Below are 72089 nucleotides of genomic sequence, written 5' to 3' on the forward strand. Positions count from 1 at the left end.
TTTTCATTTTCGTTTTTGTGCATGCACCTTTAAGCAAGTTCTTTTCTCCATTGGTTTGTACGTGGATGTTTGTGCATGATGTTTTGTGCCATGTTTTTGTACCTGCTTGTTGATGCATATCTATGTCGTGCTATTGAAGTTCGTGTTTGCACTATCGTTTTATGTTCATGCAGTATTGCGCGAAGGTTTTTCTACATTGTTTTGTACTTGTATTTTTGTGCATAGTTTTTCGTGCAAGTGTTTTTATGCTTGTTTGTTGATGGGTATGCTTGTCTTGGTATTGTACTTCGTGATTTCGTTAGCTTTTTTATGCATGCACAGTGCTTTTTTGCACTGTTTTTACGTGTTTGTTTATGCATGTTGTTTTGAGCAAGTATTTTTGTCCATGTTGTTTGATGCATATTCATGACATAGTATTGTAGTACGTTTTTACATGAGGGTTTTACGGATGCATTGCGCGAGTACTTTTGTGCATGACTTTTTCATGTATTTTTGTGCATGTTTACTGATGCATATTCATGTCCTAGTAGTAGTTCTTGTTTTCATTTGCGCTTTTGTGCTTGCACCTTTGGGCGAGCGCCTTTCTCCATTGTTTTGTACGTGTTTTTGTGTGAATTTTGTTTTGTGCGATTTTTTTTTTCTATGTTTGTTGATGCATATAGATGTCCTACTATTGCAGTTTGTGTTTTCAGTATCGTTTTTTGTGCTTGCACTTTTGCGGGAATGTTTTTTTACATTGTTTTGTACTTGTATTTTTGTGCATGTTTTTCCGTGTGAGTGTTTTTGTGCATTTTTTCTGCGTATTTATGTCCTAGTATTGTATTTTTTTTATTTCACTAGGGTTTTTGTGCATGCACCTTTGCTCTAGTGCTTTTCCGAACTGTTTTGTACGTGTTTCTTTGTGCGTATTGTTTTGTGCGAGTGTTTTTGTCCATATTGGATGATGCATATTCATGATTTAGTATTGTAGTTCATTTTTTCATGAGGGTTTTTGCACATGCATTGCGTGAGTACTTTTGTGCATTGCTTTTTCATGTATCTTTGTGCATGTTTATTGATGTGTATTCATGTCCTAGTACTGTAGTTCGTGTTTTCGTTTTCATTTTTGTGCATGCACCTTTGAGCGAGTTATTTTCTCCTTTTTATTTGTACGTGGATGTTTGAGCACGTTGTCTTGTGCAATTTTTTTTGTCCATGCTTGTTCATGCATATTGATGCCCTACTATTTCAGTTTGTGTTATAATTATCGTTTTTTGTGCATACAGTTTTGCGGGAATGTTTTTCTACATTGTTTTGTATTTGTATTTTTGTGCATGTTTTTTCGTGCGAGTGTTTTTCTGCATGTTTGTTGATGGGTAATTTTGTCCTAGTATTGTAGTTCCTGATTTCATTAACATTTTTGTGTATGCACCTTTGCTCGAGTGCTTTTCTGCACTATTTATAAGTGTTTGTTTGTGCATGTTGTTTTGTGCAAGTGTTTATGTCCATGTTGGTTGATGCATAGTCATGACATAGTATTGTAGTTCCTTTTTACATGAGGGTTGTGCGCATGCATTGCGTGGTTACTTTTGTGCATGACTGTTCAAGTATTTTGGTGCAGATTTTTTTATGCATATTCATGTCCTAGTACTGTAGTTCCTGTTTTCATTTTGCGTTTTTGTACATGCACCTTTGGGCGAGCGCCTTTCTCCATTGTATTGTACGTGTTTGTTTGTGAATGTTGTTTTGTGGGATGTTTTCGTCCATGCTTGTGAATGCATATTCATGTCCTACTATTGAAGTTCGTGTTTTCATTACTGTTTCTTGTGCATGCAGTACTGCGAAAAGGTTTTTCTACATTATTTTGTACTAGTATTTTTGTGCATGGTTGTTGATGTTTATTCAAGTCCTGCTATTGAAGTTCGTGATTTCATTATCGTTTCTTGTTCACGCAGTATTACGCGAAACTTTTTCTACATTGTTTTCTACTAGTATTATTGTTCACGTTTTTTCGTGCGAGGGTTTTTCTTCATGATTGTTGATGATTATTCTTGTCATGGTACTGTAGGTCGTGATTTCATTGGCATTGTTGTGCATGCACCTTTGCTCGAGTACTTTTCTGCACTGTTTTGTATATGTATGTTTGTGCATGCTGTTTTGTGCGAGTGTTTTTGTCCATGTTGGTTGATGCATATTCATGACATAGTATTGTAGTTCGTTTTTTCATTAGGGTTTTTGCGCATGCATAGCGCGAGTACTTTTGTGCATGGCATTTTCATGTATTTTGGTGCATGTTTATTGATACGTATTTCATGTCCTAGTATTGTAGTTCATGTTTTCATTTGCGTTTTTATGCATGCACCATTGGGCGAGCGATTTTCTCCACTATTTTTTACGTGGATGATTGTGCATATTATTTTCTGCGATATTTTTATCCATTATTTTTTATGCACATTCATGTCCTACTATTGAAGTTCGTGTTTTCATTACCGTTTCTTATGCTTGCAATATTGGGCGAAGGTTTTTCTACATTGTTTTGTACTTGTATTTTTGTCCAAGTTTTTTTGTGCGAGTGTTTTTCTGCATTTTTATTGATGCATATTCTTGTCCTTGTATTGTAGTTCGTGATTTCATTAGCATTTTTGTGCATGCACGTTTGCTCGAGTGCTTTTCCACATTGTTTTGTATGTGTTTATTGGTGCATGTTGTTTGTGCGAGTGTGTTTGTCCATGTTGGTTGATGCATATTCATGCCATAGTATTGTAGTTTGTTTTTTCATAAGGGTAATTGCGCATGCATTGCGCGAGTACTTTTTCGCATGGCATTTTCATATATTTTTGTGCATGTTAATTGATGCGTATACATGTCCTAGTATTGTAGTTCGTGTTTTCATTTGCATTTTTTTTGTGCATGCACCTTTGAGCGAGTTCTTTTCTCCATTAATTTGTATGTTGATGTTTGTGCATGTTATTTTGTGTGATTTTTTTTGTCCATGTTTATTGATGCATATTGATGTCGCACTATTTCAGTTCGCGTTTTCATTATCATTTTTTGTGCATGCTGTTTTGCGAGAATGTTTTTCTACATTGTTTTGTATTTGTGTGTTTGTGCATGTTTTTTTGGGCTAATTGCAAATACCACCCCTGTGTTATCTCTAATTGGCAAATACCCCCCTGTGAAAAAAAAACTCACCAACACCCCCTTGTGTTAACAAAGTCAAGGCATCGACACCCCTGGACGCAAATCGTGTCACACACTCGCGGGTTGAGCGATTTTTAATGGTATTTTCAGGGTGAAATGTCATAAGTACCCCTTTATAAAATAAAAAATAATCTTGTTGGTTATATTATGAATAAACTAAATTTATAGGACCAAATTGTAATTTTCAGAATTGCAAAATAAAATAATAATGCAGAAAAATATTATAAAAAAAAAAGAAAAAAAAAGGAAAAAGAAGACTGAACATCGTCTTCTTCCTTCCCCCATTCCCCACCCCAAAACCCCAACCTCGACAAGAGAAGAAGAAGTTCAGCACCACCACCTCATCTTCTACAATCCCCATACTAGACCCAAATCCGTATAACCCGAGGCTAATTCAGCCCTAATTACAACCCCCAATTACAGCAATGGCCTATCTAACATCTTCAAGCGATTTCTCTCAACGGCGACGATTTTGATAATGGCCGAACCTGCTAGGTCCAAAATTGCGTCTTTGTGTTCCTTTCTCTTCTCTTGCTCTTCCTTATCGCCCACCACCGCCGTCAAAATAAGAGATTGGGGAAATCTTTGAGGCCCGCGTAAAGTTTGTTGGTGGAAACTAAAGTTTCAATAAACTAAAATTTATTGGTCGGCCGCGGATCTAGAGAAGATGGTGGTGGTGGTGGTGAAGGAGAGGTGAGATGCTGGTGAGCTGCGGCGGAGCAGAAGTGGCAGCCCTGGAGAAACGGTGGGGAAGAAGAAGGCTTTTTTTTTTTTTTTTTTTTTTGTTTTTTCTTTTCTTTTCTTTATTTAATATAGAATGTAAAATAAAAAAAATAGAAAATAGAAAATATATTAAAACTTTTAATGTTATAATATATATTTCATTTTGTTTAAATATATATATTTTTTTTAATATTTAAAAAAATATATATATAATATTTATAAAATTATAATATGTTTTATTAATTGCTGCAAAAATCCACAAGGGCATTTTTGTCATTTTACATTCAGTCAAAGCCTAAAATCACAAAGGGTGCAGTGTGCTTCGAAAATGATAACACAAGGAGGTGTTGGTGAATTTTTTTTTCACAGGGGGTTATTTGGCAATTAGAGATAACACAAGGGTAGTATATGCAATAAACTCATGTTTTTTTTCGTGTGAGTGTTTTTCTGCATGTTTGTTGATGCGTATTCTTGTCCTTGTATTGTTGTTCGTGGTTTGATTAGAATTTTTGTGCATGCACCTTTGCTCGAGTGCTTTTCCGCACTGTTGTGTACGTGTTTGTTTGTGGTTGTTATTTGTGCGAGTGTTTTTGTCCATGTTGGTTGATGCATATTCAAGATATAGTATTGTAGTTCATTTTTTCATGAGGGTTTTTGTGCATGCATTGCACGAGTACTTTTGTGAATTGCTTTTTCATTAATTTTTGTGCATGTTTATTGAGGCGTATTCATGTCCTAGTAATGTAGTTCGTGTTTTCATTTTCGTTTTTGTGTAGTTACCTTTGAGCTAGTTCTTTTCTCCAATTGTTTATACGTGGATGTTTGTTGATGTTGTTTTGTGCGATTTTTTTGTCCCTGCTTGTTCATGCAAATGGATGTCCTACTATTGCAGTTCGTGTTTTCCTTATCGTTTTTTATGCATGCAGTGTTGCGGGAATGTTTTTCTACATTGTTTTGCATTTGTATTTTTGTGCAGGTTTTTTCGTGCGAGTGTTTTTGTGCATTTTTTTTTATGTGTATTCTTGTCCTACTATCGTAGCTCGTGATTTCATTAGCATTTTTGTGCATGCACCTTTGCTCTAGTGCATTTCCGCATTGTTTTTTACGTGTTGGTTTGTGCATGTTTTTTTTGTGCGATGTTTTTGTCCATGCTTGTTGATGCATATTTATTTCTTACTATTGAAGTTCGTGTTTTCATTATGGTTTCTTGTGCATGCAGTATTGCACGAAGGTTTTTCTACATAGTTTTGTACTTTTATTTTTTCGTGCGAATGCTTTTCTACATGTTTGTTGATGCGTATTCTTGTCATCGATCGTAGTTCGTGCTTTCATTAGCATTTTTGTGCATGCACCTTTGCTCGAGTGCTCTTCCGCACTGTTTTGTACGTGTTTGCTTTTGCATGTTGTTTTGTGCGAGTGTTTTTGTCCATGTTGGTTGATGCATATTCATGAGATAGTATTGTAGTTCGTTTTTTCATGAGGGTTTTTGTGCATGCATTGAGCGAGTACTTTGGTGCAGGTTTATTGATGCATATTCATGTCCTAGTAATGCAGTTCGTGTTTTTATTTGTGTTTTTGCTCATGCACCTTTGGGTGAGTTCTTTTCCCCATTGGTTTGTACGTGGATGTTTGTGAATACTGTTTTGTGCGATGTTTTTGTCCATGCTTGTTGATGCATATTGATGTCTTACTATTGCAGTTCGTGTTTTCATTATCGGTTTTTGAGCATGTAGGTTTGCGGGAATGTTTTTCTACATTGTTTTGTACTTGTATTTTTGTGTTTTTTTGTTGATGCGTATTCTTGTCCTAGTATTGTAGTTCGTGATTTCATTAGCATTTTTGTGCATGCACCTTTGCTCTAGTGCTTTTCCGCAGTTTTTTGTATGTGTTTGTTTGTGCATGTTGTTTTGTGCGAGTGTTTTTGTCCATATTGGTTGATACATATTCATGACATAGTATTGCAGTTCATTTTTTCATGAGGGTTTTTGCGCATGCGTTGCGGGAGTACATTTGTGCATGGCTTTTTCAGGTAATTTTGTGCATGTTTCTTGATGAGTATTCATATCCTAGTACTGTAGTTTGTGTTTTCATTTGCGTTTTTGTGCATAGGTTTCCATGTCGTGCGCTCTAGTGGCCAACTCTTCGAAAGTTTTAGGTTGAACTCCCTGTAGTATATATTGGAGTCCTCATTGCATTCCTTGAATGCACATCTAAATAGTTGAAGCCTCTGAGAATCGATCCTTGCAATTTAGGCTTAAATTCCTCTAACGTTTAATATAGTCAATGACGGCCTCTTCTTTCCCCTGTTTAGAGTTCGTGAGCTCGATCCTGCTTACTCTTCTGGTGTGGTAGAAGCGATTCAAAAATTCTTGTTCCATCTGACTCCAATTGTCAATTGAGTTTGGCTCTAGGTCCGTGTACCAAATCAAAAGCATTCCCTTGCAATGATCGGACGAACTACTTCACAAGATAATCCCTATAAGTACATGCATTAATTACGAGTTTCAACAAAATGTGCCATATTCTGCTTCGGGTTGCCCTTGCCATCAAATTGGTGAAACTTCAAGGGTTGGTACCCGATTGGCATCTTCAAGTCGTCTACTCTTACATTGTATGGCTTGGTGTACGTTGACGACGATATCGAACCCTCGTCGATTTTTTCCTTGACAGTCCCCATGATGAACTCCTTCAATTGGTCTATCTGAATCAGCCCCTCAGACGAAATTTGAAATTCTTGAACCGGGTTCTTCTTCCTTTTGACTGGATGTCGCCTTGCCGAAGTTTCAGCTTCGGTGTGATTTTCACCTTGTTTTCCCATGTCGTGACTACCGTTAGCCTAATTCATCAATATTGCGATTTGAGAGTCTTGTTCTTGAATGTGCTTTGTTAGAACTTCAATGTCCTTGGTCCAGATCGCCGTTTGCTCTTCCATGGTTGTAGCAGGTGTTGTCATGACGGGCACCGCCTCAGAGTAGCTTGATGTTGAACGAGGCGTGGATGGTGAAGTTTCTCCTCTTCAACCTTACACGCCTTCACCTATGTTGGCAAGAGTTGATAAGCCTTTCTCAATGATTTGGGGCGTTGAGCTAGTCTCAGAGGATGCCTGCAGCTTCTTAGCCATACTACTTGTAACTCCGCCCACACTTGATGAATTCAATGCAGCAGCCTTCATCCCGAACGTAGAGCCGTTACTGCAACACTTCAAGGATCTTAATGAGAGAGAAGAGATGAGAGGTAGAGATGTCACACCGGGCGTGCCAAAATTTGTAACAACAAATTCTTATATGCGATATAAACAAAAAAGAAAAATTGAACAAAGATAATTTTATTGGATTAAAATAATAAATTGTTGGTTATAATCTTTATTTTAATCCTCTGATTGTCCTCTCCAGAACAATATATGGTTGACTTTGAAATTTTTAAGTCGGGTCGTTGACTTGATTTTCTCCGGATTTGTTTTTGAATTTGAATAACATTTTTCGAGGGTCTCGCATTTTGCCGAGGGTCTCGCAACTTGAATCTCGGATCGAACGTTGAACTTTGACTAACTTTGACGAACTTTGGCTTGAATATTTTAAAGTTCTTGACGGATTTGGTCCTTCAATTTTCCTACAATCTGGATTTGAACTTATTAACGTTAATCCGAAGATTCAGCACCGTTATATCGGATGAAATGATGGATTTGACAAAGAACGCCTTGAATTTGCTCAAGAACACCTTGAATTTGGCAAAGAATACTTTGAATGTAGAGCGAATCTTACCTCCTACAAATACTTCTTCCTTGCTTCTTGAATTGTAAAGAGAATTTTCTCCTACGATTTATATTTCGTCAATGGTGTTTTGAATTGTGTAGAGAGTGTCCCGATTTATAGTGGTAGAACAAGAGTCCTTCATGAAGCCTTCTTGATGACGTGGCGCGATTCAATTCGCCCGGTTTAAATTGATATTTATCTCTAATAACCCTATTGGCCAAAGATTATTTGATATTTATCTCTTATAATTTTGAAGAGAAGAAATAATCCTATTGGCGAATAATTATATACATAATATCAATTAACTACATAATTTAGGGATTAATTAAATTAAATCCCTAAAATTAAAATAGGAAATATATGATTGATATTTAATATATACGAATGACTTGCAAGTCATTTTCATGGCATGTAATTGATTTTGCCATCAAATCTATAATTACTTTTTTGTCATCGGATTAAAATTTGTCATTAAATTTAATTGGTCTACAACATGATTGATGGACGAGATTGGTTATAGACACACTTCGTAATGACAACAAAGTTGAGCTCATAGGTTTTATGCAACCTATAAATATAAATTTACACATATAGTCCAAGTGGGAGATTGTTGGATCATTAATCCAACGTTGGACTTATATATGAAATATTATGTGTTGCAAGACTATCATATACGGTTAAGCGCATTAAAGTGATCGACTATTATTTGGATTGGGGTTTAATGTGTCTAATAGGGTGTGGACCTTTAATGTGTAGAGACATTAGGGTAATTTTATTAAATTGATGAGCTAAAATAAAATTACACAAGATAGCCCTTTAGGTTATCTATATATATTGGCCATGGTCCCGGATCACATGTATCAATACCATTCTCTATGTAATCCATTGACATAAATAAAACGAAGAGAAGTCTAAAGGGTTCTCGGGTTCGGATGTACATGATGATCTGGAAAATTCATGATTGTTCTAATCAATTCCACGAATAAATTACGGAGTAAGATACGTTTCAGATTTACGTTTCACCACAATATTCTAGATTATTCGGCATGATGGTTCTATGGGATTTATCGAAGATTATTCCAACAATTTTTCGTTTATCATCAACAATATCTTTTGTTTAAGAATAAATATGCACAAAGTAATATATTCCTAAAACTCATCTAAAAGAAACATATATACTGTTTTAAACAAACATTTTCAGAGTTCTAATTAATATCCCAAAGAATGTGAAAAAATAATTTTTTTTAAGTTCCAAAAAACAAAACCACATTAATATATATATACATTTATATATATAAATATATATATATATATATATATATATATATATATATATATATATATATATATATATGTGTGTGTGTGTGTGTGTGTGTGTGTGTGAGAGAGAGAGAGAGAGAGAGAGAAAGTTGTGTTATGTGTGAAATTTGTATAAAATCATCATTAATATATTTTATAAAAACTTCAGAAATAGTTATAATATTTCCATCTTCAAACAAATAAAATTATAGATAGCCATGCTCGAGTAGTTTTTACTTAATTTAGACTTGTATACTTTTTAAACTCGTGTCAAGAAGTTTTTAACCTTTTGAACTCGTGTCAATGAATTTCCATTTGATTTGATTTCGTCACATTGCACACTCATTTACCATCATAGACTATCCATATAAGATGTCAAAAAAGTTTTGTCCACATTCTCATGTTTTTTTTTTCTCTTCTTTGAGATGTTCTTCTTTGACCTGCTAGGACTTTTGGATCGAAGGTTTTTCAATTGCCTTTGTAATTACAATCAACTCCATATCATATGTGGAGTATGCCAATTCTTCAAAGTTTAAGATTGAATTCCTTAAAGGATATTGATCAACACTGTTCAACTGCGGTTATTGGTGGTTAACGGTCAAAATTGGTAAGTTGATGAAGTTGGGGTTAAAATTAAGTAAATGGTGATATTAGGGTTTGAGATTAGCAGTTTTTAATAATTTTACCAACAAAATACTCAAAAGAGGGTTTCAGATTAGCAGCTTGTGATAATTTTACCAACAAAATATTCCAAAGCAGTTTGTGTATCAATAAAAGAGTGTTTCAGCCAAGAAAAAAAATAAGTACATAGTTTAGTTAAATTAGTGGATCATGGAACATCCACGCATTACCTGAATGAAAAAACAATTCATAGTTATAAATTTAATAATACTAACTCTACTTCAATCTTGATTCATCTGCAATCCTCAATCCTGATTTCCTTGACCAAATTGAATAATTTTTACAGAAAAATATAAATAATTAGAGTATTTCCAACTTCAAAACTACCCCCAACTCCTTGACACATTAATTCACGTCCAATTTATGATTTAAACCCTAATTTAATCAAAATTTGATGAATTAACCAATTATGATATGTAACGCAAGTTTGACCCCAATTTGACCGTCATAGTCGGTCTCTAACGTTGAGTTTTTTTTTTTTTTGACAAAAAAATTGAAATTGTTTATATGGCCAGTCTGACGTTGTATATATTTTTTTTCTTTTTTTTTTTTATTTTGAACTCTTTTTACTGAATTGGCCTGCAATATTACTCTCTGAACGAGTAATACTGCAACCCAAGACAGTAATATTGTTGTGTCAATATTAATATTATTGTTCTGGCCTGCAATATTATTTTCTCAGACAGTATATTACAGGTGTTTATATTAATAATACTGTCTCAGGCTATAATATTATTGTCTCATGCGGCAATAGTACTGTCACTGACAGTAACTTTACTATCTGAGACACTAATATTAATGAGTTGATTGTTCAAAAAAAATTGAGAAAAAAATTTATAATATTACTATGCATACAATAACATTACTGTGTTAATGTTTATTTATTTTTATTTATTTATTGGCCAAAACAATTCGTAAAGGCAAATGGTGGCCTCGTTAAAAACCTCATCGACCTAGAACAAGGAAAAGAGTACCCCTTATTTATAATGATGACGGAATTGAAATACACCAATCATATCTGAACTTAACGACTCCCTAGTACTACAAGGAAGCGGAGATATGTATATGTAATGTCGAAACTCTTTATGCTCCTGTGCTATTTTAGCTAACCCATCCGCGACAATATTGCATTCCCGGTAAATATGTTGCATTGTCCAAGTATCTCTAAGAAGACTTCGAATGTTGTTGATCACATATTGGACCTCCCAAGTCGTAGTAATCTCATCGTAAATCATGCCATCTACGAGTTTAGAGTCAGACTCCACCCATACTTGTTCAAAACCCAGCTCCACGCACATGTGCAGTCCTCATAAATAGCTTTAGCTTCGGCAAACAGTAAGGACCCCGGCCCATTAAATGATGAAAACCCTTCAATCCATTTTCCATCTTGTTGATTTATATATCTATGAAAATATACTCGTTCTATTGAGACATATTAATTGTTAAGACATTAGATGTTACAACAAAATCCTTGTGTGTATACAGAGTTAAACAACTAAAAGCGGAATAAAAAACACAAGAATTTAAAGTGGTTCGGATACAAATGTACCCTACATCCACAAGGACCTGCAAACAAGATTTCACTAGTTCTGATTTAAGTGTACTATAATTGGACTTAATAAAAACACTAAAGACTCTCTTTTTATGTTATATGTCGTTCTTGCATACGACTCGACCTTGTTGATCTTCAAAGCAATTCCTCCATCCAGACTTTTGGACTCCCTCCAATGTTGAACTCTCTTTAGACGGTGGATCGACCTCTCCCGAGATCTTTTAAGCACTTTTCTCGAAAACCGAACTTCTTAATTGTTTGGTAGAAGAAACCCGTCATGTTGCCACACCTGACTTGTAGACAGGGCTGCAGCACCGGCTGCACCCTTCAAAGCCTTTATGCTAGGATTTTTCGATTAAAGCTCTATTGGACTCATCTGAGGTAGATGGCTTTATATAGGCACGAATTCACAACCGTAAACCTAACTTGAGTCCGAAGTAATCAATCTAAGGAAATAGAATCCATCATTATTCCTACAACATACATTAGATAAGGAAGAATATTTACAATATCTTATCTAATCTAATACAAATACAATTAAAAATAAAGTACTACTTAAATAAATCTCCGTAAATTCGGACTATATAAAATTTCCTAACAAAAACATGGAATAAAATCATTGTCAATCTTTATCAACAAGGAACATATTTTGCCAACTTTCTTCCCATTAAATTTGTGCCAACACTTCCGATGAACGACTAAGGCCTCCTCTGGAACAGCCCTCGCGCTGTTTGGACCCGTCGAAGTTGACTTTGATGGCTTGCATGAGAAACGAGTTCCATCGGATCCAACATCCTCTATAATGTTGTGGCTCTTTGATGCGAAGCTTAAGTTGTTAGAGTCGTTGAGAGGAGAGAATATTGAATCTGGCAAATAATTTTGACCGAGTTCATAGCAATTCCCTCAAACAAACCAAGACACCGTCTTTCCATATTTTCATGCAGCCAAAAATTAAGACTCCTAGCGATAACAATCCCTCCTTGTGACTTGATATTTATATTGGACAACCAAATTTTAATAAGAGGCTTCATGGACCCATATAAATAGGGTTTGCGCCATATTAATATTATTGCATTTGGCTTTAAATATTATTGTCTCGGATAGTAATATTATGTGTTAATATCAATATTGTTGTCTCAACTTGCAATACTATTGTCTCAGACAGTAATGTTACTGTGTTGGTTTAAAAAAAAAGGATTAAAAAAAAGGTCAGCTCCAGGGACTAGTTGGAAAAATATTGTGGGAAAAAAATAATCAACGCCGAAGACCGACGGTAAACGAAGGTGGCGGGAAAAATCACACAAAAAAAAAAACGCAACACCAACGAATGGCTGAAAAAAAATTATGAAAAAATATATTATTTCAAAAAACTGTGAAAATAAGAGTTAATGTGATATATTTGTTAAAATCGGGGGTTAATTTGTAATATTGATTAAGTTAGAATTTCATGGATGAAATTGATTTAAATTATCTTGAGAGGAGTATTATGGGTACAAGACATAGATATAAGTTTATTTGCAAAATTGTTTTGGTCTAGACATATGTGCCTTAGGTCTTCCTCAATGGTCTTCTTCATTGGGATTATATGCAATTCGCCCGTGTATTTTCCTATTATTTTCTAGTGCACAATCTATTTTCTAGTCAATATGTACATAATTTTTTTCACAAAATAAATATGGTTAAATTATCCGGCGAAAAAATTCGGAAGAAAGAAAAAAAAAATAGTTGAAAAGTCGACGGCAGAGACCGGCGTTGACCGCCGGTCAACGCCGGAATCCGGCAGAAAAAAAAAATGTTTTTGAAAAAAAAAAATATGGATCCAAATTGAATAATTTGTGAAATATGGGGTCAAATTGAAGTTAAATTAAGTTAAGGATGAAATTGGAGCATATTAAAGTATGAGGGGTTATTTTAGTCTTTTACAAAAATCTGGAGCATGTGTGGACTTATTGGTAAAGGACATTTTTGTCTGGATCTCTTTATGAATAAGTACCCATTGATGGGTTTATTTGTAATATGCCATAATTTATATTAAATACTTATAGTGTAATATAATATATATATATATATATATATATATATATATATATATATATATATATATATATATATATGTAAGTAATAATTGTTTTTCAAATTTTAGGGGGCAACAGCCCCCCTTGCCCTATTGAGAATTCGTCCCTGGTCCTCTGCCAGCGCTCGTCACCTCCGCCCCGACATCATCTCTCAATCTTCCTTGTTTTTCCTCAACTTTCTTTGTCCCCGATCCACATATACCGCTACAATCGATTCCCCTGCCAACACCGTCGGCACATCAGATGATGTGTAGGCTGAGCCAACATTCCTCCGCTTGCAATCTAGTTATGTTCTATTTATTTTCTTAAGTATAGTCCCTTTTGCTATTTTTTTTTTCATTTTTCAGAAAATAATATATCAATTTTGTAGAAAGATTTTGGGAAAAAATGGAATTTTTGAGCAATTAAGCCCGACGGCCATCTTTGATTTGTTAATAATTAGGGAAATTTGGTGGGAATTGTCCTTGGTGGACGGTGGTTTTTGTGTTGGGTTATAACAGATTTTTTAAAATTTTCATTTTTCTTTTGTGTACTATTGGAATATTTGGTGTTGAAGTAGATTGGCATAATTTCTTAAAATAAAATAAAATGGGGTGGGTTTGGTGGCTTATGATTTGGGAATTTTCATATTGGTAATATTGTATTTTCATGAGTATCGTTATAATTTTTATGTTGTAGTAGATTTTGAAATTCAGCAAATCATGTGAATCCACTATTTTTTTTAGTTGTTTTTTCACGGTCGGTCCAATTCAATTACAAACCCTAAATATGATTTAAGGGAAGATCCTTTTTCCAAGCTAAAAGGATCTAAGGACTTCGAAGAACACGTTTGATAAAGGACTACAAATCCCATTGCAGATGGATTCTAAAATCCTTAGGCCTATGTATATGATACGTGTGGTTCCATCAAAGTAATAAAACACATACAAATAACACTGACAGACGTTATCTGTCATGCCCCGATATTTCGAGACATGATTGATAATAAATAAGTTTAAGAAAAAGAAATGCAAGTTAAGGAAATCGGACAGCTTCGCTGTTTGGTCTTCAAAAATTCATTTCTATGAAAATACTTGTCGGAAAAATCTGGGAATTTAATTTAACATTTTAAACTGGGCATAGACATTGCTTACAAAATGATTTTGTAAAAGATTCGACAGATATTGAGTAATAACTAAAACGGTACAGTGCTGACAACAAAACTTATATGCAGCTGAAGAAACTTTAAAAAAATCCTAACGAAACCGATCTTCACCCGAAAAATATGAAACGCTGCAATAGTGAAATTTTATGAGTCTAGATTCAATTACAGTTTGAGTCGGTTCGATCCGAGAAGTAAAACTGAGGTTTTAAGATATAATACAAAATTCACGTAAAACTGTTTGGGCTTTAAAGAAAAATTCATAACTCACTCATTTGAAATCCAATTCAGCAAATTCTATATCAAACTGAAGCTAACCAGATAACCAATATGAAAATAAAATATCATAATTTTTTAATATCAAATTCACCATCAAACAGATACTAAGATCAATCTAATAATGCATATCCAACATAAAGTTACACTCAATATCCCAAATTTCATTCATACCCATAATAATAAAATCTAAAGTAAAGGAAATATATTCTCTACAAGCCAACATTTCAAAAATGAGTTCTCAACATCTAAAGGTAGAAATAAACGTAAACATGAAAATGTCATAAACGAAATACGTAAATCCACTCCAAAACACGTTCTAAATTCAATCATTCGTTTGATGCAACTTATCACTTGAAAAGAAGTAGGGGGTGAGAAAAAGCTCCGTAGGAATAATAATTTCAAAGATTTAATAAAGTAAATGATTATGCAACTCACAGTGCATGCTCAAACATGAATTACTTTATAGAAAACGGTTCCGAAAAATATTTAATCAGCAAGTCAAAAGCATTTCTTTCAAAGCTCACAGTTTAAACCAAATCATGTAATGTAAATAATAGTCCGTTATGGACACTACCCATTACCGCACATAGTCGGTCCCGTTATAGTTCCTCATGAACTCTGCCCGTGACCGCACACAGCCGGTCCCGTTATAGTCCGATCACCATGGACTCTGCCCTCTTTACGGGATGCTACCCTGAAAAGAAAAGTTACCTCATGCGCAGGTTTCCGGTCTTTCACCGCAGAGCTAGTCAAACCCATAATTCAATTTCACCACGTACACGTCCACAGCCAGTTCGAACCATTTCACTTTATCAAAACATATCCCCAAAACCAACACATTGAAATATAGGCTTTCAGAAAAGATCGATTGGAGCGAGTAAGCAAACACCATAAACCACATATCCATTCACATATATTAAAAACTTTTAAATCAAAACCCTTACCTTGAGTTCGAAAAAACAACCTACGTAAAGAAATCACGTTGTTTCACCACATCTCACAGTATCACCTAAACACAGTAAAATAAGATGGGATTGCAACTCAATTTGATAAAACATCTAAATATTAACCCCTAACATGATCTACCTATAGAATAAATAAATATCATATTATATCATCTTCCCAGCATCTTGATCTCGTATATATCTTACATCTTGATCTCGTATATATCTTATTGAGTCCGAGTACAATTACTGTATTTCAATTGCTTATATTAAAAATGTGAAATGGCCCAATGATCATATGATATCAAACAAACAACGACACATACTGAACCACACACTCATAGCATAATTCCAACAGACAAATGCACATAATAGGCATAGTTAACTGTATAAAAGAATACCTCTATTAGATAAATCAAATTCATCATTTCATAGGAGAGTTGAATGATTTCAAAAGTTGATTTGTCGCGCACTTTTCTTCATTGTTTTCTCAACCATGAAAAGGGAAAATCGCCATCTTGTAGAAGGAGCGGAGGCATATGGTAACAAGTGATAACATAAGGTTAGGGTTTTTATTAAAACAAAACCGAGCAACTACTTCCTTCTTTTTCTCTTTATCGGTTCCACCGAAACTTTTCCTTAGTTTAGGGTTTCTTATCCCACTTAAGATATATTTAAATAAATCAGTAAATCCTATAATCCTATAATATTAAAATAAATAATACTAACCATTAAAAAGTGATAAAATAAAAAATTTAAATTTCACAATGATTATATTATCTCTCAACAATCTACACTGAAAACCTAATTCCAACAGAGATATCTTCTTCAAGATCATTTTCGACGATCTCTATGAGATTTTGGTGACAGAGACTTGAAGGCATATAAATAGCGCGATCAGGTGGTGTCGTTTGTGGGAAACAATCTGAGTTTAAGACGTTGAGTGAAGAATTGAGAAAGATAGTAGCGATAACCCTCCAGGATTTAGAACATAAATTTGAAACACCGGACCAAGGCGCAATCAATTAAGTAAGCTGAAAGTCTCATTGCGAGACAAACGGCGGTGGAAAGTCCTAGTGAGAGTGACTCTTCAACGACTACAATAACTGGAGGAACAAATAAAGGACATGGAAGCAAAGGAGGCCAAACTAACTAAATGATGACTTGGGAAGCAGCATTTGAAGGACGGGAAGAGCGAGAAGGCCCGACGACCTGCTATAATACGGGTGGAAAAATTCATCCCAGAAGCATGTCAAGGCTTTCTAGATAAATATAAAGCGCCCCTCGCCCGACAGAGGTCGCAGATTTCGCGACCTAACAGGAACTCCTGGAAGAAAATGAGGGGCAGTTGACCGAGCAACGATAGTTGTTAAAGTAAAAGAACAGGTAGAGGATCCAAAAATGCAGAGAGAGAACAAACTCCAGCAAATTGAGAGAGACGAGCTCGCACGTAAAATCACGCAACAACATGCAATCTTGCGACAGATTAAAGTGCTTCAGCTGGTTGAGAGACAACAAATGGAGGAATGGGAACGCGAACTATACGCGGTTCAGAACTCTGAACGCATTGCTCACCAACCTTGGGTCATTTCCCCCATTAGTTAATGTTGGAATAGCCATATCATACCAAGAGGCCAGAGCAATTCGAAGAGGTAGGCGGCCAAGGCTCTGCGAACCAAACACCATCGAGTAAAGTGAGACCCCTTTGTGAGCCCCTAAACTTGGTTAAAACTGCAAACTCGTGGGGTATTCCTTTTACATAAAAAATAACATGGGATGAACTCCCCTCCTGTTTCAGAGAAGTACACTTAGAATATGATGGAACCGACGACCCAGCCGAGCATTTGCACCGATTCTGAAACCTAGTTTTACTACATCACTTCTCGGATGGGTTTAAGTGCCACGTATTCACAACCATGTTGGCCGGCCCAGCTCAGGCTGGGTTCAACAAGCTCCCCAGTGGTTCCATATCGTCATTTGGAGAGTTTAGTGACCTCTTGATCAGGCATTTCACTAGTTCGAAGAAATAACATAAGACAACAGTGTCATTGTTCTATTTGAAACAAAAATATGAAGCGCAGTTAAGATGTTATATTTAACAGTTCACCGGGGTTTTTGGAATGCCTCCAACACAAAGGGAGGTGCTCATCAACGCATTTGTGCATTTGTGTAGTACGGATTCTAAGGAGAAAGAAACTCGCTCTTAAGCCGGAGCTAAATCCACCGAAGCTAACCGAGAGGAAGAAATGTTAGTTTCGCTCGCAGGTTTCAAACTGCTTGACTAGATATAGATTGGAAAGATGCTCAGTCTCTAGGCTACTCAATCGACTTACTGACTCAAGTAACTACGAAGGAAAGGAGCTATGAAATTAAGGCATAAATAGCAGCAAGGGAACTGGTACCACCTGTCGAAGAAAGGGAGTTTCAAACCACCTGGCTTCTGTTTTGGGTAGAGCTTGCAAGGGAACTAATACCACTTATCGGAGAAAGGGAGTTTCAAACTAAGTATTTATTTAATCATTTTAAGATGTCTTCGTTCATCCTGTTTGCCTCCGACTCATCAAGCTCGATGTTCTCTCCTACAATAGCGCTAACACCCTCATCAAGATTTATTGGGACAAGCTCAGAACTGTCCACGGGGATCGAATGTTCACCGGGATGGGCAATTGAGATGCAATTTGAAAGGCGCTTTCCAAAGCTATTGGGCATCATCAATAGCTTCCCGAGAAAGGCCAAGTCCCTCCCGGCGGTAAGACTTTGCCATAGTCGAAGCATGCGCCATAAATAATTTCGACTTCCACAACAACTCGATGAGATCGGCACGCAGCTCGTCAAGGAGCAACTTCCCCTTATCCGACCTAACGAAACCCTCATCTCCGACTACCCTCCCCACATTAAAGGTCGTTGGAATCTGTTCGGTTAAATGCTCTCTCCAGCTCGGTGATCCGGGTATCCATCGAGTTTTGTTTTGCCTGCAGATTGGTGCATTTTTTCTCCGCCTTGCTTTTCTCATCGCCTCCAGCTCGGTATGGGCTGCCTTCAAGTTCTTAGCATCTGCTCGCAGCTTTCGACATTCAGCGTTAGCTCAATCCATTGCCTGACTCAATTCTCGGACAATTTGTTAGGATCCGAAGCCGCGAAAACTGTGTATCCGTAAGGAGTATTTGGAATTAAAAAATAAATAAAAAAAGTTATAATTTTTTTAGGGAGGAGGGAAACCAACGGTTGTATACCAGGGTCCCTGTTGACCAGGATATGCCCTTAGGATATGTATTACAATTTGTAAACATTTGCCCAGCTCTATTCAATCTAACATGTAAAGACGTGCACTGATTATTTAGAAAAGAAGATTGCATTCGAATGAAAGATATCTGAACTAACAATTTGAAATTCATACCTATAATATATAAATTCATTAGTGTATTCATTCGATAACTAAAGTAAAATCTTTATATTAATTCGATTGCTACAATTATAATAATTGAATCAATTCGTCAGGAAAGGGACAATCATCAACCTTAGAAAAAAGAAAAGCCAAAAATAGCGGCAGAAAACAAAATACTCAAGCAGCAACAACACTTTGAATCAAAACTCGAGCAGTATGAAGTTCCACGAATAGTATATCATGAATGATTGAACTATTATCATCTAAACACCAGGAAATAAGTTGCGTATAAAACATTACGAATGTCATTACATGTTTATACTCTGGATCCGGAAAAATAATGTAACTCTATATATTCTTCAAGTTTATAACTAACTAGGCTAATAATCTTTAGCAAAATACAAATCAAGTATTTAGACGACTCTGTGGCTTTGATCCGGTATTAGCAACTCCGCGTAATCATCAACTGTAACCTATACAAATTATTAGTAAAATATTATTAACCAAGAAATAAATTGTAATATAATCTTTATTGTATATAAAAGAAAGAAACGCTAGGGCAACCCTAAAAAAACCCAAATGGTATTCTGTAATTATTTATTTTTAATATTTTTTGTCTACTAATTTTCTAACCTTGAAGAATCCTTCCAGTTTCAATCTCCTATTTTTCATCGATATATCTCAAATCTTAAGAGATAAAGATATAAATTCTATTTTGTTAAATTTTAACCTATTTATTGCGATTATAAATCTTAATATGTAAGATTTAAAAACTAATGTTATACAAAATATGAATAGTACTGCATTCTTAAATTTTACTATTCAAGTGTACTATATATTTTTTATTATGTATTAAATTGATAAATTTTTTTCACTTTTAAAATATTATCCCTTGCATCGCACGGGCAAACATACTAGTAATAATAATAATGAATAAAATAGGCTGGCCTACCTCGTATCTGGTGCCACGATGGGTATACTCCACACACAAGTGCTTAACTTGTCCAGGACAAGGATCACAAAACCCCATAATTCCAGATTTTTTAACACCTTGGTGTAGCTGCACGCACGCAAGCACGCACAACAAACAATATTGTCAATAACAACTCGTGCGTACAAGACACATAGACAATTATATTTTCATGAATACGGATGGTCATAAAAATATGTGTACAAGAAAGAAAGAAAGAAAGAAAGAACGAACCCAACCTTGAGTTGCCCAGAATCATTGACGAGAAAATTCAGAGGTACTGTGACATCAATAATCTGTGACGCCACTTCATCTTCTTCTTCTTCTTCTGTTTCTTGTTCCGACATATTATGCCGAGCTTTGATATTCCCGTAAATAGCCTTAACAATAACAAGTCCACCCATTTCTAGTTGCTTATTTCTTTTCCTATTCGCAACATTCTGCAATAGCTGTTGAGCTTTCTTAGCTGCTGTCCTTGCCTCTTTAACCTGCCCAAATAATATTCATAAATAGATTAAAATCAAGATTGTTAGGTTGAAGAAGCATATAATAAATTAATTACCTGGCCTCGAGTCTTTTCAAACTTGTCCAAACCCTTTTGCTTTTCCCGTCTACGATAATAGGGTTTAAACACAAAGTTCTGAAATGAAATGAAAAATGGAATCAACAAGTACTCTACTCTATAAGCTCTTCTGTTTTACTAATACAATAATCTAAACAACTGATGAACAAGTCAATCCATGTTCATTATTGTAAACAAAGCCAGTTAAAAGTATCAACAGCTGACATTGTATACCGTGACTATAACCATTCGATTCCACATCATTCAGATTAAGTTAACAAACACACGCAAAATGCTCCAAATTTAATATATATATAAATTACAACCACCCTTCTGAGGTATTGTCAAATTACGAAAAAAAACCCCTCATGTTTGGCTAATTACAACAACCCCTTCAACTATAAATCTTGTTACATGTCCACCCTTGCGGTGTCAAATTTAGTGGAATCTTCTAGATTATGTGGAATATTCTCAATTTCGTACCTATTTTATCCCATTCAACATCCACATTTTGAAGCAAGATGATTCATAAGATGTCTTTTTTGGCTTGTATATATCAGATTGTGGTGGATCTGAAACTGCATTTTTGCACAAAACGAGTACAAACTAGAGAACATTTCACGGAATATAGAAGATTATGTAGAATTTGACACCGTAAGGGTGGACGTGTAAGAAGATTCATTGTTGAAGGGGTAGTTGTAATTATCCAAACATGAGGGGTTTTTTCGTAATTAGACCATACCTCAGGGGTGGTTGTAATTTACCAATACACACACACACACACACACACACATATATATATATATATAGAACTCAAATTCTCAACTAAGAAATCATTCAATAGACTGGAAACCGGACCTTGAGAGTAAAATAAAGAGATACTGGAATAATGAATGCCCCGGTTGCAAAAACTGGATTCAGATGATTGGACAACAATATCTGCAAGTCATAATACAAATATATCAATATACCGTGTTCACATGGTTGATAGAAAATTATTATACCATTAGTCGAAGTAGTGGTATAAGTTAAACTACACCCAATACACTATATTAGAGAGAGAAACAAAGAACAAAAAATATTTCAGTCAGCCACTAAAGAATTGTACCATGGATCGAGATTATATTGACTGACTCTATGAGACAACTCCTATCAACGGACGAATAAATTTGATACCAAGATATGGATTTCAAACATCAAAAAGATGATTAAGAATGCACTTACAGGAACAACCAACTTTTGCCCACCACGATGCAATTCAAATTTCCAAATCAGTCCCTATAATTACAAGTTCAAGAGTTAGTGATATAACATGAAAAATGCTATATATATATATATATATATATATATATATATATATATATATATATATATATATATATATATATATATATATATATACACACACATACATATATATAAAAGAAAAAAAGAAAAAAAAGATTATTTAAGATTGGAAATGGGCCATAAATAAATTGATTAATTTACAAAATGCAATTTGAAAGATAAAGCAAAACTTGCGATCTTTAGAGTGAACTTCATGAGAATCGGTCAATGGTTTGGTCAATGGTGTGACAATTTGCAGATATACAATGAAGTATCAAAACAGTAGCCGCGGCCAAAACTCCATACCTGAATTCCAATGGAATATAACATTCGAACAGTGCTGGATTTTGATACTTTTCTTCCACCCCCAATTTCAAGTGCAAGTGCACCACTGCAAAAAACGTAGAGCATGTCACAAGTCTCGCCTACATGCCAGATTTTGAAGTATTATTGCATCTAAGACTACACATATTCGAAAATTTCAATCCGGTTTATTTCAGATAGATATAAGTTTTAGGCGTTATCCATAGAGTGAGACTTCCCTTTTCATCTCTTAAATATTCAAACATTTCTACACGTATAATACGCCCAACACCTCTTCGTAGATTTCCCTGTTAGTTTCAATGGTATATTAACTTATTTTCTTACAACATTTTTCTACTAAATTACACATCTAATCTAGCAACAAAGTACTCCGCACAGTGAATCTTCATACATAATGTCGACTGTAAGTCAATCCAACAACCATAATAACTTTACATTGATTAAGCACAAAACGGCAGTAGATTAATAAGCTAGCCTAATTTCTATTCCTCAACTTTGCTTCAGATAAACACTTATCAAATTAATTTATTTAGGCGTACTGCTGAGTTGTTAATATTGCATCGATGCATGTACGACCATAAATCTTTCTGAAATATTTAATTGATAAAGTTGTATTAAACAATAGAGGCATCTGAACAAAAAAGCTGATCCTGACTCGATAATGTTTATATATCATATGGTAAAAAAATGGAGAAAAATTAAAAATACACACCTTCCAACTGTGCCGGCAATTCGTCCATGTGATTTAGCGGAAAAGAAATGAGTGTAGTGAGCAGTTGCACCAAACGAGCTTGTCCCAATCTACAACAGTAAGACAATTAGAATGGAATTCGTTTCTGTTTCTCATTCATAAAACAAAAATATGACGTGTCTGAAACGACATCGGAGCACATTTAATTAGGGGTTTTCTTTTTTGCATAAGATTCGAGTATCTAGACATGTGCTGTTACACGATTTTCCATCGAAGTTATGATGACTAACTAGTCTTGTAGTACATTTTGCATAACAGAGTAAAAAAATTAAAATTAAAAATTAAATTGTATTTGTAGAGTTCATGCACAGATTGCTCAAGCCGTAGAGTAATAATTTAACAACTCTGTCAAACAGTTTTAAATAATAATCTCAAGAGATAATGCACGTTGACCAGCATGCATAGCAGACACTAGACTTTATTGCAAGCAGAAAGATAGATCAGAATTTTGGAGTTTCTAAAAAGAATTAATCGAGCCATTTTTATTAAATGAAAAATATAAAAATGAGAAACGAAATGCAAACGTTGAAACAACATACAATTTAAAAGGGACGTTTCTGCGAAAAATTTGCAATACATAAGTGAAAAGATAAATAAGATAAAGTGAAGTAAAGAAGGCTGCTACCTTAATCCCTCCCGAAGCAGACATATTTTCGTCTTTCTTTCTCCAGCCAACACCTATAGATGATTCTACACCTAAAGAGAGATGTATCTGAAAGACGACCAGAAGAAAAGCGAAAGAGACGTTATATTTAATATGAGGAATTCACTGCATTTGATTCGGTCCTCACGTCAAACAAAAATGATGTAATAAGCATAGAAAGATAGTAATTAACTACAATAAATAAGAAGAAAAGAACAAGTTTTTTTTCTAATGCAGAAAAGCTTACGTTTCCATTTGTTGTCTCCGAGAGTTGACGGCTCCAAGTGTTTGATAGATTAATCGAGCCATCTCTCAAAGACATGGTAATCCCCATTATTGCAGTAGAGTGAACCGACAATTGTCTTGAAAGTGGAACACAAAAAAAGGTGTGCGTGTGTGTGTAAGTTTAATTGAACAAAAAATTTAATTTGAAATCATTTGATAGAAAGATGGTAACTACCGAGAAGATTGCATTCCTAATAACGACTGCAAACCAATAGAGCCCATAAATTCAACAGAAGAAACCGGGGACAAATTATGCCTAAGGATAGCAGTCGTTGCACCACCACCGGCATTTGAGTTCACCGCCAAATTCCCACCGATAGCCAGAGAAGTGTGCTTCGATATTTGAGTTTGAACTTCACTCGCCATAACCATCCTAAATTAATTGATTAATAATATCTTTGTCAAATAAAACTAAAACCGTACGACGGAAAAAAAAAATGATTTATTTAGTGAGCTTGAGCTTTAATTATTATTACCCTCTCATAATGCCGTCACCATCTACAAAATCAGGCCACGACAAATTTGCCAAAATCGAACCAGAAGGTTGGAAATGCGCTGCAACTTTTTCTTGTTCCATCTGACGCTTCAATCTCTCGAGTTCTTCCTTTATCTCTTCAACTTTGTTCAATTTGGGGCCGAGTTCCAGACCGGAATTTAGTCCCTCCATACCATAAATATCGTATATCATTCTCTTTTTTTCATCTGTTAAAATTTCATAAGCTTCACATACTCGTTGAAAGTTCTCTGTAGCGATCTCCTTCATCTGAGCAGCAGCGTTCAAGAAAGAGGATCATATTAGCGATTTCCTTTATATGAAACTGAAACACGACATGTAGTATAAGAAAATATATATATATATATGATAGAATATGCATTTGTTGAAAATAGTTGTTTTGCAGTTTCTAATACAGGATCTCGACTTTTAAACAATAAACAAATATATAAAACTCATGAATGCTTAAGCATGATTTAAACCCATGTAGCAGAACATTTGTTTCCTAATAGGTTTAAACAAGTAGTTATAGTTTCGGTCAAGGAAAAGGATAGATTTTGAATGGAAAAGCACGAAGCAAATATCTTTGATTGAAAACACAATGTCAATAAAACTAAATTCCTAACTTCAGAGTCGTAAAAATTGATTACTGAACCATAGTATCAAAAGCCACATATAATCCAATGGCCCAGCGAAATAAAATTGATTATTCGCTGAGCTCAGCATCGCAAAAACAAAGTAAACCTATATACTATAATCCACTTTTGTTTTCAAAATCTAATGTAGAAACTAAATAGAGGTTATATTAAGTAGATTCAGCACCATTCATATATACATGAAAAAAAAAATATAAATCCAATTCCCCCTCCGACCCTCAATCCGAATTAAATTAAAAGGCGAAACGAAAATACCTAACCACCACATTCATATATACTCCAAAAAAATCAATTTTACCAAACGGAAAGCATAGATAAACAGAATTAGAACAAAAAAATAAAAAACAAGGGAGTAAGGGTTTAGTACTTGAGGAGATTGGCATTTATCAGGATGATAAACTTGAGCCCATTGGCGATAAGCCCTTCTGATTTCTTCATCAGAAGCTTCGGGCGATATGTGCAGCAAAGCATAGAGTTCTTTGTTGTTGGGTTCTCCATTTTTTTCATTCATCTGCTCGCTCCTCTGTCACGATGATTTCCGAAAAAGGGGTTTTGGGGGTTTAAGCAGAAACAGAAGAAATTCAATTAAATAAAAACAACCACAAAAAAAAAAAAAAAAAAAAAAAAGTCAAGTAAGAAGAAGTCTACGGATATTCAATGTTGCTTGTTTCAGAGAGGGGCCGACGATTCTTCGTATGTGAAACGCAGTTCTTTTACCTTTCGTGGGCGTGGGGCAATTTCAATTAAGATTGTTTTTTTTTTTTATTATTATTCGATATTTTTTGTTTAATAATGCATTAAACCCCCAGTTATCATTTATTTGTTGGGTAATTTGGATTAGACTTCAAACCAGCTATTACTTAGACATCAGCCCTTCTTTTTCTTTATTTTTTTTTTCTTTTTTTTTATTTCAATAAACCCCTTCCCCAAAGTATCCTCTCAAGCTTCATTCGAAATAATTCTAAGAAAAAACCCATTTTAGGCTTCTCTTTTTTTTTACTATGCATATATTAATTTTTATTTTATTTTTGTATATTTTACTTTTTTTATTGTATATTTTACTTTTTTCTGTTTGTTTTATATTTTAAATTATTTTATCTGACTCTGATCAATTGACTTTGAACTTCCGATCAATTGACTTCCCACTTCCGATCAGCTAACTACTGACTTGCATTTTTTTATAGGTGCGGGTTGCCGGAGCTTTGATCAATTATCTTCTGGCTTACGATGAACTGACTTCCCACTTACGGGCAACTACTTTTCGTCAAGTCAACTAAATCACGTTAACTTAATCAGGTTAACTAGTTGAAGTCAACTGACCGGAGATCAGCAGATCACTCACGATTAATTAATAACTTCCAATTAGTTAACTTGATATAGTTAGCTGATGTTTAAAAAAATCGACGTTGGAGCTTTGATTAGTTAACTTTCAACTATTTAACTTCTAACTAGTTACCTTCATTAAGTTGACTTTATTAGCTGGTTGACTTTCTAATGGCGGACCGCACCGGAGTTCGAATCAATGATCGGTTGACTTTCAATCAGATGACTTCAGTTAGTTTACATGATTAAGCTAACTTGATTTAGTTGAGTTGATGAATGTTAGTTAATCGGAATCAGGAAAGCACCTGATAGTAAGTCAGAAGTTGGAAGTCAACAAATTGGCGCTACGGGAACTCGCGACGAAAAAAAAATATCACAAGTCAAATGATAGTTGATCGAAAGTCACAAGTGATATCGTCTCCTCTCCCTTGTCTCATGTCCTCTCCTCTACTCTCTCCCACATCTTCTCTCTTATATTCTCTACTCTTCTCTCTCGTTTCTTCTCTCTTCACCTCTCCTCTTTTTGTGTCTCTCTTTTCTCTTCCTCTTGCATCGTCTCTTCGTTCGCTTGCATTCTGTTAGAGTAGGTGACCAACAAGCCAACTTGTGGTTGTGTTCTTTTCATTTAGTCTTGTAATAAATAATCTTTTTTCATATTAATGATAAAACACTTTGGCATTCTATATCTTTGTCCCTTGTATAAACATAGATATAGTCCTTATAGTTATTACAATTACCTATAATTGTTCTATTAGGATCGTGAGATATTTAATCAAGTATTATAATTGTTAAACCGTGTTCCTAGTCGAAGGGTTACGCCACCAATGAGGATATCGGCATTTCCCATTAAGGGACTAGCACTTAGTGTATGTGTATTGCGTCTCATCAGTAAACGCTATTGTCATATGGGCATGCATAAGTGGGTGATCGTAAGTTAACGAGTTCACTGAACTCCATTATCCTAGAAATCTCTAAGTGGTTCCCAATAATCGAGTAGATATCTCTATGATATAGTTGTACACCATTAGTCCTTAAGACCTAGACATCACCGTGACTTCACTAGAGCACCAGCTGTATTGTGACCAGTCCCGGAGTTCCACCGAAAACCACCCCAAGGGCCAGTGTTCGTGCAGTCCGAAAACTAGTGGGAGGTATGTGCATTGTAGACGGGGATTCGGTCGCTAGAATAGTATTGGATGTCCTGTGTTTTCTCATAATTTGTAATCTTTAAGTCTCTAGCCACAGCTAACTAAGTAATGATTAGAGAATTTGATTCTCTAAGTCATGCACGTAACGATTACTACACTTAGAACGATCGCACAGTTATTGAACTACAAAGGAGGTTTCGATGAACTGATGCCTCTAGTTCAATCGGGACATATGAATCGATGGGATCGTACTATACGTTAACTATATCACACGGTTCTTGCAGACAGTTCATTTGTATCTAGGGAATCATGATGCGTAGTTGTTAGACGCCAATCTTGATTCGTTGGGTGATTAAGTTGAAACGATCTTCATCATAACTCTAGGGTCGAGTTTAAACCACAAAGAGTTGTGGACCCACAACTAGCTTACACCTGAACCATCGAAGGCCACACTGCTCGTGCACTCGAGTTCTTTGAATAAGCGGTCGAAGATAAAAATGTTTAATCTTTGCATAATTGGAAATCAATACGATTGAGTCCAACATTAGTAATTAGGAATTATGAATGAGAATAAGAAAATGAAAGAACTAGGCGAACATCTTAGTGAACTTTCTAAATTGGGAAGTTTCCAAAATTAACAAGTCCACTGAATTAGGGCTTACAGTTTTAGAAATTGGAAATCGAGAATTGGCATTCGTGATTACGAGGACATTTCAATGATTCCAAAAATATAATTGTTATAATTTTCCAATCATTGAGTTATGAGAAACGAGCGAAGAAAGACTAACGAACTTAAATTGTTGGGCCCGGTCCAACTTAAGCCCGTTAGAGCTTTTATACAAGACACTATAAATACAAGATTTACAGATCTTGTTAAAACACACAAGACACAATAAACCCTAGCCGCTCACGCTCACGTCCACTGCCATCTCCACTGTGACACCCCTTTTCTAATTACACTTACTAAGTAATTTAGAATATGTTAACGGGAGACTAATAGAAAATAATAAGTGTGGAATGCTCGTTTTAAAAATCACCTTCTACAAATAAAAAGTTACGCATAAATTTTTCTTTTAAAATCAGAGGAAGAGTGTCCACATATTACCATATCATATACACTTAACCAAGTATCACAAAAGAGGCATGCATGACTAGATTATTTAAAGGGGTCTTAGGATATAGGTCCCTGGTGACAAAACTTATTAGAACTAAATGACAAGTCTAACTAAACATTTGCTTCACATCCTTCATAAATTTTATTCCAAAAATGCCCTCCACATACAAAATATGAAATTTGCATCAAGTAACATTTAAACTGCGTTTATCATTTTTTATTATTCATTTAACATTTTCAATTTGCATCGAACATTTTTTTTTACGTACAACACATTTAGTCTTTTTTTTTATTCATTTTCGTATTTTTTCAGTATTTAAGAATCTATTTTTTTCCATTATTTTCTACGTGATATTGAAAATTATGAATTAAAAAAAAAAATCGGTCTCAGTAATGTATAGACATCCATAGGAAACTATAGGAAACTGTAGAAATCAGTAGTAATCTGTAGTAATCCATAAACATCTATGATAGCTTATTCTTGAAACCCTATGATATGCCTAATTGGGCCAACCCAATGGGCCTACAATTTCTTTACCTACTGGGCCACGAGCCCAATATCGAAGACCATTATCACAGAGGCCCAATCACCTTCAAGTAAGGTTTGGGCCCGACTATCTCAACTAAGCTATAAATAAAGGTTTGAATTCATTCCTTAAGGTACGTCCTATTAACTGAGCAATACTATCAACTGTATTCTCTGGACTATTTATATGATCAGCACGTCTGACTTGAGCGTCGGAGGGGTTTCCGCCGGATCAACCCCCGGCCTAGTTCACGTGTTCTATGATCGCAGGTACCTCAGGATCATCAAGTTGTCAAGCTACTGATCCGCTTTGCTCTCCCAGTTCATTTTCTACACTACCCCAGCTGATCTAAACTTTAGCATCATCATTTTGGCGCCGTCTGTGGGAACGATGCAAACCAGATCACGTAGCCAACAAGATCCTCCTGAGGCGTCTGCTCGGAGAGAAAATGACACAGCTAACGACCTCCCACCTCGTGGAGGCTCTGGCTTGCCACCTCCTCCCCATCCCATGGATCCGCCTCGCGAGGTTCAGGTGATCCCCCCTCGGGACCCACCACTCGCCGATCCACCACTCCCTGCTCATCGAATGGTTCAAATAACCGAGGATGCGCTTCAACGCATGATAGCAGAAGCTTCAACTCGCGCTGCCACAGAGGCCGTGACCCAATATATCGCCACGATGGGAGCAAATGCTCCCAACGCGATACCAACACCTGCTCCACATGTGGATCCACTTATGGCACCATCGCCATCGACTCCCTGGGGGTATACAGTGCCCCCAAAATATTTCGCTCGCCAAGGGTTATCGACTCCCTGGGGGCTTACATCTGCCCCCAAAATATTTCGCTCGCCAAGGGTTATCGACTCACTGGGGGCTTACATCGCCCCCGAAACATTTCGCTCGCCAAGGGTTATCGACTCCCTGGGGGCTTACATCTGCCCCCAAAATATTTCGCTCGCCAAGGGTTATCGACTCCCTGGGGGCTTACATCGCCCCCAAAATATTTCGTTCGCCCAGGGTTATCGACTCCCTGGGGGCTTACATCTGCCCCCAAAATATTTCGTTCGTCAAGGGTTATCGACTCCCTGGGGGTTCATAGTGCCCCCAAAACTTTTCATTCGCCATGGGTCATCGACTCTCTGGGGGTCTACTTCCGCCCCCCCTCGAACGGTTCAGATAACCGAAGAGGACCTTCAGCATATGATCGCCGAACCTTCAACAAGATCAACTTCTACTTACTTATCGAACGGTTCAAATAACCGAAGAAGACCTTCAGCGTATGATCACGGAAGATTCAACTCGTGCTGCCACTGAATTAGTGGCACCATATATCGCCAAGGTTGGGCATCTCACCCCAGTGGTTCGTGATCGCCTCATCCTAAATGGTGGGCTATCCCATCCTAAAGTTGGGCATCTCATCTCAAGAGTGGTACATCCACTTACCTTTCAACCCCAAGGGGTTTCACATCCCATCAAGTGTTTCACGTCTCTACTTCAAAAACAAAAAAAATGGTCGGACGCGCATGAGCGAACCAATGGCACAACTGTGCGCATCCACCTCAGACCATAGGTCTCGAGCGCCTCATCCTACAGTGGGCAGTTATCCCCATCCTAAGGTTGGGCATCACCCTTACCTTTCATCCCCAAGTGGGTGCACATCCTATCTCAAGGAACGAGGATAATATCCCTACTCAAAAAATTCAACATCCCCAAGTGGGTGCACATCTCATCTCAAGGAACGAGGATAATCTCCCTACTCAAAAAATAGAACTTCCCCAAGAGGGTGCACATCCCTTCTCAAGGAACGAGGATAATCTCCCTACTCAAACAATAGAACATCCCCAAGGGGGTGGACATCAACCAACTAAAAAAATAAAAAAGAAGAAGATGAAAAAATAGAAGAAAAAAGAAGATGATGAAAAAAGAGAAGAAGAAAGAAAAAAAAAAAAAAGAAGATGAAAAAATAGAGCGCATGCAGAGCACGCGCGGGAAAAAAGAAGAAGAAAAAAAGAAGAAGATGAAGAAAAAAGAAAAAGAATAAAGAAGAAGAAAAAATAAGAAAATGAAGAGAGAAGAAAAAAGAAAAAGAAGAAGATGAAAAGAAGATGAAAAAAAAATGAAGAGAAGAAAAAAAGAAAAAAATTCTGATGGCGCGCGCGGGAACCAAGGAAAAAAAAAAAAAAAATTCGCCAGAATGCGCGTAGCGCGCACGCGCGACGCGCGCGTGCATGACACGCGCCCAGCTGTACTGCGTAACATGCCTCAGCGCGCGTGCATCGCACGCGCCTATTCTCTCTCACCGCGCGTGCATCGCACGCGCCCGCTCTCTCTCTCCTCCGCGCGTGCACTGCACGCGCCAAAGCTTTCTCTCCTCCGCGCGTGCACTGCACGCGCCCGCGCTCTCTCTCCTCTGCGCGTGCACTGCACGCGCCCGCGTGACACCTACCGCGCGCCCCCCCCTACCCCAGCCTCAAAGCGCGCGCTCCCCACCAACCCAGCATCAAAGCGCGCGCCCACCTCCCGCTACTCACCTACTCACGCGCAATTTGCACTGTGCACCATTAAATCGCGCGGAACTTTCACCGCCCTCCACCAAATTGCGCGTAGATTTTGACTCGCTTCACCAAATCGCACGAGAATTTCAACGTGCTCCACCAAATGGCGCGAGCCCTTTAACGCACCTACCAAATTGCGTTCGCTATAAAATGGAAAATAAAAAAAAACAAAAAAAAAAAAAATTATTTCTCCACGCCATGCCAACGATCAACGCAAGACTACAACACCGATCTACTCTCAATACGATCCGGTACCCCTTTCGACTTGGCTCCCACATCGTCTCGAGAGTAGGGGGCTTGCGAGACAACTCCCACGAGGAGCCAATTCGCTCAGTACTACCACCCGCAGCGAGATAACTCCCACGAGGAGCCAACTCCCTCGGGTCTCATAACCACAGCGAGATAACTCCCACGAGGAGACCACTCGCTCCGTCCTACAACCCGCAGCGAGACAACTCCCACGAGGAGCCAACTCGTGCAGTAATACAACCCGCAGCAAGACAGCTCCCACGAGCAGAGAACTCGCTCGGTCCTACAACCTCTTACAAGGAAACTCCCACGAGGAGCCAACCCCCTCGGGTCCCAAAACCACAGCGAGATAACTCCTACGAGGAGACCACTCACTCCATCCTACGACCCGCAGCGAGGCAACTCCCACGAGGAGCCAACTCGCTCGGTACCACAACCCGCAATGAGACAACTCCCACGAGGAGCCAACTCGCTCGGCACTACAAATCCGTTGCAAGGCAACTCCCACGTGCAGCCACCTCGCTCGATAATAAGACTCGCTGCGAGACAACTCCCATGAGAAAACAACTCGCTCAGAGCAACCTCAATCGACACGCTCCTCAGTCGCGCGTTATCCAACGCTCCAACAACTTCGCTTCGAGACAACTCCCACGAGGAGACAACTCGCACGCAATTCACTACATAATCGCAAGCTCAAGTTAACACGATTACAACCCTAGAAACACTTAGAGATATTATGGGAATCTATATAGCCTGGCCAGCTTGATTACTCAAATTTATCTACTTGTTTTCGATGGGTCCTTCATTAAAACGTGGCCACGGTCCAAACATACTCACGAGCCACGAGGTCTAACAAGGGGCACGATCCCCATAAAAAAACTTGAGAGCCTGATCCCCTCCTCAAGTACATCACGCACAAGGCTATATGTAAACACATACAAGCAACGCGTCACAACATTGACAATGTCGATAAATAACAACTCCCATGAGGAGAATACTCACTCCATGCTACTACATTATCGCAAGACAACTCCCACGAGGAGACAACTCGATCAATTCTATTACCACGCGACGATACAACTCCCACGAGGAGATAACTTGATCCGAGCTACTACATCGTCGCGGGACAACACCGACGACTCAAGTAACTTATATCGCGACAAATTGGTCGCGCAACGCGCCAACGCGCCTTCACTCCCCTCCGACACACGCTCCAACGCGTTTTCACACACCATCAGGCCATACGCCAACAAACGACTACTACAATTTTTACTCTCGACACGATCTGTCATCCATTTCAACATGGCCCCCACATCGAATCGAGAGTGGGGGGCTTAATGATATGCATAATTGGGCCAACCCAATGGGCCTACAATTTCTTTACCTACTAGGCCACGAGCCCAATATCGAAGACCATTATCACAGAGGCCCAATCACCTTCAAGTAAGGTTTGGGCGCGACTATCTCAACTAAGCTATAAATAAAGGTTTGAATTCATTCCTTAAGGTACGTCCTATTAACTGAGCAATACTATCAACTGTATTCTCTGGACTATTTATATGCTCAGCACGTCTGACTTGAGCGTCGGAAGGGTTTCCGCCGGATCAACCCCCGGCCTAGTTCACGTGTTCTATGATCGCAGGTACCTCAGGATCATCAAGTTGTCAAGCTACTGATCCGCTTTGCTCTCCCAGTTCATTTTCTACACTACCCCAGCTGATCTAAACTTTAGCATCATCACCCTAGTTTCTCCTTTTAACCCTAGCCGCCAGACACCATAGTAACCCATAGACATCAAATCGATTTTTTTTTTGATTCATCCCACCAAACCCTAGATCCACCCACCAAATCCTAGATTCGTGACGCCGAAGGCCACCCACCCCCATCCACGCCTCTAAGGATACCACCACTCCACCCACGCTGCCATCACCTATCCGCGCATCACCGCACCAGCAACACCATTCTCGAACTCCGAGCGCCGCCGCTGGGCCAGCGTCACTCTTGAAGCCGCCTCCGCTACGCATTCCATTGCCGCTTCAGATCCACCACCTCCACCATAGATCCGACGCGCCACCGCTACCCACTTCGTCGGCGCCTTCACCATAGATTCACCGCAGCCGCCGCCTTAATATTCAGATCTGCCCACTCCGCCGCCGCTTCTCGTCCGCCGCCACCCCCGTTTGCTTCTCCAATCAAAAAACTAGTTCAGAGGGATAGAGAAAGGGAGAGAAAAGGAGAAAAAGAGAAAAAAAAATGAGAGCCAGAGAGAGAAAGAAAGAAAACGATGGAGAGAGAGGGAGAGAAAAGGAGAGAAATGAAGAGACGGGAGAGGGAGGGGATAGAGAGAGAATGAGGGGAGAAGAAATAGAAATAAATTTAATTAAAAAAAAAGTGAATGAATATGTAGATTAAAATATTTAGGTTATAAGGGTAATTTAGGGATAAAAAATTAATTAAGGATGTATATCATATATTGTTTCAAATTAAGGATTTAATTAAAAGATTGGATTTGAATTTGTTATTTAGTTCAAATTAAGTTTCATTTGAGGGGCTCTTAGCATATTACCTCTTATTTAAATTATCAAGAGTAAAGATTAGGAATTTCAGACAGATTAGGTAGATCAACTTAGAAAATTAATTTCTCTTAAACACTTCATGAAAAGACCTTGAAATGGTAACAAAATACTCTCATATGGGTCTAAATTACTTTGTTGAAACATTTTTAAAATAATATAAGCTATTTGAGAGAAATAATTAAAGACATGCAACTGAGAGTTTGAAAATCCAGAACAGTGGAGGGAGCTTTAAAAATTCAATATAAATTCCCTATTATTCTAAACACTACCAAATGTTATACCAAAACAGAAAACTGAGTTAGGAACATACTCCAATTTAAATAGATTGATTTGAGTTAGCAAAACTTCCCATATTGATGCATGTTCTAAAATGACTCTGCATGTGTATAGTTATGGAAAATAATTCATAATAAATTCATGGATTATCCAAATGATGCAAAAGACCTACCAAAATGAGCGTAACAGAAAGACCTATTACACCGTAAAATTAAAATCAATTCTAAACAGAGAGTATATATAATACGCATTATCAAACAACAGGGCAGAACACAACATAAAACTACCCGATAAACATTATATAGAAGTTTGGCAAAAGAAGAAATAATAATCCTAATTATTATTAAATGCAATGTTCTTGCTAATAAGAACCCTCGAGGGGTGGAAGAGTACGATAATAGATACCTAAGACGGTATCGAAAGTCTATAAAATTAAACAATATACACATAGCTAGATTAAGAACACATATGATCCACACGCCTTCTATATGAACACATCCCTCGAACCTCGAACCCGACTCCAACTTTACGACTCGTGCTCGGGATTGAAAGTACCTACAAGGATTTTTAACACCTATATGAGTCTTTTGGACTCAATGAGAATTTCCGAAGAAATATCGAATAAACATAGGCAAACAAGCATATATTTATGATATGTATATATGTATATATGCCATCTCAAATCACACATATACGCAATATAAACATTTCGATTTTACCTCAATCGTCATTTCATTGAGGAACTTTACCAAATTACCTTTACCTTCTCGGATTACCTCTTAGACCTTCTCATTTTACCTCTTAGACCTTCCTTTCATCATTTCATAAGGAATAAGATCCCTTACAAGGGAGTCATTCTTTTACACATACATTCATTCAAGTGCCCATACAATGTGTGAGAAAAATATTTTGGTTCGGATATCCTTTGGAAAATCAAGCAAAACCTTAGACGATAAGCCTTCATTTATTTGGAACCCGTTTCATAAGTGGAATCAAACCACACACTCTTCATCTCATATTTTTTGGGTACCGGTCCCTCATACCCCGTGCTTATTCGATCTAAGTTTTACAAGATTTTCCAACTTTAAAAACGTGCAAGTGAAGTTAGTATATATTCTTCATTTCACATATTCAAAGTTAGCTTTCACATAAGCACACATATTTCCACATATTTCACAAAGGCACATAGTTTAGTCACGAAATCAGAAAAGCAAGTAAGACACTTAACAACTCAAGCAAAGAACATAGATCACATATTTACACATATAACAAAACAACTCAAAGCATTCGGTTATTTATAATTACCATCTCCAAATTTCATTAATTAAAGTTCAAGCTCTCTTTCTCAAGAGACTTGAAGTTTTCTTTCAAGTAGCACCAAATTTCCATTTATTTCATTTTCTTTCCAAAATATTCGAACCAGCAACAATACAATCACACAAAATTCCATTTTTATTAATCTTGTTCTCGATTTTTATCTTCGTATATTATCTTATTACTCATAGATCATAAACCATGGATCGTAAGCTTCCTCGACCCGAGGGGAGTACACTTACAACCATGTAGGTCGATATATATACTCATAGAAACATATATTATATATAGCACATATTGATTATAAATAAACCATGGATCAAGTACTTTCTTCGACCACGCAGGTTTACGAAAACCATGGATCGAAGTTTTCTTAAGATCACGCAGGTCTAGTATATATATATATATATATATATATATATATATATATATATATATATATATATATATATATATATATATATATATATATATATATATATATATATATATATATATATATATATATATATATATATATAAATTACAATATTATTCTTAGTTCTTCAAGATTATATAATTTAAAGCTTAGATTCTTACATGCATGGATGATCAAAACACAAATTCAACAAAAAAATTATTTTCTTCCTCCTTTAGTTTTCGGTCATCACAAGAACTATAACAAGAAATTAAAGAGAAGAAAAATACTATTGGTGTTGAAGCACTTGTAGCAAGAATTCGAAAATTCTCACCTTAGTCTTCTTAGAAAATTTCGAAGAGTGTTCTTTCCTTTCTACAAGGAGAAGAAGAAGAAATTTTAGAGAGAGAGGAAGATGAAGCTTAGCTTCTTGAAATTTTTGAAAATGAAGAAAAGAAAGAAGATGAAGAAGACTTACTCCTTTGGCCAAGAATTTTACTCTTGAAAGAGAAATTTTGGGGCTTTCCTACACTACTAATTTCGAAAATGGAGAAGAAGAGAAAGAGATTTTGATCATTGATTTGTAGAATGTGTGTAGAGAAGATGAGAAAATAGATGAAAGCTTGGGTTCTATTTATAGAGTAGTGGGGGTCTTGCAACCTTAAAGATTAAGATTTGGATAGAGTGACATTTTTGCAATTTAGGAAAACTTAGGAATTATCTAGAGGGACTTCTTTGCAATTTCATTTAACTATTCAAAAAACAATTCAAAAATAAAAATCTTAATGTACATGGGCTCACCTAGAGAAACGTTGTACTCAAGGAAAATTTTGGTCTTGTGTTGTACCATGGTCAAAATTGAGGGATGGAATGGAGAAATTTTCTATTTTTATTTAAGAAAATATGTGATTTAAAATTCTCCTAACAAATAAGTTCTAGCAAACAAAGGAGTATAATTAATCTCTAGATTAATAATTAACTAAGATGATCAACTTAAATTCGTCCAAAATTATTTCGGACTAATGCATTCTATATGAAATTTCACCGGTTATCACATAAATAAAATCTTAAACTAATAAACGCACATAATAGATAAAATCATGTTAACTAAATAGATGCTAATTAATGAACAATCAAATTATTGGAGACGCAGTGTGTTAGATCCACCGCCGTCGTCGCTGCGTCGCCGGAAATCGGCGCCCACGCACCGCAACTCCTCGGTAGTTATATTCTTTTGTTTTATTTTTCCGTTTAATCTAACTTTTGCATGTCTAGTGCAATCTATTTAGTACAAAGCAGTATACGCGGTGAAATCCGAGAGGAGGAAGACAAAGGAGTCAAATCGCCGAGACGCACTCACCGAACAGCCGTCGCACGCACCCTCACGCGCCGCCCGAACACAGCGCATGATTCACGCCCGTCGGTGTTGCGCGCGTGTCCGTCGTCGCCGCTGCTCCCTACTGCACGGATTGGTTTTCGTGGCAGTTTGCTTCAATCCGAGAATTCGTCTCACGCTTTGAGAGGTATTTTCGGATCCGTCTTAATTAGGTTTTAATTTATTATGATGAAATTAATTTTTGATATTTGCAGTATGGTTTCCATGAATTCAATATGTAATTGTTGATATATGATTCGTGATTTACTGCGAACATGTTACTTGATTTAATTATCAAATTAATTATATGCATGTTGTATTTTAATTTTCGCTTGAAGCATTAAGGTACGCAATTAATTGCTATTATCGAGTACATGTTTAGATGATTAAAATTGTTTATATTCTGCGGCGTACACGTGTCTGATTCCCAACAGTGGTATTAGAGCTCGTTGCGCAACTAATTGTGTTATATATTTATTAAAATTGTGATTGTTGTATTATTTAATTGGGTGTTTTTCGAAAGCTTAAAATATTTTTGAAATATTATTTAGAATTTTTCGAGCTTTTAAACTTTTTTAAATTGGAAAATCGGAACTCAAATTTAATTAAATTTTTTTTTTTAATTTTGTCCAGATCGAACCGGTCAGACCGGCCGGTTCCATGGTTTCTTTCGATCCAACTCACCGAATCGACGTAGAATCGGATAGGTCAGACCAGTTTTCGGTCTGACTGACCCGACCCACTGATTCGGCCAGTTGCGCCGGACTGAACCTGACTGTTGCGGTCCGAACCGGTCAGACCCGTCGGACCAGACCGATTCATTAAATAATAAAAAAAACTCAGATTTCTATAATTAAACTTAAAACAAATTGATTTTAATTTTTTGAAAATTATTTTCAATTAAACCCAATTAGATAATTGATTCAACAATCAACTATTTTAGTAAATAGGTGTTCGATTGATTAATTAATTCAAATTATTAAATTGATCTTAATTAATAGAACACATATATAATATTGATTGTACTTCAACTTAATTATTGGTAGCTCAATAATATTTGATTGATTTATGCTAATTAGGTTCTATAATTATTTTGAAAAACCCGATAATTAATTAATATAATTAATTATATAGTTATGTCATATGTTCCTCTTAGGACAATATGCGTTTCCATATACCTTTAGAGACCATAGATGTAGGAATCACATCGACCATTCCAAACATTCTGATGAGACAATTTTTTTTCCAAAACCCATCATTCTTAATTTAATTAAGAATTATTTCAAGCTATAAAGAAAAAGCAATATGCTGAATTTTTCTTTCCTGCTACCAACGGTTGAACTATGTGTAGCCCTTTGCAATAGTGCAGTAAGCCGTGTTAGCGGGGAGTATTATAGTAAGGCAGGTTGTAGTTCAATTGACATAAAGATGAATGTAGCCATAGAAAATGTTATGCTGGATTAACGTGGTCGGCTAGATTAACTAGAGACTGCATTAGTTTGGTATAATTAAGTTCTACCAGCATCTTTGATTGGTAAGATTTTGAATTCGCGAGATTAACATAGATCATTATCAAGTGTGAGGAAAATTACTTTAGGATCATATAAATGATATGATTGATTGTGATCCACCTTTGGGCAAATATAATCGGGCTAGATTAACTACGGGTTATATTAGTCTATTGGACCTAAAGCCCATTAAAGAAAAATTGGTTTTCTCGTTTGTCTACTAGAGGGTAGTGGAACTCGGTAAAATTAGTGGGAGAACAATTAAATAATAAAATTCCAAATAGTTAATTGTCAAATCATTTAATACGAATCTCTAATAATCCTCTTCTCTAACCTCTCAGATAATCATGTCTAAGAATCCCATAATCTCAATCCTCGACCAAAAACTCAATGGGCCAAGCTACCTACATTAGTTACGTAGTCTAAAACTTGTGCTCACCGTTGAGGGGCGTCTCTATGTGCTAAATGAGAGACTTCCTATTGTTGGGAATCGGGCACGTGTACGCAACGAAAAACAAAAAAATTACGTGAATTAAAAAATTTAAATCACATAAGCACATGCTCGATTCATATTTAAACAATTAATTGCGTACCTTTGCGGTTTCAGCGAAAATTAAAAACAACAACAATCATGCGTATTAATTTAATCGACAGTAAATCAATTAGCATGCTCGCCATAAATCATGAATTTCATATAAACACGAAACATATATAAATTCACGAAAAACATACTACGAAAACAAACACATATAATTTAATCTAATTAACTTAAAAACCTATTCGAATATCGGATTCGAAAGTTTACCTCTTGAAGCGTGAGGTAGGCACACGAATCAAAGCAAGACTACCACCGAAACCAATCCGTGCAGTCGAGAGGAGCAGCAGTGGTGCGGTGGCGGCTTACGCGCTCAACAACGGTGGCGCGTGGAGTCTACGTGTTTCTTCAGGCGGCGCGTGGAGGCGCGTGCGGCGGTGGCTCGGCAGCGGCTTCTCGGTTCTTCGACTCTTTGATCTTCCTCCTCTCGGATTTCACCTCGTATACTTCCATCTATTAAGTACGTGGCACTAGACACGTAAAAGTTAGAATAGACGGAAGAAAAGACAAGACGAAAAAGAACTACCAAAACCAATAGGCGCAAGGGGCCGATTCTGGCGACGATCGGCGGTGGTGGCGGCGGCCGTGGGTGAGTCTCGGCCGTGAGGTGTGAGATCCGAGCGGCTAGGGTTTTGTGATGTGTTGTGTGTTGCGCAAGACCTATAAATGATGTATTAATATTGTCTTGTATAAAAGCCCTAACGGGCTTAAGTTGGACCGGGCTTAACAACTTAAGTTCGTTAGTTCTTTACTCGCTCGTTTCTCACAACTCAATGATCGGAAAATTGTCACGATTATATTTTCGGAATCATTGTAATGTCCTCGTCATTACGAGTGCCAATTCTCAATTTCCAATTTCTAAAAGTGTAAACCCTAATTCTGTGGACTTTCTAATTTGGAAACTTCCCGAGTTAGAAAGTTCACTAAGATGTTCGCCTATTCTTTTCCTTTTCTTGTTCTAATTCATAATTCCAAATTACGAATGTTGGACTCAATCACATTGATTTCCAATCATGCAAAGATTAAACATTTTTATCTCTGACCGTTTATTCAAAGATCTCGAGTGCATGAGCATTGTGACCCTCGATGGTTCAGGTGTAAGCTAGCCGTGGGTCCACAATCCTTTGTGGTCTAAACTCGTCCCTTAGAGTTACGATTAAGATGAAGCTCGTTTCAACTTAATCACCTTAATCACCCTTAGGTGAAACGAGCTTCATCTTAATCGTGGGTGATTAAGGTGAAACGAGCTTCATCTTAATCGTAACTCTAAGGGACGAGTTTTGACCACAAAGGGTTGTGGGCCCACGGCTAGCTTACACCTGAACCATTGAAGGTCACACTGCTCGTGCACATGAGATCTTTGAATGAACGGTCAAAGGTAAAAATGGTTTATCTTTGCATGATTGGAAGTCAATATGATTGGGTCCAACATTTGTAATTTGGAATTATGAATGAGAATAAGAAAAGGAAAAGAATAGGCGCATATCTTAGTGCACTTTCTAAATCGGGAAGTTTCCAAATTTAGAAAGTGCACTGAATTAGGGTTTCCACTTTTAGAAAGCTGGAAATTGAGAATTGGCACTCGTAATGACGAGGACATTTTAATGATTCCGAAAATGTAATTGTTTCAATTTTCCGATCATGGAATTGAGAGAAACGAGCGAGTAAAAGAACTAACGAACTTAAGTTGTTGGGCCCGGTCCAACTTCAGCCCGTTAGGGTTTTATGCAAGACACTATAAATACTTGATTTATAGGTCTTTCACAACACACAACTAGAAAAACCTAACCCTAGCCGCTCCCTCTCTCCCGGATTGCACGGATTGGTTTCCGTGGCAATATAGCTTTGCCTAGTGCGCCTACCTCACGCTTCAAGAGGTAAAGTTTCGAATCCATTGTCATTCGATTCGGTATCGTTTAAATTAAATATGCATGTTCGTTTAAGTAAGATACTTAGCTTGTATGATTTTATGTGACTACATGAAATTGTTTAATTACTGCGAGCATGATTATTTGATTTAAACGCGAGCATGCTAGTTGATTTACTTTCGATTAAGTAAATAAGTATGTATGTTGGTTTTTTTTTTTTTTCTCTGGAAGCGCAAAGGTACGCAATAAATTGTTTTCAATTATCGTGCATGTGTTTATGTGTTTTAAATTTGTTTAAATCGCATAAAATTTTTGTTTTCCGCTGGGTACACTTGTCCGATTCCCAACATGACCCTCGATGGTTCAGGTGTAAGCTAGTCGTGGGCCCACAACCCTTTGTGGTCAACTCGTCCCTTAGAGTTACGATTAAGATGAAGCTCGTTTCACCTTAATCACCCAACGAATCATGATTGGCGTCTAGCAACTATGCGTCATGATTCTCTAGATACAAATAAAGTGCCTGCAAGAACCTTTTGATATAGTTAGTGTACAGTACGATCTCTTCGATTCATATGTCCCGATTGAACTAGAGGCATTGGTTATCGCGACCTCCTTAGTAGTTCAATGACTGGGCGGTTGTTCTAAGTGTTGTAATCGTACGTGCATGACTTAGAAAATCGAATTCTCTAATCATCACTTAGTCAGCTCTGGCCAAAGACTTAGAGATTACAAACTATGAGAACACACAGGACATCCAAGACTATTTTAGCGATCGCATCCCCGACTACAATGCACAGGCCTCCCACTGGATTTCGGACTGCACGAACACTGGCCCTTGAGGTAGTCCTTGGTGTAACTCAGGGATAGGTCACGATACAGCTGGTCCTCTAGTGAAGTCACGGTGATGTCTAGGTCATAAGGACTAATGGTGTACAACTATACCATAGATATCTCTACTCGATTATTGAGAACCACTTAGAAATTTCTAGGGTGAGGGAGTTCAGTGAACTCGTCAACTTACGAGCACCCATTTATGCATGCTGATATCACAATACCGTTTACTGATGAGATGCAGTACACATACACTAAGTGCTAGTTTCTTAATGGAAAAGGTCGATATCATCATTGGTGGCGTAACCCTTTGACTAGGAACACATTTAGAAGTTATAATACTAAAGTAAATATCTCACAATCCTAACGATCAATTCCTTGTACTTGTAGTAACTGTAAGGACTATATCTATGCTTGTGACAAAGTGACAAAAATATTAAATGCCAAGGTGTGTTTATCATTAATACGAAAAAGGTTTATTTATTACAATAATAAATGGAAAGACCATAGCCCCAAGTTGGCTTGTTGGTCACCTACTCTAACACTGAGGACACATGGATTTAGAGAGACGAACCTATGCGACATTGACAAGAATCCCTTCTTGGATTCTTCCATGCTAAACCGAACATGCGATCCGAATAATGCTCCTTTATCTTGATTATTTCGCGTGGGAGAACTTCTTGGATAATGAACGGCTCCAACCACTTTGATTTGAGCTTGCTTGGGAACAACCAAAAACGTGATTTGCTCAGTGATATAATTGTCCCTGAAATTTTCGTTTGACTCTATCCTTATGACCCCAATAGCTTGCATAGGCCTTCTCTCGTGGCCTGTTTGGCTCTTTGGGTGGCAACATCCGTTTCCTCTCATTTTCATTACCTTCAACATCCCAAATCTTATGACTATCTCTCGAAGGAGTTGAGATTGAGTCCACAAAGTAAACTTGCTCCTTCCGTATCTCATTACTGCCATCATCTCCTGCACTCAAAGATGCTTCCCAATGGTCTAAGATCAAAACATCACAATTTTCAAGATTTGTAAAATCCATAATATCAATAGAAAAACAAGGATTATTATCACATGGATTTTTATTAGCACTTAAAACATTAAATTTGATCGTTTAATCATGCACCGTCATCGTAAGATCATTACTAGCACAATCAGTTAGAGTTCTCAACGTGGCTAAAAATGGTCTCCCTACAATAAAAGGTATCTCTGTTAGAGTAGGTGACCAACAAGCCAACATGTGGCTGTGGTCTTTCGTATTTATTATTGTAATAAACGAACCTTTATTCGTATTAATGATAAAACACCTTGGCATTCTATATCTTTGTCCCTTTGTCACAAGCATAGATATAGTCCTTACAGTTATTACAAGTACTAGTAATTGATCGTTAGGATCGTGAGATATTTACTTAAGTATTATAACTGTTAAACGTGTTCCTAGTCGAAGGGTTACGCCACTAATGAGGATATCGGCCTTTCCCATTAAGACTAGCACTTAGTGTATGTGTACTGCATCTCATCAGTAAACGGTATTGTGATATCGGCATGCATAAGTGGGTGCTCGTAAGTTGACGAGTTCACTGAACTCCCTCACCCTAGAAATCTCTAAGTGGTTCCCAATAATCGAGTAGAGATATCTATGGTATAGTTGTACACCATTAGTCCTTATGACCTAGACATCACCGTGACTTCACTAGAGGACCAGCTGTATCGTGACCTGTCCCTGAGTTCCACCGAGGACCATCCCAAGGGCCAGTGTTCGTGCAGTCCGAAATCTAGTGGGAGGTCTGTGCATTGTAGTCGGGGATTCGATCGCTAGAATAGTCTTGGATGTCCTGTGTGTTCTGAAAGTTTGTAATCATTCTAAGTCTCTGGCCAGAGCTGACTAAGTGATGATTAGAGAATTCGATTCTTTAAGTCATGCACGTAAGGATTACAACACTTAGAACGATCGCACCGTCATCGAACATATAAAGAGGTCTCGATGAACCAATGCCTCTAGTTCGATCGGGACATATGTATCGAAGGGACCGTACTGTACGTTAACTATATCTGAAGGTTCTTGCAGGCACTTCATTTGTATCTAGGGAATCATGACGCGTAGTTGCTAGACGCCAATCTTGATTCGTTGGGTGATTAAGGTGAAACGAGCTTCATCTTAATCGTAACTCGAAGGGGACGAGTTTTGACCACAAAGGGTTGTGGGCCCACGGCTAGCTTACACCTGAACCATCGAGGGTCACACTGCTCGTGCACATGAGATCTTTGAATAAACGGTCAGAGATAAAATAGTTTATCTTTGCATAATTGGAAGTCAATATGATTGAGTCCAACATTCGTAATTTGGAATTATGAATGAGAATAAGAAAAGGAAAAGAATAAGCGAACGTGTTAGTGAACTTTCTAAATCGGGAAGTTTCCAAATTTAGAAAGTCCACTGAACTAGGGTTTCCACTTTTGGAAAGTTGGAAAATAAGAGATGGCACTCGTAATGACGAGAAAATTATAATGACTCGGAAAATGTAATGGTTACAATTTTTCGATCATTGAATTGAGAGATACGAGCGATTAAAGAAACTAACGAGCTTAAGCTGTTGGGCCCAGTCCAACTTAAGCCCGCTAGGGTTTCATGCAAGGGACTATAAATACATGATTTATAACCCTAGCACACAATAATACAAACCCTAACCCTAAGCGCCGACCTCTCTCTCTCTCGCCCCTCTCCCGCGCGGCCACCTCCGCCGTTGGCGTCGCTCCGTCGCCGGAAAACGGCCGTTCGTCGGCCGTTCTTGTTCGGTATCCTTTCTCCTTCATTATTCTTTCCGTTTTATTCTAACTATTTCGTGTCTAGTGCCACGATTTAGTAGATCGAAGTATACGAGGTGAAATCCGAGAGGAGGAAGACCGTAGATCGAAGAATCGAGGAGCAACGCACGAGCCGAAGCTGCACGCTGCCCCACGCGCCGCCCCGGAAGACCGCGCGTGCTCTACACGCGCCGCCGTGAGCTGCCACACCGCCGCTGCTGCTGCTCCATTGCTTCCCCGATTCTACGGATTGGTTTCCGTAGTAATCACTACGTATCGTTCGCTCCTACCTCACGCGTCAAGAGGTAAATACTCGAAACCCTAGTTTCGTTTTAGGGTTTAAATTTAAACTATGATTTCATGCTTATGTTTGTATGATTTTATGTGATTATGTGTAATCGATTAAATCGTTGCAAGCATGTTATTTGGTTTAAATGCGAGCATGTTAATTGATTTAAATTCGGTTAAATTTATTAGCATGTATGTTGTTTTTAATTTCGCTGGAAGCGCAAAGGTACGCAATTAATTGATTTAATTTATCGGGCATGTACTTGTGTGTTTTAAAGTCGTTTAAATCACGTAAAATTTTTGTTTTCCGCTGCATATGCGTGCCCGAAACCCAACAGTGGTATCAGAGCTCGTTGCGCAATTAATTGCGTTCGTTTTAATATGCATGTTCGATTTATTAAAGTAGCGATTGTCGTATTATGTAATTGGGAGTTTTCGTAAGTTTAAAATATTTTTGAAATATTGTTTAGAGTTTTTCCAGCTTTAAAATTGTTTAAAATTGGAAAATCGGATCTGAAATTATTTTTAAAACGTCGGTTTTTGTTTAATCGGATCGAACCGGTCGAACCGGCCGGTTCGATGGTTGTGCGCGATTTAGTTGACCGAATCCACGTGGATTCGGGTCGGTCAGACCGGTTCTCGGTCCGACTGACCCGGCCCACTGATTTGGGTCAGCTGGACCGGGCAGAACCGGACCGCTTCGGTCCGAACCGGTCAGACCGGTTGGGCCGAACCGGTTCGCTGAAAAAAAAAAAAAAAAAAAAAAATAAAAAAAATAAAAAAAAAAAAATAATTCAGATTTCTAAAATTAAACTTAAAACAAATTGATTTTAATTTTTGGAAAATTATTTTCAATTAATCCCAATTAGATAATTGGATCGACAATCATCTATTTTAGTAAATAGGTGTTAGATTAATTAATTAATTTAAATTGTTAAATTGATTTCAATTAATAGAACACATATATAATATTGATTATAAGTTCAACTTAATTAATAGTACCTCAACATTATTTGAATGATTTATGCTAGTTGAGGTTCTATAATTATTTTGAAAACCCGATAATTAATTAATGTAATTAATTATATAGTTAGGTCGTATGTTCCTCTTAGGACAATATGCGCTTCCATATACCTTTAGAGAACATAGATGTAGGAATCACATAGACCAATCCAAACCTTCTGATGAGATAAAACTTTTAATAAAATCCCTCATTCTTAATTCAATTGAGAATCATTTCAAGCTATAAAGAAATACCCAATCTGTTGAGTTATTTCTTTCCTTCTGCCAACGGTTGGATTATGTGTAGCCCTTTACTATAGTGCAGTAAGCCGTGTTAGCGGGGAGTGCTATGGTAGAGTAAGTTGTAATTCAATTGACATAATGATGAAGGTAGCCATAGAAAAGGGTTATGTTGAATTAACGTGGTCGGCTAGATTAACTAGGGACTGCATTAGTTTGGCATAATCGAGTTCTATGAGCATCTTTGATTAGTAGGTTAGACTTGACACACGACGATTTTGATATTCGCGAGATTAACTTAGGTCATTATCAAGTGTGAGGAAAATTAATTTAGGGTCATATTGTGGATATGATTGATTGTGATCTACCTTTGGGCAAATATAATCGGGCTAGATTAACTACGGGTTATATTTGTCTATTGGACCTAAAGCCCATTAAGAAAAATCAGTTTTCTCGTTTGTCTACTAGAGGGAAGTGGAACTCGATAAAATTAGTGGGAGAACAATTAAATAACACAAGTCCAAACATTTAATTGTAACAATCATTTAACGCGAATCTCTAATAATCCTCTTCTCTATAATGTCTCAGATAATCATGTCTAAAAATCCCATAATGTCAATCCTCGACAATAAACTCAATGGCCCTAATTACCTAGATTGGTTGCGTAGTCTTAAGCTTGTGCTAACTGTTGAAGGGCGTCTCTACGTTTTGAACGAGAGGCTTCCCGCCACTATACCTGCCACAGCGACTGATGCTGAAAAGGAAACTTATGAAGTTTGGAAGAAAGATGACACCCATGCTAGGTGCTATATGATAGCCGCCATGGAGCCCGCGCTTGCGAGGAAATATGAGTCTCACTTGCATGCTTTCGATATAAAGGCTCATCTCGATAGCATGTATAGTGAGAATATTAGGGCATCGAGATACGCTGCTACAAAGGAGTTGATCACAGCGAGATTGCGCGAAGGGGTTTCGGTCCACGAGCACTGTCTCAAAATGATCACTCTCCTTGAAAAGCTAGTGAATCTTGATGTCACCCTCCCGGCCGAGCTCTCGTTGGATTTGATCCTGTTGTCTCTTCCTAGTTCCTATGAATCGTTCATAGTGAACTTCAACATGAACAAACTAGATCCTCCCTTGGATGAGTTAATGAACATGTTGGTCAGCTTCGAGTCCACCATTAAGAAAGAGAAGACTGTTCTCGTTGCTGCTACTTCTGGAAAGAAGAGTTCTTTCCAAAAGAAGAGAAAGGAAAGAGTTCTTTTCCCTAACAGCAAGTTCGAAGTGGGTGAAGGTAGTGGGGGCCCCAAAGCAAAGGTTAGCAAACAAGTTGATGATGCTTGCCATCACTGTGGAAAGAAAGGACATTGGCGCCGCAACTGCAAGGCTTACCTAAAGCAGAAAGGTTCTGAAAAGGGTACGTATTTCATTGACGTAAATTTGTCTGTCAACTCTTCTTCTTGGGTATTGGATACGGGCTGTGGCTCACATTTGTGCAATGATTTGCAGCTAATGACAAGAAGTCGAAGACTTAGAGCGGGTGAGACCTACCTAAGGATGGGGAATGGAGCAAGAGTTGCTGCTGAAGCCATTGGCACTATTTACTTAAATGTTTTGGATTCTAGTTTTCCTATTGTTTTGAACGATTGTTTATTTGTTCCGTCGCTCATTAGAAACCTTATTTCTATTCCTGTATTAGACATTGAAGGTTTTACTTTTGTTTTTGGAAATTCGATTTGCATTATACAAAAGAATGAGAATTTAATTTGCAAAGGACGGCTATTAAACAACTTATATGAACTAAATCCAAGTGAAATACCTATTAACGTTATATCAGCAAAACGTAAGGAGATAGATCAAAACCCCGCACAACTTTGGCACGCTAGACTAGGTCATGTCTCTTTAAGAAGGATGAACGATTTTGTTAGTGAATGATTGTTCTCTTTGGAGGACGTGAAATCACTACAAACTTGTGAATCTTGCCTTAAAGGGAAAATGACCAAGTCACCCTACAAAGGGGTAATGGAACGAGCCGAAGGTCTTTTGGATTTGATCCATACAGACGTATGTGGTCCACTAAGTGTTAGTGCGAAGGGTGGATATAACTACTTCGCTACCTTTACCGATGATTATTCTAGGTATGGGTATGTATACTTGATGAAGTACAAGTCTGAAACATTTGAAAGGTTCAAAGATTTTAGACACGAAGTAGAAAAGCAACTCGGACGAAGTATTAAGAAGCTGCGATCCGATCGTGGTGGGGAATACTTGAGCATCGAGTTCATTGACTATCTAAAAGAAAATGGGATACAGTCCCAATGGACTCCACCGGGAACTCCTCAACTTAATGGAGTATCCGAACGTCGGAATCGAACTTTATTAGATATGGTTCGATCAATGATGGGGTTCACAAACTTACCGGCATACTTATGGGGTCATGCACTCCGTACTGCCGCGTATTTGCTGAATAGAGTTAACACCAAAGCAGTTAAATCCACACCTTATGAACTTTGGCATTCCCGGAAACCCAATTACAAACATATTAGGATATGGGGTTGTCCCGCTTATGTGAAGCGATTAGTGGGAGATAAGTTGGATAGTAAATCCGACTTGTGCTATTTTGTGGGGTATCCCGAAGACTCGATGGGATACGAGTTCTACTATGTCAAAGAAGCAAAGACGTTTGTTTCGAGAAATGCCACCTTTTTGGAAAGGGAGTTTCTATCCGATAGAAAGGGCAGCATGATAGAACTTGAAGTAGTTCAAGAACCACAAAGTGAAGTTCAAACACAAGATCAAGCAATCGAACCAATACAACAAACCACTAATATACCTCCTGAACCTACGGTACGTAGATCCGAAAGAGTTCGGAAAATGCCGGATAGGTTATTCCTCCTAGAAAATGATGAAGATCATGTTGATCTTGGACGAGATCCAAGAACATACAATGAGGCCGTATCGGATGCGGACATGGGACATTGGCTAACTGCCATGAAATCCGAAATGGACTCCATGTACTCCAACAAGGTGTGGACCTTGGTAGATCCACCTAAGGGAATCGTTCCTATAGGCTGCAAGTGGATCTATAAGAAGAAAATTGGAGTGGATGGAAAGGTATCGACCTATAAAGCTAGATTGGTAGCGAAAGGTTACACTCAAAGGCAAGGCGTTGACTATGAGGAAACTTTTTCGCCAGTCGCGATGCTGAAGTCCATTAGGATTTTGCTAGCCATAGCTGCATGGTACGACTACGAGATATGGCAAATGGATGTGAAGACCGCCTTCCTTAATGGAGACATTGAGGAAGAAATTTACATGGCGCAGCCGGAAGGCTTCATATCTTCTGGAAGTGAGCAAAAGGTTTGCAAGCTCCAGCGATCCATTTATGGATTGAAGCAAGCATCCCGTAGTTGGAACATTAGATTCGACTCAACTATCAAAGAGTTTGATTTTGAGAAGAATCCGGAGGAACCTTGTGTATACAAGAAGGTTAGTGGGAGGGCAGTGATATTTTTAGTGCTTTACGTTGATGACATTCTACTCATTGGGAATGACGTAGGAATGTTGCAACAAACGAAAGCATGGTTGTCCACACGTTTCTCAATGAAGGATTTGGGAGAAGCATCTTATGTATTAGGAATACGCATCTATAGAGATAGAGCAAGAAAGATGCTTGGCTTATCCCAAAGCCTGTACATAGACACCGTTATGAAACGGTTTAGCATGGAAGAATCCAAGAAGGGATTCTTGCCAATGTCCCATGGGGTTCGTCTCTCGAAATCTATGTGTCCCCAAACACCTAGTGAAATCGAGGAGATGAAAAGGACGCCCTATGCTTCTGCCATAGGAAGCATAATGTATGGCATGCTATGTACGAGACCCGATATTGCGTATGCTGTGAGTGTCACAAGCAGATATCAGTCTAACCCCGGCCCGGCTCACTGGAAAGCCGTGAAAGATATCCTCAAGTACTTGCGAAGGACTAAGGATATATTTTTGGTCTATGGGGGTGCCGAGTTGAAATTAGAGGGTTTCACTGACTCTAGTTTTCAATCGGACGTGGACGACTCAAAGTCGAATTCTGGATTTATATTCACGCTTAATGGTGGTGCCGTGTGTTGGAAGAGTTCCAAGCAAAGCACGACGGCCGATTCCACTACCGAAGCGGAATACATTGCAGCGTCCGAAGCTGCAAAGGAAGGGACTTGGATAAGGAAGTTCATCCAAGAGTTGGGTGTCATTCCTGATGCTAGTGATCCAGTACCGTTGTACTGTGATAACACCGGAGCCGTGGCACAAGCTAAGGAGCCGCGATCTCATCAGAAGTCGAAGCATATTCTGAGGAAGTATCACATGATCCGAGAGATCATTGATAGAGGTGAAGTTAAGGTAGAACGAGTCACCTCGGAAGAGAACGTTGCAGACCCCTTCACGAAGCCTTTACCAAGATCGGTCCATGAGAAACATCGAGAGTCGATGGGATTGCGGTTTATGGGTAGTTGGCTTTAGGTCAAGTGGGAGATTGTTAGAGTAGGTGACCAACAAGCCAACATGTGGCTGTGGTCTTTCGTATTTATTATTGTAATAAACGAACCTTTATTCGTATTAATGATAAAACACCTTGGCATTCTATATCTTTGTCCCTTTGTCACAAGCATAGATATAGTCCTTACAGTTATTACAAGTACTAGTAATTGATCGTTAGGATCGTGAGATATTTACTTAAGTATTATAACTGTTAAACGTGTTCCTAGTCGAAGGGTTACGCCACTAATGAGGATATCGGCCTTTCCCATTAAGACTAGCACTTAGTGTATGTGTACTGCATCTCATCAGTAAACGGTATTGTGATATCGGCATGCATAAGTGGGTGCTCGTAAGTTGACGAGTTCACTGAACTCCCTCACCCTAGAAATCTCTAAGTGGTTCCCAATAATCGAGTAGAGATATCTATGGTATAGTTGTACACCATTAGTCCTTATGACCTAGACATCACCGTGACTTCACTAGAGGACCAGCTGTATCGTGACCTGTCCCTGAGTTCCACCGAGGACCATCCCAAGGGCCAGTGTTCGTGCAGTCCGAAATCTAGTGGGAGGTCTGTGCATTGTAGTCGGGGATTCGATCGCTAGAATAGTCTTGGATGTCCTGTGTGTTCTGAAAGTTTGTAATCATTCTAAGTCTCTGGCCAGAGCTGACTAAGTGATGATTAGAGAATTCGATTCTTTAAGTCATGCACGTAAGGATTACAACACTTAGAACGATCGCACCGTCATCGAACATATAAAGAGGTCTCGATGAACCAATGCCTCTAGTTCGATCGGGACATATGTATCGAAGGGACCGTACTGTACGTTAACTATATCTGAAGGTTCTTGCAGGCACTTCATTTGTATCTAGGGAATCATGACGCGTAGTTGCTAGACGCCAATCTTGATTCGTTGGGTGATTAAGGTGAAACGAGCTTCATCTTAATCGTAACTCGAAGGGGACGAGTTTTGACCACAAAGGGTTGTGGGCCCACGGCTAGCTTACACCTGAACCATCGAGGGTCACACTGCTCGTGCACATGAGATCTTTGAATAAACGGTCAGAGATAAAATAGTTTATCTTTGCATAATTGGAAGTCAATATGATTGAGTCCAACATTCGTAATTTGGAATTATGAATGAGAATAAGAAAAGGAAAAGAATAAGCGAACGTGTTAGTGAACTTTCTAAATCGGGAAGTTTCCAAATTTAGAAAGTCCACTGAACTAGGGTTTCCACTTTTGGAAAGTTGGAAAATAAGAGATGGCACTCGTAATGACGAGAAAATTATAATGACTCGGAAAATGTAATGGTTACAATTTTTCGATCATTGAATTGAGAGATACGAGCGATTAAAGAAACTAACGAGCTTAAGCTGTTGGGCCCAGTCCAACTTAAGCCCGCTAGGGTTTCATGCAAGGGACTATAAATACATGATTTATAACCCTAGCACACAATAATACAAACCCTAACCCTAAGCGCCGACCTCTCTCTCTCTCGCCCCTCTCCCGCGCGGCCACCTCCGCCGTTGGCGTCGCTCCGTCGCCGGAAAACGGCCGTTCGTCGGCCGTTCTTGTTCGGTATCCTTTCTCCTTCATTATTCTTTCCGTTTTATTCTAACTATTTCGTGTCTAGTGCCACGATTTAGTAGATCGAAGTATACGAGGTGAAATCCGAGAGGAGGAAGACCGTAGATCGAAGAATCGAGGAGCAACGCACGAGCCGAAGCTGCACGCTGCCCCACGCGCCGCCCCGGAAGACCGCGCGTGCTCTACACGCGCCGCCGTGAGCTGCCACACCGCCGCTGCTGCTGCTCCATTGCTTCCCCGATTCTACGGATTGGTTTCCGTAGTAATCACTACGTATCGTTCGCTCCTACCTCACGCGTCAAGAGGTAAATACTCGAAACCCTAGTTTCGTTTTAGGGTTTAAATTTAAACTATGATTTCATGCTTATGTTTGTATGATTTTATGTGATTATGTGTAATCGATTAAATCGTTGCAAGCATGTTATTTGGTTTAAATGCGAGCATGTTAATTGATTTAAATTCGGTTAAATTTATTAGCATGTATGTTGTTTTTAATTTCGCTGGAAGCGCAAAGGTACGCAATTAATTGATTTAATTTATCGGGCATGTACTTGTGTGTTTTAAAGTCGTTTAAATCACGTAAAATTTTTGTTTTCCGCTGCGTATGCGTGCCTGAAACCCAACAATCTCCCCATCTTCATCTATATCAAGTATAACGAAATCAACAGAGAAGATAAATTTATCAACTTTTACTAGAACATTCTCTAAAATACATTTTGGGTAAACTAAAGACCTATCAGCTAATTGAAGAGTTATAGTCGTTGGTCCAATCTCACCAAACCCAAGACTTTTATAAGTGGAATAAGGCATAAGATTAATGCTAGCACCTAAATCAATAAGTGATCTGATTTTTTTACCTCCAATAGTACAAGGGATAGTAAACTTACGTGGGTAGCCGAGTTTTTGTGGAAGAGGCCGAGTAAGAATTGCACTGCATTGCTCAGTGAGTTGGATCATCTCGTTCCCTTGAAATTTCTTACCCTTTGTCACGAGGTCCTTGAGGAATTTCACCCACTTTGGCATCTTTTGAAGTGCTTCTGTGAAAGGGATATGTATGTGAATTTCTTTCAACTTGTTAAAAAAACCTTGGCATTCGGCATCGAGCTTTTTACTTAAAACTTTTGAGGATAAGGAATCGGTGCGGCCCTTGCAATCATTGTTGATTGCGGTTCTTCTTCAATTGCCTCTTTTTCTTCAAGCTCTCTCGTTTCTCGATTATCGTGTTTCTCTTCTTTTTCCGTGGGGCTTCTTCCAATTGCTTCCCATTTTTCAGCGTGACTGCTTGGCAAGTCTCGGCCTCGATTTTTTGTTTGAAATATTTGGGGGTATGGTATCGGTTCCACCCATCCGGCTAAAATTGCTTGCGATTTGATTTGAATTTCTTCTTTTTCTTCGATCTTGAAACTGAAAGCTTGGCAAGTCTCAAATTTTTGCTTTCGAGGATACCAATTGAAGAGGAGGGTTTCTTCAAACAACAAAGGGCTGGGTCAACTATTCAATCAAATGATATTAAGCCTGTTTCCCATCTCTTCTCGAGAAACAATGAGGCTATTTCTTTGCAAAATTGTGCTCAATTTCATATGTGGCAATTTTGCCAAGATCTCTTCGTTAGTTGGGAGAAGAATCTGCACGAATCGGATTTTTTGAGGAACGTATCGAGAGAGAATTTGATTTGGTTAGACAATGTGTGGTTGGTAAACAAGGATCGGTTTTTTAGAAAGGTACGGAATGTATCGTCAAATATTCAATATGATTCCACAAGATCCAGTTTTGTTCAAGTAACGGATTCTAGCCAATTGAAAGGATCTTCTGATCAATCCAAAGATCATTAAGATTCCATTAGTAATGAGGATTCGGATCTCACACATATACATCGAAAAATTCATATTCACAAACCAATAAAAAAAAGAAAAACATGTTGATTATATCAAAGTTTGAGGCACCAATCATTTTAGTTCATCATGGGTAGAGACACTATTGCTGAGATAATAACCTCTATATGAAATGTTGATATGGATAGAAAATGAGTTGTTCGCATAGCATCTACTAATATTACCGAAAATATTGTGAAAATACTTTTCAGAGAAGATTTTATCGAAAACGTCAGAAAAAAACAAATATTTTTTGACTTTAACTCTGCGGCATAGAACATAATTTATTTCCAAAAGAAAGTTAATGGTCAATTCCACAAAACAAAAAATCTTTTTTACAAGGTACAAAGGTAAATTTTGATTCATTTGTCCCAAAATTAACCATAGATAAATTCCCCTTTCGATTTGGGAGTATTGACTACACCCCTAATCCTGAGCTTCGTGGTACTTTTACCAAGTGACATTCCAGGGCATCCCAATAGGATTGACTGGGATGACAGTTTCTCATTACGAATCTGTAAAATTATAATTTTATTCAAATCACACATCACAGTATACTAGGCCTTCTAATTCTTTACGAGGTGTATCTAAAAGATTCGCAATATAACTGGGAAGACGTTTTAAATACCACACACGGGAAACTGGGCATGCGAGTTTGATGTAGCCCATTTGATATCTTCATATCCGAGAATCAACAAATCCGACCCCGCATTGTTCACAAAATTGCGGGTTTTCTTTTTTGACCTCCGATTACTCGATAATTTCCACAAGCACAAATTCCACTTTTTATAGGCCCGGAAATTCTTTCACAAAATAATCCATCTTTTTCCGGTTTATTGGTTTTGAAATGAAAAGTATAGGTGCCAATATTGGCACTAATGGTACGTAAATGTAACTCGTTGTTCAAACAACTATTCAGAGTTTCTAGCGCTCCTTGTAAGGATTGTTGAAAAACCTGTTGTCTGACTTGATAAATTGCCCTTTTTTGTTCAAACTTAATCGTTTCATTTTTATAATTTTCTAATTGTTCCAAAGTCTTATAAGTTGAATTGATCAAATTCAATTTTTCTCGCGCTATCTCAGAGTACCCATTCACCCGAAACTCATCTGCTTCCGTTTCCACTTTCCGTGTCTTACGTATTCGATGGCAATGCTCCTGCCGGACGATTCTCTTGATTCAATGATAGTTGCGCCAGTTGGGCCAACACCTCATTAGTGTGTGATTTTTGGGCCGGTGGATTGTTGCCTTGATAGCTTTGTTGAGGAGGGGCTTTATTTTGAAATTGACCTTGAAGTCTTTGGTACCCTTGGCCTTGTTGATTTCCTCCATATTGGTTTTGTGATCTCCACTCTTGATTTTGGAAATGCCGAGGGGCATTGTTGACGCAATTGAGCGATTCGACATCTTGTTTGCATTGGAGCGTGTAGTGTTTTCCACCGCAAATTTCACAGCATGAAGAATCCACGCTTGGACTTGCTGTGGTGGGTTTGCTTTGATGTGCTGTAAAAGAAGTTGATTCTGGTGAGAAGTTTGGGTCATTTGATCTTAAAGCGCCGTAATTGCATCTAATTTCAAAACTCCGGGAACCTTCTTGGTTCCACTAATCGTCCTTTCGCTTGATTTGGCAAACCTTTTCTGCGCAATCTGATCCAACATAATAAATGCATCAGGTATAGATTAACTCATAAAATTACCTCAAGTTGATGGATCTAATACGGTTCTCGCATTCTCATTAATTCATTGGTAAAATATATGAGTTGGCTGCCATTGCTCCACTCCGTCAGTTGGACACTGGCTTAAGAGAGTTTTAAATCGCTCCCACGCCTCGAATAATGCTTCCCCATGATGTTGCATGAAATTATGAATTTCCCATCATATCCTCTCGTACTTCTCTAGTGAGATGTAAACTTTCGTGAAAAGGTTTAGGGGTTGAATTCATGACAAGACAGAGTGGTGGGCTTGGCACATCAACCACTGGCGAGCTCTTCCTTGTAGGGAGTGTTTGAAGAGAATTAATTGAAGTGCCTCTTCCTATCGTATCTCCCTACGATAGGAATTACAGGTACGAGAAAATTGACAATGTGGAGATGGGGATATTCACCTGCCAATCCACTAAATAACCCGCTATTTTGGAGCATCGTCAAGAGGCCTTGCTTGATCTCAAAACTATGCGCCTCAATGGGTGGATGTTGGATGCTTGGGCGGAATCCATCAAAATTTGGGATTATGTAGTCCTGAAGTGCCCGTGGCCTAACTGCTGGCTATAGTGGAAGTTGTGGCGGTTGGTCTTGGATCGGATTTCGTCGGGATCGAGTAAATAACCCTATGTGTCTCTTCGTTCTTCGTCCTCCATTATATTATTTGTGCGTTGAAGTTTCCTAGCGGCTCGAAAAGTGCATTCGATTTCTGGGTCAAACGGTTCTCTGTCGAGATTGAGTCTCCTGCGCATAAAACGGTACCTAAAACAGAAACAAAAATAAAATAAAAATTAGATTTGGGTGAATCGTGAAAATTGTTCAAATCTAGAGCTAGAATAAAATAAATGATTAAAATATTCCCCGCCAACGGTGCCAAAAACTTGTTGGTTTGAAATACCGACACGCAAGTGCACATATCGAACAAGTAATATAGTGGACTTTTAAGCCCGATCGATCCCACAGAAAATATTTAATTATCTAATCCTAGACGCTAAATTCTACGAATTATTATCAAGCCCACCCTACACAGTCGAAAGTTTGAGGAATTAAACTAAATTAAATTAAATCAAATTAAAAAAGGCAAGAGCACGAAAACAATTAAAAACGAAGATTAATCAGAGAAAGCAAGCCTACGATTTTATTCTTCCCCCTATGTGATTATTAATTCTCCAATTCCTTCAATTATGCAAGTTATTAAAGCAGATAACTAACCTAAGATGCTTAAGTGTCCGAAGCTACAAAAGAAGGGACTTGGATAAGGAAATTCATCCAAGAGTTGGGTGTTATTTCTGATGCTAATGATCTCGTACCGTTCTACTGCGATAACATCGGAGCCGTGGCGCAAGCTAAAGAGCCGAGATCTCATCATAAGTTCAAGCATATTCAGAGGAAGTATCATGTGATCCGAGAGATCATTGATAGAGGTGAAGTCAAAGTAGAACGAGTCACCTCGGAAGAGAACTTAGGAGACCCCTTCACGAAGCCTTTACCAAGGTTGGTCCACGAGAAACATCGAGAGTCGATGGGATTACGATTTATGGGTAGTTGGCTTCAGGTCAAGTGGGAGATTGTTAGAGTAGGTGACCAACAAGACAACTTGTACAAACATAGATATAGTCCTTACAGTTATTACAATTACTTATAATTGATCTATTAGGATCGTGAGGTATGTACTTAAGTATTATAACTGCTAAACCGTGTTCCTAGTCAAAGGGTTACGCCACCAAAGAGGATATCGACCTTTCCCATTAAGAGACTAGCACTTAGTGTATGAGTACTGCGTCTCATCAGTAAATGGTATTGTGATATCGGCATGCATAAGTGGGTGATCGTAAGTGGTTCTCTATAATCGAGTAGAAATCCCTATGAAATAGTTGTACACCATTAGACCGAGACATCACCGTGACTTCACTAGAGGACCAGTTGTATCGTGACCAGTCCATGTGTTCCACCGAGAACCGCCCCAAGGGCCAGTGTTCGTGTAGTCCGAAATCTAGTGGGAGGTCTGTGCATTGTAGTCGGGGATTCGATTGCTAGAATAGTCTTGGATGTCCTGTGTTTTCTCATAGTTTGTAATCTTTAAGTCTCTGGCCAGAGCTGACTAAGTGATGATTAGAGAATTTGATTCTCTAAGTCATGCATGTACCGATTACAACACGTAGAACGATCGCACAGTTATTGAACTACAAAGGAGGTCTCGATGAACCAATGCCTCTAGTTCAATCGGGACATATGAATCGATGGGATCGTACTGTACGTTAACTATATCACACAGTTCTTGCAGGCACTTCATTAGTATCTAGGGAATCATGATGCATAGTTGCTAGACGCCAATCTTGATTCGTTGGGTGATTAAGTTGAAACGAGCTTCATCTTAATTATAACTCTAGGGACGAGTTTAAACCACAAAGAGTTGTGGACCCACGGCTAGCTTACGCCTGAACCATCGAGGGTCACACTGCTCGTGCACTCGAGTTCTTTGAATAAATGGTCAAAGATAAAAATGTTTAATTTTTTCATAATTGGAAATCAATACGATTGAGTCCAACCTTCGTAATTAGGAATTATGAATAAAGGAAAAAACTAGGCGAACATCTTAGTGAACTTTCTAAATTGGGATGTTTCCAAATTTAGCAGGTCCACTGAATAAGGGTTTCAAGTTTTAAAAATTGGAAAACGAGAATTGGCATTCGTAATGATGTGGACGTTTCAATGATTTCGAAAACATAATTGTTACAATTTTCCAATCGTTGAGTTATGAGAAACGAGCGAAGAAAGACTAACGAACTTAAGATGTTGGGCCCAGTCCAACTTAAGCCCGTTAGGGATTTTATACAAGACACTATAAATTCAAGATTTATAGGTCTTGTAAAAACACACAAGACACAATAAACGCTAGCTGCTCGCGCTCACGTCCGCTGCCATCTCCACCGCCGCCGTCGCCCCGTCGCCAAAAATCGGCGCCCACGCGCCACTACGCCTTAGTAGTTCTATTCTTTTGTTTTATTCTTCCGTTTAATCTAACTTTTGCGTGTCTAGTTCCATGTATTTAGTAGAACTCGGTATACGAGGTAAAATCCGAGAGGAGGAAGACAAAAGAATTAAAACCACCGAGAAGCACTCGCCGAACAGCCGCCGCACGCGCCCTGACGTGCCACCCGAAGACAACGCGTGATTCACACGCGCCGCTGCTTCCCGCGCGTCCGTCGTTGCCGCTGCTCCCGATTGATTTGTTTTCGTGGCAATTTGCTTCAATCCAAGATTTCGTCTCACGCTTCAAGAGGTATTTTCGGATCCATTTTAATTAGGTTTTAATTTAATATGATTAAATTAATTGTTGATATTTGCATTATGTTTTTTCCTGAATTTAATATGTAATTGGTGATGTATGATTCTCGATTTACTGCGAGCATGCTACTTTATTTAATTATCGAGTTAATTATATGCATGTTGTATTTTAATTTTCGATGGAAGCATTAAGGTACGTAATTAATTACTATTATCGAGTACGTATTTCTTTGATTAAACTTTTTTTCCATATAATTTTTTTTTTTTTCAGCTGCTCACACGTTCTTGATGCCCAACACATTCTTCTTTGCTTTCGCTCGCAATGCCGCCCATGTAGTTAGTCAATTTCAATTAGGAGAAGGTAAGGATTAGGGTTTTAATATTTTTTGTTAACTGATATTGTTCAGCTAATGTAATTCATATGTTAAGATTATTATGTTAGTAAAAGCTACAGGTTATTTTGTATCAATTCGACTCTTAAAAAAACAATTAACTAATATATTTCAGTTGATGTTTGTTAACTATATTTTTAACTAATGTTTATCATATGCTAAAATTACTAATGTTAGTCAATTGACTTCAGTCAGCTAATGTTAGTTGTTTACACGATGTCATATATATAGTTTTGTTTACTAATATTAACATATCTTTAGATTATTAATGTTAATCAGCTGACAGTTGCGAGCTGATTTTCTTGAACTGATTTTTTACATATTGTTGGCCGAAAACCTACACGCAACTGCACGTATCGTACAAGCAATATAGTGGACTAAAAGTCCGGATATCGAACCCACAGGGAATATTTAATTATCTAATCCTAGACGCTAAATTCTACCAATTATTATCAAGCCCACCCTACACAGTCGAATTTTAGAGAGAATTAACTAAATTAAACTAAATTAAAATCAAGCAAAAACAAGAAAACAATTTAAACACGAAGATTAATCAAAGTAGACAAGCCTAGGATTTTATTCTTCCCCCTATGTGATTATTACTCCCCCAATTCCTTCAATTATGCAAGCAATTAACCCGAATTATTAACCTGAGATGCTAAAATAATCATAACCCGCTTCCGCGTGTATTACGATTCTAATACTGTAGATTCAATTACTATATTCCTATGCAATTAATTCTAGAACACAGCATTAAGCACAAATCTCAATATATAATGGCTACCTAAGAGATTAACTATATTACTATGTTAATACCACAAAGGCTCTTCTACCACAGTTCTAATTATTTACCCGATCTTCCGATTCATGCGATTAACAATAACATAAAAGCGCATAAAGTGGCCAGTTTCATGAACTTAATAAAACAAGTAGAAGAAATAATCCGAAATTAAAACTTGCATAAAATCATAGAAAAGGGTTCATAAATCCCACATAGGAAATCCTAGAAATAAATAATTTAGCTACTCATGATTAAAGCAAAAACACAAATAAAATAAATCATAGACGATAAATCTATGCTTGAAGTCTTCGAATTCTTCGTCTTCGTTATTGCGTTGTTGCTCTTGAAATTGCATAAAAAGATCCCCAATTGTGTGCTTGGGTTGGTCTTATATAGGGTGAAGAACTTGGGGAGTTTCCTTGTGCAATTAAAATTCATTTACTGCGCAGCTTCGGAGTCTCGGACGGGGGTCCCAAAATTTGAACTAAAACTCGGACGGGGTCCGAGCTTTAAATCTTCAGAATTTTGATTTTTTCACTTTTTACCCATATTTTCTCCAAAATTGCAGTTTTGACCCCATACTTTTCCAATTCTTCAATTTGTACCTAAAATACAATAAATCAACTTTTTAAGCACCAATTATTGTTAAAACACACCAAAAGCTCAAATAAAAATGTACCATAAAGTGTAAAAATATACACTTAACACACCCCAAAACTTGAACTTTTGCTTGTCCTCAAGCAAAATCTACCAATAAGCAAATAACTCAACTACTACATCTCATTACATAGATCAATGATCAACTCCACGTTTTCAGAACTTGTAATTATAATGACAATTCTTAGGCATTCGCAAGCTCAAAATTCAACAACACTTAGTCACTCACCATTACCAAAAACCACAATTCATACAATTGCTTCAAGCATCCAATATTTGCAAATTAAAGATAGAAAGAATTTATACTTACATGCATATGCTTGACTTCAAATACTCACCAAATTATTCTACTCTACTAATATCGAACATTAAGCTATTGGGATCATTGGGGCTTTGTGGCTTTCAATTGTTAGGCTCTTTGGTTCGAGGTAGGAAATATGGGTATATGTGGCTATTATTCTTGAATTGAGGTGATTACGCCAAAATTTGAAAGGTAAGCGTTTGAAACAATGAATTCACCTCTAAGGACTTTAATAAACTCGATTCTTAAGAGTTCAAAATTCTCCACTTTTGCTCTTAAGACAATGGATCGAGCTTTCAAAACAATTCAACAACTAGCCCTTATTTCTCCCTTCTAGTCTCTTCTTCTTCCCTTTTTCTCTTTTTTTTTTTGTTTTTTTTTTTTTTTTTTTTTTTTCGAAGAAGAAGAAGAAGAAGGACCTAAAAATTTTTGACCGAACTCCAAAGGGTAATTTTCAAGAATCTCCACCTATTCTATCTTACACATTGGCTAAAAGAAAGACAACCTTTTCTCCGAGGCTCAAATTAAGGTTCTAAGGAATTTCGATAAAAAGGTTGGCTTGAAAGGCTCAAACGGTTCAAAGAAGGCCCAAATCATATCCCAATCACTTACTACTCAATACTTTGTATCATAAATTTCCTAAGGTGAGTTCTAAAACCGAACATAGCATGATCTAGGACAAATTAATTCCAAATTTAAATACAAAACATTCAACCAAAGCAATGCACAAAGTGTGATTCCTTGCAATAATTTGTTTCTAAGTTCCGTTGAATCGAAAGCTAAACAAACATCTAATCCTTATCACACAAAACAAGCAATTTCATCATCAAACATTGATCATCTCTCATCATCATAAATCATCGATGCATTTGACTCAAGCAAATTTAATTTTTGTTTTTCTTATATTCCGGAAAAACGAGAAAAACAATAAAAACGAATAAAACCTAATGCATGCAAACTAAAGCAAATAAGCACGAAAACATGTTTTTCACCCCCAAACTTAAAATTTTTGTTGCCCTCAACGAAATCAGCACAAAGTTTAAGGATAGAAAACACCTGATTTAGTCGGAGTCGATGTGATCAGGGTGCTCCTCCCTAGCTCTCTCACGCTCGTCCTCATTGGGCGGTGGCACTTTTCTTTCCCTTTCCCTTCCCTTTGGAAGATGATGCTTCGCTCGTGCGGCCTCGTTTGTTGGATGACATAGTTGGGAGTACTTTGGGAATGGAATCGGTAAGAATTGGTTGACAATCAAACTTAAAATGTGGTTGGAGCAAATTGTCGAACACCTTGTGGGCGTGCCTTAAAAGAGTAGATTTTGAAGAATTTGGTTCGATTCTCTAGCCTCCATTTGTGTGTGGGAGTTTGAAAGAAGGAAAGAGGAGGGTTTAGGAAATAATTGGGGAGAAAATCTAATTTTTTAAAGTTAAAACGCCCCAAAAATAGTCGGACGGCTGTCCCGGTTTTTGTGCAGATTGTCGGACGGCCGTCCGAGATCTTCTGTCTCCCCACTATTTACAGGACGGCCGTCCCATGTTTGTACCTTATTTTCGGACGGCCGTCCCACAAGCAGTGCTGCCGTTTGGGGCTTTCTGTTTCCCAGACGGCCGTCTGAGATTTTGCTTGCAATTTCGGACGGCCGTCTGGACCCCCTGACCGTGTTTTCGACCCTAAAAATTAAAATTCAAATAAACTAATTAGAATGCATGCCTATGACGATAAAAACGAAACGAAAAATTAAAGAAAACTACGAAAACATAAAGCTCGGGTTGCCTCCCGAGAAGCGCTAAGTTTAAAGTCTTCAGCTGGACGTTGCTTCTTTATTTTCAAGCAAAAGCGACCGACGTCACTTGGCAATCTTCACTCGCTTCCCAATACGGTTTGAGCCGGCTCCGCTTCACGTTGAACGTACTATTTGAATCTCGCTCCTTTATTTTGACCATCTCGTGAGGAAGAATTTCTTGGACAATAAACGGCCGCGACCACTTTGATTTGCGCTTCCTTGGAAATAACCAAAGACGGGATTTGCACAATAACACCAATTGTCCTTTGTGCAATTCCGTTTTGATTTTCTCCTTACGACCACAATATCTTGACTCATCCTTCTCTCGTGACTTGCTCGAGTCTTTGGGTGGCAACATCTTCCTTGCATTCTCCTCGTCGTCAAAACCTCGACTCGTATGACTTTCTCTCGGAGGAGTTGAAATTGAGTCCATGAAGTAAACTTGCTCCTTCCGATTCTTGTTTCCGCCATCATCTCCTGCAATCAAAGATACTTTCCCGTTGTCCAAGATCAAAACATCAAACTTTTCATTATTTGTAAAATCCATAAGCTCAATAGAAAAACAATCATTATTATCACATGGATTTTTATTAGCACTAAAAACATTGAATTTCATTGTTTGGGCATGCACAGTCATTGTAAGATCACCACTAGCACAATCAATTAGCGTCTTTGACGTGGCTAAAAACGGCCTCCCTACGATAAGAGGTATCTCTCTATCCTCATCTATATCAAGTATAACGAAATCTACAGGGAAGATAAATTTATTAACCTTCACTAACACATTCTCTTAAATACCTTTTGGGTAAACTAAAGATCTATCGGCTAATTAAAGAGTTATAGCCGTCGGTTCAATTTCTCCTAACCCAAGATTTTTAAAAGTAGAATAAGGCATAAGATTAATGCTAGCGCCTAAATCAATGAGGGATCTAAAATTTTTACCTCCTATAGTACAAGGAATAGTAAACTTACCTGGATCGCCGAGTTTTTGTGGAAGAGGCCGAGTAAGAATTGCACTAATTTGCTCCGTGAGTTGGATCATCTCGTTCCCTTGCAATTTCTTACTTTTCTTCACGAGGTCCTTGAGGAACATCACCCACTTTGGCATCTTTTGAAGTGCTTCAATGAAAGGAATATTTATGGGAATTTCCTTCAACTTGTCCAAAAATCTTTGATATTCGGCATCGAGCTTCTTCTTTATAAACTTTTGAGGATAAGGAATTGGAGGTACTTGTGAAGGCACCGTTGATGGTGGCTCTTCATGAGTTGATTCTTTTTCCTCATTCACTTTCGGCTTCTTGATTACCGTTTCTCTTCTCTCTTCGTGGGGCTTCCTCCAATTGCTTACCGTTCTTCAAGGTGACTGCATGGCACGTCTCAACCTCGATCTTTTTCGTTAGCAATCTTTGTGGATATGGGATTGGCTCGACCCATTCGGCTACATTGACTTGCGGCTTGACTTGAATTTCTTCTTTTTTCTCGATCTTGAAATCGATAGCTTGGCACGTCTCGAACTTTTGCTTTCGAGGATCTTTCGTATTCGATGGCAATGCTCCTTGCGGACGGTTCTCTTGATTCAAAGCTAATTGAGCGACTTGATTCTCCAAATTTCGCAACGAGGCTTGGGTAGCGGTCAAGAATTGGGCCAATATCTCATCCGTGTTTGATTTTTGGGCCGGTGGATTGTTGCCTTGATAGCTTTGTTGAGGAGGGGCTTGATTTTGGAATTGACCTTGAGGTCTTTGATATCCTTGGCCTTGTTGATTTCCTCCTTATTGCACTTGTGATCTCCACCCTTGATTTTGGAATTGGCGAGGCGCATTGTTGACGTAGTTGAGCGACTCCACATCTTGTTGGCATTGGAGCGTGTAATGATTTCCACCGCAAATTTCACAAAATGGAGAGTCAATTGCTTGGACTTGTTGTGGTGGACTTGCTTTGATGTGCTGTAGAAGAAGTTGATTTTGTTCAGCAATTTGGGTCACTTGAGCTTGAAGGGCCGTAATTGCATCTAACTCCAACACTCCGGGAACTTTCTTGGCTCCACTAACCGCCCTCTCGCTTGACTTGGCAAACCGATTTTGAGCAATTTGATCCAACTGTTAGAGTAGGTGACCAACAAGCCAACATGTGGCTGTGGTCTTTCGTATTTATTATTGTAATAGGCGAACCTTTATTCGTATTAATGATAAAATAACTTGGCATTCTATATCTTTGTCCCTTTGTCACAAGCATAGATATAGTCCTTACAGTTATTACAAGTACTAGTAATATTTGATCGTTAGGATCGTGAGATATTTACTTAAGTATTATAACTGTTAAACGTGTTCCTAGTCGAAGGGTTACGCCACTAATGAGGATATCGGCCTTTCCCATTAAGAGACTAGCACTTAGTGTGTGTGTATTGCATCTCATCAGTAAACAGTATTGTGATATCGGCATGCATAAGTGGGTGCTCGTAAGTTGACAAGTTCACTGAACTCCCTCACCCTAGAAATCTCTAAGTGGTTCTCAATCATCGAGTAGAGATATCTATGGTATAGTTGTACACCATTAGTCCTTATGACCTAGACATCACCGTGACTTCACTAGAGGACCAGCTGTATCGTGACCTGTCCCTGAGTTCCACCGAGGACCATCCCAAGGGCCAGTGTTCGTGCAGTCCGAAATCTAGTGGGAGGTCTGTGCATTGTAGTCGGGGATTCGATCGCTAGAATAGTCTTGGATGTCCTGTGTGTTCTGAAAGTTTGTAATCATTCTAAGTCTCTGGCTAGAGCTGACTAAGTGATGATTAGAGAATTCGATTCTCTAAGTCATGCACGTAACGATTACAACACTTAGAACGATCGCACCGTTATTGAACATATAAAGAGGTCTCGATGAACCAATGCCTCTAGTTCAATCGGGACATATGTATCGAAGGGACCGTACTGTTCGTTAACTATATCTGAAGGTTCTTGCCGGCACTTTATTTGTATCTAGGGAATCATGACGCGTAGTTGCTAGACGCCAATCTTGATTCATTGGGTGATTAAGGTGAAATGAGTTTCATCTTAATCGTAACTCTAAGGGACGAGTTTTGACCACAAAGGGTTGTGGGCCCACGGCTAGCTTACACCTGAACCATCGAGGGTCACACTGCTCGTGCACATGAGATCTTTGAACAAATGGTCATAGATAAAATGGTTTATCTTTGCATGATTGGAAGTCAATATGATTGGGTCCAACATTCGTAATTTGGAATTATGAATGAGAATAAGAAAAGGAAAAGAATAGACGAACATTGTAGTGGACTTTCTAAATCGGGAAGTTTCCAAATTTAGAAAGTGCACTGAACTAGGGTTTCCACTTTTGGAAAGTTGGAAATTGAGAGTTGGCACTCGTAATGACGAGGACTTTATAATGATTCCGAAAATGTAATCGTTACAATTTTCCGATCATTGAAATGAGAGAGACGAGCAAGTAAAAGTACTAACGAACTTAAGCTGTTGGGCCCGGTCCAACTTAAGCCCGCTAGGGTTTTATGCAAGGCACTATAAATACTTGATTTATAGGCCTTGAACAAAACAAAACACAACAAAACCCTAACCCTAGTCGTCCCCCTCTCTCTCTCGGCCACTCTTCCCAGCGGCCACCACCGCCGTCGCCCCGCCGTTTCGCCGGAATCGGCCATTCGTTGGCCGATTGCTTTCGGTAGTTCTTTCCTTCTCTTTTTCTTCCGTTTTTCTAACTATTACGTGTCTAGTGCCACGTGTTTAGTAGATCGAAGTATACAAGGTGAAATCCGAGAGGAGGAAGATCGAAGATCGAAGAATCGAGGAGCAGCACACGAGTCGAAGCCCTAGTCGATCCCACGCGCCGCCCGAAGACCGCGCGTGAGTTACACGCGCCGCCGTGGCCGTCTCGCCGCTGCTGCCCCCGGATTGTACGGATTGGTTTCCGTAGCAATCTCGACTTGCTTAGCGCTCCTACCTCACGCTTCAAGAGGTAAACACACGAATTTAATGTTCTTGATTCGTTTACGTTTAAACTATATATTCATGTTTGCTTTCGTATGATTTTATGTGATTACGTGAAATCGTTTTAATCGTTGCGACCATGTTAGTTGGTTTAAACGCGAGCATGTTAATTGATTTAAATTCAGTTAAACAATTTAGCATGTATGTTGTTTTTAATTTCGTAGGAAGCGCAAAGGTACGCAATTAATTGTTTAGAATTTTCGTAAGTTTAAAATATTTTTGAAATATTGTTTAGAATTTTTCCAGCTTTAAAATTGTTTAAAATTGGAAAATCGGATCTGAAATTATTTTTAAAACGTTTGTTATTAATTGTTCGTATCGAACCGGTCGAACCGGCCGGTTCGATGGTTGTGTGCGATCTAGTTGACCGAATCCACGTGGATTCGGGTCGGTCAGACCGGTTCTCGGTCCGACTGACCCGGCCCACTGATTTGGGTCAACTGGACCGGGCAGAACTGGACCGTTTCGGTCCGAACCAGTCAGACCGGTTGGGCCGAACCGGTTCACTGAAAATAAATAAAAAAAAAAAAATTATTTCAGATTTCTAAAATTAAACTTAAAACAAATTGATTTTAATTTTCGGAAAATTATTTTCAATTAATCCCAGTTAGATAATTGGATCGACAATCATCTATTTTAGTAAATATGTGTTAGATTAATTAATTAATTTAAATTGTTAAATTGATTTCAATTAATAGAACACAAATATAATATTGATTATAGTTCAACTTAATTAGTAGTACCTCAACATTATTTGAATGATTTATGCTAGTTGAGGTTCTATAATTATTTTGAAAAACCCGATAATTAATTAATGTAATTAATTATGAAGTTAGGTCGTATGTTCCTCTTAGGACAATATGCGTTCCCATATACCTTTAGAGAACATAGATGTAGGAATCACATAGACCAATCCGAACCTTCTGATGAGATAAAACTTTTTAATAAAACCCCTCATTCTTAATCTAATTGAGAATCATTTCAAGCTATAAAAAATAACCCAATCTGTTGAGTTATTTCTTTCCTTCTGCCAACGGTTGGATTATGTGTAGCCCTTTGCTGTAGTGCAGTAAGCCGTGTTAGCGGGGAGTGCTATGGTAGAGTAAGCTGTAATTCAATTGACATAGCGATGAAGGTAGCCGTAGAAAAGGGTTATTTTGGATTAACGTGGTCGGCTAGATTAACTAGGGACTGCATTAGTTTGGCATAATCAAGTTCTATGAGCATCTTTGATTGGTAGGTTAGACTTGACACACGACGATTTTGATATTCGCGAGATTAACTTATGTCATTATTAAGTGTGAGGAAAATTAATTTAGGGTCATATTGTGGATATGATTGATTGTGATCTACCTTTGGGCAAATATAATCGGGCTAGATTAACTACGGGTTATATTTGTCTATTGGACCTAAAGCCCATTAAGAAAAATCAGTTTTCTCGTTTGTCTACTAGAGGGAAGTGGAACTCGATAAAACTAGTGGAAAAACAATTAAATAACATAAGTCCAAACATTTAATTGTAACAATCATTTAACGCGAATCTCTAATAATCCTCTTCTCTATACGTCTTAGATAATCATGTCTAAGAATCCCATAATGTCAATCCTCGACAATAAACTCAATGGCCCTAATTACCTAGATTGGTTGCGTAGTCTTAAGCTTGTGCTAACCGTTGAGGGGCGTCTCTATGTTTTGAACGAGAGACTTCCCGCCACTATACCTGCCACAGCGACTGATGATGAAAAGGAAACTTATGAGGCATGGAAGAAAGATGATACACATGCTAGGTGCTATATGATAGCAGCCATGGAGCCCGCGCTTGCGAGGAAATATGAGTCTCACATGCATGCTTTCGATATAAAGGCTCATCTCGATAGCATGTATAGTGAGAATATTAGGGCATCAAGGTACGCTGCTACAAAGGAGTTGATCACAGCGAGACTGCGCGAAGGGACTTCGGTCCACGAGCACTGTCTCAAAATGATCACTCTCCTTGAAAAGCTAGTGAATCTTGATGTCACCCTCCCGGCCGAGCTCTTGTTGGATTTGATCCTGTTGTCTCTTCCTAGTTCCTATGAATCGTTCATAGTGAACTTCAACATGAACAAACTAGATCCTCCCTTGGATGAGTTAATGAACATGTTGGTCAGCTTCGAGTCCACCATTAAGAAAGAGAAGTCTGTTCTCATTGCTGCTACTTCTGGAAAGAAGAGTGCTTTCCAAAAGAAGAGAAAGGAAAGAGTTTTCCCTTCCGAAACAACAAGTTCGAAGTGGGTGAAGGTAGTGGGGGCCCCAAGGCAAAGGTTGGCAAGCAAGTTGATGATGCTTGCCATCACTGTGGAAAGAAAGGACATTGGCGCCGCAACTGCAAGGCTTACCTAAAGCAGAAAAGTTCTGAAAAGGGTACGTATTTCATTGACGTAAATTTGTCTGTCAACTCTTCTTCTTGGGTATTGGATACGGGCTGTGGCTCACATTTGTGCAATGATTTGCAGCTAATGACAAGAAGTCGAAAGCTTAGAGCGGGTGAGACCTACCTAAGGATGGGGAATGGAGCAAGAGTTGTTGCTGAAGCCATTGGCACAATTTACTTAAATATTTTGGATTCTAGTTTTCCTATTGTTTTGAACAATTGTTTATTTGTTCTGTCCCTCATTGGAAACCTTATTTCTATACATGTATTAGATATTGAAGGTTTTACTTTTGTTTTTGGAAATTCGATTTGCATTATACAAAAGAATGAGAATTTGATTTGCAAAGGACGACTATTAAACAACTTGTATGAACTAAATCCAAATGAAATACCTATTAATGTTATATCAGCAAAACGTAAGGAGATAGATCAAAACCCCGCACAACTTTGGCACGCTAGATTAGGTCATGTCTCTTTAAGAAGGATGAACGATTTTGTTAGTGAAGGATTGTTCTCTTTGGAGGACATGAAATCACTACAAACTTGTGAATCTTGCCTTAAAGGGAAAATGACCAAGTCACCCTGCAAAGGGAAAATGGAACGAGCCGAGGGTCTTTTGGATTTGATCCATACAGACGTATGTGGTCCACTAAGTATTAGTGCGAAGGGTGGATACAACTACTTCGCTACCTTTACCGACGATTATTCTAGGTACGGGTATGTGTACTTGATGAAGTACAAGTCCGAAACATTTGAAAGGTTCAAGGATTTTAGACACAAAGTGGAAAAGCAACTCAGACGAAGTATTAAGAAGCTGCGATTCGATCGTGATGGAGAGTACTTGAGCAGCGAGTTCATTGACTATCTAAAAGAGAATGGGATACAATCCCAATGGACTCCACCGGGAACTCCTCAACTTAATGGAGTCTTCGAACGTCGGAATATAACTTTGTTAGATATGGTTCGATCAATGATGGGGTTCACGAACTTACCGGCATACTTGTGGGGTCATGCACTTCGTACTGCCGCGTATTTGCTGAATAGAGTTAACACCAAAGCAGTTAAATCCACACCTTATGAACTTTGGCATTCCCGGAAACCCAACTACAAACATATTAGGATATGGGGTTGTCCCGCTTATGTGAAGCGATTAGTGGGAGATAAGTTGGATAGTAAATCCGACTTGTGCTATTTTGTGGGATATCCCGAAGACTCGATGGGATACGAGTTCTATAATGTCAAGGAAGCAAAGACGTTTGTTTCGAGAAATGCCACCTTTTTGGAAAGGGATTTTCTATCCGATAGAAAGGGCAACATGATAGAACTTGAAGAAATTCAAGAACCGCAAAGTGAAGTTCAAACGCAAGAACATATAAGCAAACCAATACAACAAACCACTAATATACCTCCTGAACCTACGGTACTTAGATCCGAAAGAGTTCGGAAAATGGCGGATAGGTTATTCCTCCTCGAAAATGATGAAGATCATGTTGATCTTGGACAAGATCCAAGAACATACAATGAGGCCGTATCGGATGCGGACATGGGACATTGGCTAACTGCCATGAAATCCGAGATGGACTCCATGTACTCCAACAAGGTATGGACCTTGGTAGATCCACCCAAAGGAATTGTTCCTATAGGCTGCAAGTGGATCTATAAGAAGAAAATTGGAGTGGATAGAAAGGTATCAACCTATAAAGCTAGATTGGTAGCGAAAGGATACACTCAAAGGTAAGGTGTTGACTA

At 38.1% G+C, this 72089-nt stretch overlaps 1 protein-coding gene and 1 long non-coding RNA gene across 3 annotated transcripts; both read right to left on the reverse strand.

Annotated features, from left to right (window-relative positions):
- Positions 1-15072: 15072 nt before the first annotated feature.
- On the reverse strand, positions 15073-16167 carry LOC148770567 (uncharacterized). Its single transcript, XR_016031252.1, has 2 exons — positions 16028-16167; positions 15073-15376 (listed from the first exon to the last, which is right to left on the reverse strand). It is a non-coding gene; the product is annotated as an uncharacterized LOC148770567 (long non-coding RNA).
- A 3038-nt stretch (positions 16168-19205) lies between these two features.
- OWL1 (DNAJ heat shock N-terminal domain-containing protein) lies at positions 19206-25791 on the reverse strand. 2 transcript variants are annotated; one of them, XM_012972800.2, is made up of 14 exons: positions 25670-25791; positions 25389-25544; positions 24349-24635; positions 24048-24245; positions 23835-23949; positions 23570-23656; positions 22906-22994; positions 22176-22260; positions 21768-21821; positions 21402-21482; positions 20544-20621; positions 20221-20469; positions 19964-20071; positions 19206-19484 (listed from the first exon to the last, which is right to left on the reverse strand). In XM_012972800.2, exons 2-14 carry the CDS (start codon positions 25530-25532, stop codon positions 19425-19427), a joined length of 1635 nt encoding a protein of 544 aa, XP_012828254.1. In that variant the 5' UTR covers positions 25533-25544; positions 25670-25791; the 3' UTR covers positions 19206-19424. The 2 variants fall into 2 exon arrangements, with proteins under 2 accessions (XP_012828254.1, XP_088674900.1); XM_088818774.1 differs by lacking the exon at positions 25670-25791 and having other exon boundaries at positions 25389-25645.
- Between the last annotated feature and the right edge of the window lie 46298 nt (positions 25792-72089).

This window comes from Erythranthe guttata, chromosome 5 (assembly GCF_056151865.1).
Source record: "Erythranthe guttata isolate IM_541 chromosome 5, IM_541, whole genome shotgun sequence".
NCBI lineage: Eukaryota > Viridiplantae > Streptophyta > Magnoliopsida > Lamiales > Phrymaceae > Erythranthe > Erythranthe guttata.

Excerpts from the sequence above, each read along its gene's own strand:
- OWL1 (XM_012972800.2), bottom strand. The coding sequence starts at position 25,532 with ATGAATGAAAAAAATGGAGAACCCAACAACAAAGAACTCTATGCTTTG. Across the intron at positions 23,657-23,834 it reads CGGAGACAACAAATGGAAAC|ATACATCTCTCTTTAGGTGT; the intron begins GTAAGCTTTTCT and ends GTCGTCTTTCAG. Across the intron at positions 19,485-19,963 it reads ATCGTGGCACCAGATACGAG|GTTACAGTTGATGATTACGC; the intron begins GTAGGCCAGCCT and ends TAATTTGTATAG.